Below are 60,948 nucleotides of genomic sequence, written 5' to 3'. Positions count from 1 at the left end.
AACAATCTGCTGGTTTGCAAATATGCAATAAAAAGTAAAAAAAAAACAAAACCAAAAAAAAAAAAAAAACCCACAAAAAAACAACATTTACTGAAACTAGAATATTTAATGACACTAAATGATAGCACTGTCAAAACTGTACAATGGTTTGAAAAAGTCTTCATAAACCTTAAATTTGATCATACTTTGGAAGAAATAAGATAAAAACCTTTTGGTGTCCCAAAGTGGAGCAATTCCAGTGCAACAGCCACAAAATGACAAACAGTCAAAGCCTGTCGAGTAAAATATCTAAAATAGAATTAACAACAGCATACTACTGTACATCAAGAGCAAAATTACAACATAAAACACTGCACAGTTATTAAAAAATAGCTGATCCAAGGAAATGTGCAACTGAACAGGATAAATAAAATGTTTTACAAAATGTGCATATTTGTGTTTTAAAAACAGACTATTGACAATAAGTGACAGTAAAACTGTGCAAACAGAGATGTGCAAATGCCAGCAATAAATATTATTTAAAATGAGTAAAGTGTGCAAATACCAGCAGGGATGAAAACACTTAAGAGTTTCTTGGAGTCTGACAGTTCATAGGAGGAAGGATCTATGATAACACTCTTTTGTGCACTTTGGATGCAGGTGGAGAAGCAAACCAAAGACCAACACAAAGTAGGGGAAGTCTACAGAGTATAAAAGGATGATACATGTTTTTTAATGTTTCACTGATAATCTGAAAAGTGTGATGTGTATTTGTATTCAGCTGCCCCCTGAGTTATTAGAATTACCTTCCACAGTAAGAGTTGAAAGAATGTTTGGTTTTTGATGGAGATTCAAATGCAGGCAGGATTGAGGAAGTCTCAGGGTGAAAGTTATGGTTTAAAAATACAGAATATAGTTCTGGTTTCCCTCCATTTTGTCTTGTACATATAAAGTTGAAACCAGATATTTACATACACTGAATAAAAGGACACAGACAATGTTTTCCTCAATGTCTGAAGTTAAATTGTACCAAACTTTTCTTGTTTTAGATCAGCTAGAATTACCAAAATTATTTACATTTCGGAAAATGTCCGAAAAATTGGCGAGAACAATTTTTAGACATTTCGTTGTACCTTTCTCAAATTCCAAATTGTACATACAGTCAGCCAGTATCAAGGAAGACTGATTTTTTTAAAATGCATGGCTTGGGTCAAAACGTTTGGGTCTGACAGATTAAGTGATATATTTGAGTTAATTGGAGTCACAAGTCAATTTTGAGTTCAAAGAAAATTTCAGAAAAATGTTCTTGCCATGTTTTTCTAATTTACCAAGTAGAAAAATTTTAAGTAATTCTAACAAAGTTAAAACTAGAAACTTCAGACAGTGAGAAAAAAAATCAGCTTGTGTCTTTTTATTCCATGTGTGTAAATATATGTTTCCACTGCATAAGGAACACATTCCAAATGATCTGGATGTCTGGTCTCTGAGGCTCCAGACTGAAATTATCTTGGCACAAACCTAATGACAGAGTACATTTGGGTCTTCATGCACTGAATTACTCTTTGTATTTAATTGTTCCGTCAGAACATCATGCACCTTTGTGTCTTGCACCGCCGCTTTGCTAGCGGCATCAACTTTCATGCCACTCGAGTTGCAAAAAAAAAAGTCTCTGCGACTTGAAGAGCCGGAATGGAGCGGAGGAGTTGACACAACGGAGTAATTAACTCACCATCAAACTTACATCTTCCTGTGAAGACAATGTGGTTGACACGATGCGGAAAGTCAAATAAAAATGCAATTATTAAAAAAAAAAGAAAGGGGTCATCAATGGAATTTTTAGATTTCTAATGATTCAAAACATGTCGCCAAGTCAATACAGAAATGGTTCAAAGTACACAAAATCAGCCATCTCAGAAATCTCCATCTCATCCCTAAAGACATGACTGTCCGGTTAGCTAGCCTCGCTAATCTGCACTCAGGTATGAGTGTGTGCATGAGGCAGGGAGGACATTTTAATTAGTTGGGTTTTTTTTTTCACTTTACTCCACCAATCAACCTTTGAACACAGTTCAAAATAAGCAACACGAAGAATTTGAAATAGTTTCCAAAAATCTTTTATTATTCCGTTGCAACATCACTGCTGCACAAACAGAAAGACGCACAGACAAACCATTGTTCTTTAGAATTTGTACATCAACAATTTGATAATTCTCTTACACACATTAGGTATCAAAACAAAATTAAACAAACTCTCACAAACAACCAATCTAAAATCCCATTAGTTTAAAAAAAAAAAAAAAGGAAACAAAAAAATATTAATATTATAATAGTAAATAAAACAAATATTTACAGAGACTTTGGTTAAGACTGCAGTTATGTACACAGTGGGTTGGTCTCTTTAAAAGAGAGAGACAGGAGAACTTTCTTCCTTGGTGACAAAATAAGAAAAAACAAGTAAAAGTAGAACAATCATACTGTTGAAATAACAGGAAGGTTTTCACTTAAATCAACTAATCAGACAGCCAGCCTCCATGGAGTGAAATCTTTCATTGGGATCAGTCAGGGCAATTGCAAACTTTTCCAGAACTACTCAGGTTTTGAGCCACTAATTTAAATTGGGTCAAGATCAGAAGCCAAACAGCAAAAGTGTTTGTCTTTCAGGTATAGAAAGTAAATTAGAGAGAAAAGGAGGGAGATACAATGATCTCGTCCACCAATCATACACTACATACACAAACTGTTGGAAGGTGTTTTTATCTTAAATATTTTACTACACTTGAAATAAGACAGAACTTACAAGTAACTTTCAGCAAGATATAAATCTTGTTTCGAGTCAATAATTCCTTAACATTAATCAAAAGTACTGGTTCTCAAGTAAGATTATTTCACTTAAAACAAGGGGAAAATGTTATAAGTGTAATAATCTAGCAATGGAATGAGTACTTTCTCATCAATATCAACTAAGGACTTAAAACAAGCTCCTATGTCTTGCTGAAAAGTTACTTGTAAGTTAGTTTGACTTACTTCAGGTATTCTAAGATATTTGCATTAAAACACCAGAAATACTTGTTAAGATTTTGTGGTTTTGCAGTGTAACGGGCAAGGATTAAGTCCAACGTCTCTCTGGTCGAACTCTAACCAAACAACCAGACGGAGATTTAAAGAGGTGTGGCAAAAGCAAATGAAGTGGATTAGCAGCGCTTGACAAAATGTCATCCAGGACGTCTTACGGTGGAAAACTGTCTCTGCTGCCCGGATGTTGAGCTGTAATGACAGTCATGAGGCCATCGTACAGCACCAGTCTTCAGTCAGAGACATCTTCAGATTCATTGTAAGACTGACTGCTACTGGAGATCCTTCACAACCCAAAACAAGTCTTTGGAGATACTTGAAGACATAAGCTGCAACATCAGATTTTCATTTGGGATAAATTAAGTACTTTTCAAATGAATTTGAAATGAATAGTATACATTTTTTTTTCTTTTGAGTACTTTTCTCTTAGGGGAATCGGGTTTTCCCATATTTCTCCAGACAGCATAGGAAGTCTAAAGTCAAATCTGCCACGTAGGAAGTGTGGCCCTGACGCTGCACAGGCCTCATCAGTCAGTCACTTACACAACGCAGTGAATGCTAACCTGCCTGAGAGTCATTTTCCTGCCACGTGATGCATTAAAACAATCAGGAGGACAAACCTGATTGCATAAACGCTCTGCTTTTCAGAGCTAAAGCGTTAAACAAATATGAGGAGAATTGAAGCAAAACACACAAAAATAAATAGACTGCAGAGCAAAAAGAAAAAAAAAAACATTGCAAAAGACAATCTGGTGATATTCCGGTCGCCATGGCAACAGGGATGAAGGATACAAACAGTGGGTTTGACAGGCATTACCTGAGCTGGAACAGGCCTAACGAGCTTATGATTAACCCCTCCATGGAGGGCTGCGTCATCTCATCTGCTGGTTCTTTCTTTCTTTTTTTTTGCCTCTTTTCCCCATTCAGGCCCTCAGCTGGAGGTTTTTATTTTTATCACAAGGAAGTCACAAAACACAGAATATTACTCAGGATCGCGTTCAGTGAAAAAGAAAAGTCATCAAGTATAATGCTCAATACATTCGCTGTATTCTCAAAAACACAGACACACGCACGCACACAGACATATGCACATGTATGTACACAGGCAGGACATGTCTCGTTGAAAGTTCATAGCTCAGAGAGCTGGAAGATGAAAACAGTCATTTTGTAGGGGAAAGAAAAATAAGATTCCCAAGACAATCAGGAGTTTTGGAGTCCATTCTTGAAACCTGGAAGCGATCTTCAGGAAAGATCAATCTACAAAATGATTAACCTGTATGTTAAAATCCGGTCCTTTAGTGCACCCCTAGGTTTTCTTTGGACTGTTTGAGTCAAGAGGTACCAGAGTCCAGACAAGTGGCTGCGATATGTGGATACTGCTCTCTTTATTTGACTGTTTTGGTTTGGATCCACAGGCAGCTAGGTTCTAGTTCTGGTGGCGTTTCATGTGCAGAGCCAGGTGGTCCGAGCGGGAGAAGCAGCGGCTGCAGGCCACACACTTGAAGGGTTTGGCGCCGGTGTGCTTCCGGTAGTGCCGGGTGAGCTCGTCCGATCGGGCAAAGCGCCAGTCGCAGTTCTCCCACGTGCAGCGGTACGGTTTCTCACCTGGAAGAGAAAAAAAGGACAACACATTGTCATTAGCACACTGCAGGATGCTTCGACATCATGATTACACCTCGTACAGACCAGTGATAGACCTGCAAATAAACCAAAGTTCATATCCATATCGGACCATTCCCACGGGCCTGCGTGTTGCATAAAGCCAACACAGAGAGCGAGATAAAAGAAAAATATGAGTGGTTTTGAGTCTTATTTAATGGTTTTACTGCATCAATTTCCCTTTGCTGTGGCACACTGCACTAAATGAGTCACACCAACATCACCTGCCTTCATTTGGTTAACAGAATTGTTCTCCACAGCATGGCTGTGGATAGCAAGTAAAAAATATTTTTGCCCTCCATAGTTTTTCTCCCGCACAAAATTTCAGTATGTAAGCAATAACCTGCAGTATGCCTTTAGATTATATCAATATATTCAAAATCTGAGATGTTTGATAATCAAATATCAGGAGATCACATTAAGATGCTGCTGAAGTATTTCTAAAAAAAATAACACAAACATGTGCCAAATAAATGTTGCCTTTCAGTTTGAGTTTAGTTTTCTTGAAAATGAATGTGTGTTTTTGAGCAAGTACACTTTACTTTTGTTTTTAAAGGGTAATGTTGTAGTCACTCCTTTATTTACACTTGCATATTTTATCATTACAGAAAGCACTTGTTCATGTTAGTATTTGAATAAGTGAAATAATATTTAGAAAACCAAGATTTATTTACATTAAATCCACAGTTTTAATGCAATTACCAGAGTAAAACACAGTGTTAATGCTGGTAAAACTGTGAGTATACTTTATTGTTTGTCCAAAAAAACCCATTTAAACTTAGATATCCAAGTAGTTCGTATTTGAAAGATTTTTTTATTTGAGTTTGGGGTTCTTGGGAAACCTATCCACAATTTTAAAATGTTTTATTCATAAAAAAGCAAACCGTTATGGTTTGTGTTTGAGATCAGCTTCCTGAAGTAGAGTCTAAATTCCACCTATCCATCTATGTGAGGTGAGATTGAACAATTAGTACAATACATTTTCATCTTGATGGTTTTAGCTTGACTCTTTATCAAAATACTTCTTGTCAATTTGGCCAAAAAAACTCAATGAAGTTTCCAGACATGATGACAACAACATCCAAACTGGGTTTAAAGAAAATAAAGCAGGCTAACATTAACCTCAGCCTGTTTAAAATTGACAAAATCTGCAATTTCACAAGAGACGGTCAAATATCCAGCAAATAATAAATAATATCCCGCAAACAGTTTCTAATTGTTTAAGAAAAAATAAAAATTACGTGTAGTGTGCAGCACAGAGATCCTTTGAAACAATATTTATCCGACTGTTGCAACATCTTTTTGTACCTTTAATGTTGATCCTATGAAACAAGACACGTTCCACTGGTTTTACAATAAAAGGGCCAATATGTGTAAGGAGGTTTGATGACAAAGAACCTGTGAAAAATGGGTTCAAAGCAGAGCGGAAAAACAAGCCGAGTAAATCTAACTCGACAGTTATCCCACCCCACCCAAAGGCTGACATTTCTCCGCTGTGCCGCGACGTGCCAAAGCCAAACACCTGAGCTAATCATCAACAAAGAGAAGAAGAAGAAAAAAAAGCTGGTATGTACATGACAGAGAGGAAAAAATGCAACAGTTCATAGCTGAGGTGCAAAATAATGTCTGGGAATAAATCAGAGGGAACAGAGTTAAAATGACCAAACCCAAAAAGTCTACTGAAGGCAAAACATTTTAAATGTTTCTACAAAAACGGACTTTTCCTATTCTATCAAAAAATGTGAAGAGTTGACTCTGTTTTGTCTGGTGGGTCGTTTATGTTCTCGTTATTAGCATGGACTCTGTTAGCTCTGATTAGATAGCCTCCATCAATAACGTAGTGGCAGCCATTATGAGTCCAAAGAGCAAACAGTGGGCGGCGACGAAAACAAAAGAAGGTTTTAAAGAATTTTGGTGTAATCATGTTTTACCAATAATGTTGGTCTTTTCCCAAAATCCCCTAAAATATATCACCGAAACTCTCGAACGGCTCTAGGGTCTCCTTATATGGAGAACATCGTAACTCTCTGTGTATGTAAGAGGAGTTTTAAGTACAAATATGAAAAGCTCAGGCCCCTCAATGCCACAGGTGTGTTTGGTTTTGCTCTTTCGCTGCGCTGTTGAGGTCAAAAGAAGCACAGTCGGCTCTCTAAGACTATTATCCCTGAGAGCCGGTGAAATACGACACATAGGAGCGCAGAACAAACATACTTGACTGCTATGTGTTCCTCGACAAGCTGCCAAAAGGGCAGGTGAAAAGTCATCCATCTACACCTGCCTGCATTCGTCTTCAACCCCAAGAAAAATCCTGCAGATTAGCAACACAATTTATACGACATTTCAAAGCTGAAAACTGCATCAAGCTAAAAAAATTAAATAAATAAATAAAAATTGGCGATAAAGACAAAGGGAATCAGCTCTTAAAAGGCCTTTGCAGACGTTGGTAAATGGAAGCCAGCAGCTGTTTGATCAGGTGGCCGATTAGAAAAACGGTCAAACTACAGTATTGCTTACGCGTGTGTTAATGGGTTCACGAACTCTGACCACATCATAAGCCATGATGGATGAACGCACAGTCTCACCCACGCCATCACAACAAAACACACCGCGAGCGGCGAGAGTGCATCAATCAATCCGAACAAAGAGAGGCTTTTATTCAGCCTGACGGGGACTTTATATGGAAGATACACATTTCCTCTCTGAGAAACTTCAAGTCTCACATCTTAAAGGGAACGAATACCTCAGCTTCTTCCTCTTTACATGTCAGGTGAATTCCCATTCGTGCGATTCTGTTTCTCTCTCTTTTCTTTTTAAACCAAACTAGTTGAAAGCACTTGGATTAGAAACAATGCTCTTTTCATTTTTAAAAAAAATTTAAATACATTTCTTGTACTTTTATCATTTATTACTAAATAGTAAACAAAACATGTAAGATTTGATCAAAACAACAATAATTGTGTGAATTTTCTTTGTTTAAATTTATTCTGAGTTGTAGATTCAGAATATAAAAAAGATGATTGTGTTATTATAAGACAGGCATGTAGTTTGTAGTTTTTAAGGTTGATTTTTGTTAAGTCACTTTGGGCTAGAAGCTAAGAAGCAACAACAACAGGACATCGGTCGCTTCTTCTTCTAAAGTGTTTGAGGTTTTATTCACCAGGCGGAGGCACCAAACCTGCTTTAACGTAAAAGTTTATGATTGTTTGCGGCTTTTTAATAAGAGCCAAATTAATAAGTGAGAAATATTTTTTGCTGTGCACTGTGAACTAAAAATCACAGTTTATGTTTTAGGTATTTTTTTCTGCAATTTACCAATTTTAGTACAGAAGTCTGTGGGCTTTCATCCCTCCCTGAAGTTGTGAACCAGTTTTCACCATTCCCAAACCTTTCTAAATAAAGTCTTCTTTCTCAGACTTCGTGTACAACTTATACAGCAAACCAAAGAGAAATGTGTCCTCTTTGAGGCAGTGAGACTGTTTAAAGCAGTACCACTTACTATATCAGAGCTACAACCTCAGTCAGGGAATTACCACATGAAGGTCCCACTGACAACGATATGAAAAAAAAATGAGCAGAATTTTAAGAAAGAGGAGACATTCATCAGTTTTTAAACTATTTCCCACATTTTTAACTGTAGCAAAATAAAAAAAAAAAACTGCTTGTGATCCTCAAAGTCTTGCACAAAATCTCTGATTGGACGAAAATTGTCGGCAGGGAAAGCGAAAATTTTAAATGAGCGGCTGAACAGTTTTCAAACTGGCCAGCTTAGTCCTTATGGATTACCATGACAACAAGACTAGGAGTTAAAAACGTGAAACATTTCCGGACAAATGTCACGCACTTTACAGAAATGACTTTAGTAAGAACATAGAGCTCTTGAAAAATTCTACAAATTCTACAACTTTGAGTTTTTGTAAACATTTCAAGCCTAAAGTTACATTTAGATTTAGAAATAATTATTTTCAATGTTTCTATTATGAAATTTTTACCATTCCTTGCACTTCGTCAGCTTTTCAATGCGTCAGTAGCTGAATTTAAGATTACAGGCTTTCAGTTTCTTGCCGTACAAGACTTGTACACACTGTCTGGTGTAATACGAATGAAGTATAATCATTTATTTTTACAACGTCTCTGCCTGTTTTTTTTTTTTTTTTTAACGGAGTCAAAGAGCAAACACTTTCAGGCTCTTCAGGACGCCCATAAACTCAAGTTTTATCAGCTTGGTTAGTGTTTGTGAAGAGGGCTGGAGGGTTACCTAATCGGGCTGATTGCATTCTTTAGGTATCGACACACAACTTAAAGTCAAAGTGAAGAGTTGAGGCGGCCATGGCCAAGGTTGGCCCTTAAACCCCCCCCTCCCTTCTCGGAGCTCCTGGGAGGGGCCGATTTCTCCGATAAAGGTGTAGATGGTGATTCACTTCCACAGAAACAGACTTTTACTGTTGAGTCCGATGCTTGACGGTGGACATGATTAACATTCTGTTAACTCATGAGTGAAATGGCTGCTGGTGTAATTATTAACTATGATTCTGTCAAAACAAAAGCTCTAAAAACAAAGTGTTTTTAAACCTGGACCAGTTTATTACTTAAGGAGTGGAGAAAGACACAAATATTTCATAGCAGTTGCATGCTGGGTAAAAAGACTTCTGAGAGAGACGTCCAGCAGGAATCCCGATCTGATCTCTGAATCTCCTCAACTGACTTCTTTTCTTGTTATTTCTAGCAGAAAAAAAAAATCTAAAATGTTCTTTCAGGCATAATGATAAGATCACCATTTCATGCATTCACCACCATGAATTCTGCTTCTTCCCTGTGATTGGTTAGCAGTTGCTAGCTTTGTAACAGGATATAACGTGACATGATATTCAATTCTAAAGGTAAAGAAATGTAAAAAAAACCAGACAGATTTCTGGATTTTTAATGCAGGCCACCTTACTATCATCAATACAGCAACTGAATACGGGGCAACTTTCAGTGCTGAACGCTGTTTTTAATCTCAATCAATCCAAGATAATACACTGAAGTTTCTAAGCAAAGTACAAAAATGATTTTCAGCTTCTAACAAAAGCCTAGATCAAGAAGTTTCACTCTGTAGTCTTACATCAGATGACGTCCTTTATCTACTCGACGACTAAAACGAGACAAATATCAAGCAAAGATAATCTGCTCCTGTCCTCCTCAGGCTGGTAACCTGCAGGTGATGCAGCCTGGTTTGTTTGTAGAATCTCAAGCAAGCATGAAAACAATGGATTGCACTTGAGAAAGAAAATTAAAATGTTGTTTTCATATAAACACACATGCACAAGCACACAACTTCACAAAATCAACTCTGGAAGGAAGAATCAACTTTTTCTTCCAGGAATCTGAAACAGACTTAAAAGAGCTGCAATAAAAAGAATCAGATCATCTTCTAATCTGATTAGAAAACGGGTCAGATGTGAAAGTTGCTGATCGCCGCAATTAAGTAGCAAGAAAAATCGCAAAGCATCGTCGTAAACGTCACACAAGTTTTACACTCCAGGTAACTCATTTAGACTAGAACTGATGTCAACAGGAAGTGGATCGATATTTGACCACGAACCATAAACAGGTATGGAAAACTAGAAAAATCTTATTAAAACATCCGGAGATAAAACAAAGTGTTGAAACAACAACAATGGCTGGGGAAGAACGATGAATCAGAGCTGAAATACATGAGATGTAAACGTAATGAGAATACCGGGGGTCTACTGTACATAAATATTAATTCATCATATCATTGTACTGGATTGTGGCCCTTATTATCATCAGTGGTAGCAACATTATTCATAAACACATGATTTATGCTTTTATTTTAGTAATGGATTGTTTTAGTTTAGAAGCCTTTTTATGCATGAATAATTCACAGGTCAGAGGTGAAACAGTCTGGTGCTGGATCATATAATCCAAAACACCTGGATAAGTGTGGATTAAGGTCACTTTATAGATTTTGATAAAAGTCAGAAAAATGGGAATAGTGCTGCTAGAGAGAGGGCATTTTCAGTAAAGTTTCATATTTTTTGACCAAAATTGGAGCTATAATTTCTGTTATTATCTCTGCCACAGTTCTGCAGCTTCAGAGCCACAAGTGGCTCTTTGGACCTTCAGCAATGGTTTGTAATAACTCTGACATTAAACTATAAAGAATCAACTACTGTTTAAAATATAAATCCATTAACAATTGGTGGTTAAGCATTTTTTTCCCATGTAATACGTTATTCCTCCATGAGAGAACAACACTAAAAATACCAGTGATAACGTTTGCCATCAAGTTGGAAATATTAACTTTTAAAATAAATTTCAACATCCCAATTTCAATCGTAAGTCATCTTTTTTTATTTCAAAAGCTCCAAACATTTGCGGCTCTAAACATCTCATTTCGGTTGTAAAGGCTACAGACGCCTGATCTACACAGTGGTCAATCTTTTTATATATTTGTTATTTGTTTACTATTCTCATTACATATCACTATATTACATATAGTCTGTTTGCACTGTGCTGCCGTGTCCTGCTGCTTTAACAGCCAAACTTCCCCGCTCACATCCATAAAGTCTCATCTTATCCGTTTATGGTCTGTTTCTGTTTGCTCGCCGCATTCGCTGCGGGTTCAAACCTCTGCGCTGAAGGAGCCGCGCAGCTTTTTAATCGCATGAGTAAATCTCTAAAACACAGGTTGAGCCGAGGCCGCTGGGAATCGGCAGGTTTCGCCTTACCAAGAAGAAACGTCGAAACCAGCCTGCCCCCATTCTGCAGGCAAAGCCCCTTTTACCTTCCTACATCTGCTTACGCTGAAAAGGAGCCGAAAAGCAGGAGAAACTGGTTTGGTCTTCATTTAATCGCACGTCTTCCCTCTTTTTTTATTCTCTTTTCTTCATTTTGATCTCCTCCCTCCCTTCTTTGTTCTCCCCCTCTCGGGAAATTTAGCGGACAAGTATGAGCATGAACACATGTGCTGAAGACAAAAAACAAAATGAAAACAAAAAAACAAACACTAAAATCGCCTGAACGTCATTTTCATTTTAATTACGCTCCTGTTCTTCACCTCTATTATTGTTTGAGGGCGTATCGAAACTGGCGAAGGGACAAACGTGCAACATTTGAATAAATAAGCTTAAAGTGGCTCCATCAGAAGGACAATAGCTCCAGTATGACTGAGTGGGTGTTTGCCGTTTTGCAATTAGACATGAAAAAGTTGGGACAGAAGAACAAGCAAAAAGCTGACATTGCATGCTTAAAGTTGACGAATAATGCAAAAACAAGATTGTTGAGTCTCAAAACGTTATCATGGAGCGTATCTTCAAGTTGTTTTGCAGCTTTGAGAGACATCTTGTGACTGATAAAACCAGAAAATCCAGTGATCTGCAGCCGCTGAGCCCATAAATCACTCCTGAACCAGGCTTCATGGTTTCATTTCCAAGCAGCCAGAGGTTCTTGGATTTTTTTAAAAGTGGTCTTAGTGTCAGAGCTGCCATCTCCAAATTGTAAACCACAGCAGGTTTTCCTATCATCTCCTAAAACTTCCCTTCCGCTGTTGACCCTCAGCACGTGACGCACCTTTAGAAAACAGCCCAGTCGCCATGATGGACATCAAGAAAACCTAAAAAGCTAAACAAGTGTTAGCTCCTGTAGAGCTTGTCAAAAATCAAACAGTTGCTAGCTTGACTTTTACTTAGTTGAATTCATTGTAAAAATGGCCAGAGGGTGCACAAAGACAAGGATGCAAACCAAACTTATTTTATTCTAAACCTTTTGATGAGGAAAGAAGATGGCGATGGACAGCAGCCATCAGTGTAGTCATGGATTTGCACTGATAAGATTAGTAAGATACAATCAAATATCGCTTTATGGAGAAGTTGCTCAAATCATTCTTATAACATTTTTAAAGTGACTTTCAGTGTTCCTATAAATTTCTCATCACCAAAATACATTCTTTCTTTTTTGGTTTTCGGTCAGTTTTTGGTATTTAAGAGTAAATACAAAATATCATTATTATAATCATCATCAAAGATATTTTAACCATGAAAAACTGAAACAGACTGATGAAAAAAGGAGAAAATAGTTTGAATAGGAAAGACAGAAAGCAGGAAGGAGAATAGAGAGCAGACAGAGTGATGAAGAAGAAACTGAACGGAGAGACAGGAGGTAGGAAGGATAGAAGGAAAGAAGGCAAGTAAGAAGGGACAAATGGAGGGAAGAAGGAAGGAAGGCAGGAAAGAAGATGAGAAGAAAGGATAAAATGAAACAAAAGAAGAAGGAAAGGAAGCAAAGATGGAAAGAAAATTTTCCAGATTGTGTGAGAACTCTGGATTAATAAATAAACAAATGAACGGTTCCTCTATAAACGGACGGTGACCAGACAGAAAATGAGGAAGTGATGGCAAACAAATACACCCATTTCCTGCCATGTCAGAGTCCAACTCTGCCAGTTGGGAAGAGTTTTCTCACCTGTGTGTGTCCTTTGGTGCGCCTTCAGATGGGAACTCTTTGTGTAAACTTTGGTACAACCTGTGAAAAGACGATGGAGAAGCTGATGAGCAAGGCAGGAAGCAGAGACGTCCTCAACAAACGTCACACAACAACAAGTATTCCTGAAGAACTACAGCATCCGCTAAGCTTAAACAGTAGAAGATCCACATCCAGAAAAACTAAAATCTTGCAGCGAAACTTCATTTTTATCAGTTTCTTATGAGGCGAAAAACCAAAAGATAAAACCTGTTCAGGAGGTTAAACAAGCTGCCGTATATTTTAAACTTATTGTTCCATATAATCCCTAATAAACAGTGTTGCAAAAAAGTGTGCAGACAAACAAGACTAAAGTCTTAAAATCTGCCTAGAAACTTTTCTTATCGAGTTAAAATCAGCCCTAATCTGCTGGCGTGCATGCTTCCTTTTTCTGTTGCGTTATTAATAGGATGCTGGCGATGGGAAAATCCTTCCTGAACGATCTTGCGTGTTTGTGCGCTTTTGCTTTTGGATTTCAGTTTGTTTACACAACAGCGACTCTGGTTGCAAATCGGACAAACTTGTTGGAGTGGTTGTGCTGAAACTTGCAGTTGCTAACAATTTGTTTATCAAGCTGTTAAATCTGGTTGCATGCAGGATGCTGACTGGAGAACTGCCCTGCAAGCAGCTTTGTGACCAGAATGCAAACACAAATGAAATGAATGAGAAAATGACTAAGATTTTTAAGTTAAAATCTAATAGTAAAAAGTTAGATGCAACACAAAGCTTTCAGCTTTCCATGGTAAACAGAATCACATCTACACTCATTGACTAATACTCTAATTTACACCTCGATTCATTCAAATCTGCTTTTAATTGTTGCATTAAAACTTGGCTAAATACAGCAGGTGGTTTCAATCGAACACTGACCTGGGTAATGGTTTTATTGCTAGAAATTGACAAAATCTGTTTATTTTGTTGTTTTTTTTCCACTGAGTCCAGAATAATAATAATAAAAAAAAATCATGGATGATATTCTACTTCACAATCATGCAGCTGTGTCTATGTTTAGCCCCCACACACACACACACCTTGATAGTCACAGAAGTGGATTCGCCTCTTCTCCAGTTCTGGATTGTTCCGTCGGTTGTATTTGGGCCCCGTCAGAACGCCCTGGCCGTGCGTCATTAGAAGTGCGTGGGCAGAGAGTCCCGTCACCTTCAGGCCCCCCAGGCGCTGCTGGTACGGAGGCGGCGGCTGCGTCCCCAGGGTGAGCAGCTCCGGCTGGCCGTCCGGACTGCCTGGCTGTGAGTTCGGTGGTGAGGGCGGCAGGCTGTGGGGCGCCGTGGGCTGGGTTGATGCCTGGTAGTAGCCGTGATGCTGCTGCTGCTGCAGCTGGTGCTCGGCGTGCATCATGTAGCCGCCGTTGTTTGTTGGCAAAGCGGCGGCGCCGAGGTTCAGCATGGTTCTGCCGCCGGTGGAGCCCTGTGCCGCCGCGCCACTGTGTGGCAGGCTGAGGTCTGAGCCGGCGATGGGCATGTGGTAGACCTGCGGCTGCGGCGGCGGCGGCCCGATCTGCAGCTCTGTGTCTAAATGCGGCTGCTGCTGCTGCTGAACTGCAGTGGACACCGTCACCCCACCGGTGGAGCTCATATCCGGCTTGATGAAAACGTTGTTGACCACCGGCGGCACGCTGAAGACCGAGGTGAAGTCTGGCAGCGCCTGGGTGGTGGCAGGGAGAGAGCAGGGAACCTCCAGGCCCGGTTCTGTCTTGATCTGCTGCGGCGTCAGCGTTTTGGGGTTACTGGGCCTGTAGAGGCCTGTGCGGAGGTGGGTGGTGCTGGGGAGGATGAGGTTGATGTTGAGGCTGTATGGGGTGGGAATTTTGTCCTCTGAGAAGTACTCATCGACCACGGACGCGCTCTCTCGTCTGTACTTCTTTTCGATGTCTGTGGAGGTGGTCAGCAGGGGGCTGTTGATCTGGGGAAGGTACTTATCCAGTTCTAGCTGAATCTGAAATGAAAATAGCAGAAGTTAAACTTTAGGGAGCAACTTTCAGCTTTTTAAATCATTGCTTTGTAACAGGAGGTGTTCTGTTCTGTAAGAGATGCAACACTCTGAGCATCTGCAAGTATTTTCCTGTGCATGTTCACTGTGCTTCCTTAGACAACAGAAAAATAAATAAATAAATCACAGGAGGGCAGGAGGTGACATGTTTTAAGTTTCAGTTTCTTTAAAGATAAGAAAACAAAGATGCAATCAGTCGACAACAAGTGCCAAATAGATTATCATACACTTTATGAAACGACTTATAAACACTAAGGAAAATTACTGTTACCTTAACCCAAGAACCTTTTCGCATTTTGTCACCTTAGCAACACAAACTTCAGTATTTTATTGGGATATTAGGTGAAGCCGTATGCTGTGATTAGGTTGCATTGTGAGAAATAAAGATAAAATTGAATAAGGTCAGTCAGATTGGACAGAGAAATCTGTGAGCAGCAATTTTCAGGTTTTGTCACAAACTCTTAATTGGATTTATGTCTGGACTTTGACTACACCATTCTAACACATGACATATTGTTGTCATATTGTTTTTTAACCCAACTCTGCTTTATACTTCTCCACTACTTCCTCCCTGAACTGTCTGGCTGTGCTCCTTGGTCTTCAGGTTGTTGCTAACTAAGGTTCTTCTAATGGTAAATGGTTGCTATGGATTTCATTAGTACTTTTATTCATACATTTAATCTTCACAATCATTAAAAATATTGTGTTAGCTTAACAGTGTTGGGCACCGTTACCTAGAAAGTTAGCTGCGCTAACCATAAAGCACAAATCATAAATGTAAGTTTTGCTAAAGCGCTATATCACCATGGTAGCTAGTGGTAAAATGCTAAAGAGATATACAAACACTGTATTTAGAAAAAGCTTTAATTCCAATATCTACCCTTGAATGATTACAACCTTTATGTCATATTATTTTTATGTTTATTATCATGTCCTCCACTGTCTGTGTTTTATTTTGTTCCTGTGTTTCTTGTTTGAAATCAAGTCATTGGGGAAACAGAAATGCTGGGTGAACTTCAAAATAAGTGCATGGATATAAACGTATAGCTACTTGAATTCCTTACAGTCAACAACTAAAACTTTAACACAGATGTCAAACATTATTCCACAGGAAGTTTACAAAACAGGCGAGTAAAATTAGAGCTTTAGAATTTATCTAAAAAATCCATCCAGCTAAGTGCAGTAAATGTTTTCAAAGTAAGCAAAATTCCTACAGCGCTAAATGAAAAACTAGCTCTGCTATTAGTGCAATGCATTAGCGGAAGAATGCCCACCACATTAAGTACACTGACGTTTGTGCTTTTTATACGACTTTTGCAAAACGTTGCTTTTGTCTATTTCTGGTAACTCTTCTTTCAGCCTTAAAGCTGGAGGATCTGTGGCGAAAACAGAGGCATTTTTCTGCGCAGCAGGACTGGACATGCTCAGCGCTGAGTAAAATAAACGACAGGTATTTTCCTGTGTTTGACTGGGAGCCATTATCTGATCTTCATCCCTAATTAACTGGTGTGTGTCATTCAGAGTCCATGAAGCAGGCAGTGCACGAGCTCTTGAGTAAAGAGTCTTTGCAGCACAGACCACACACACACACGTGCACGCACCCATGCGCACAAAGTTTAAAAATATGCACAGATTCTAAGAGGTCCTGACTGTTCACACGCGTTACACCTGCACACACAGACGGGTGAGATCCCTCAGTGAGATCCCTCCCTGGGCGTGGCCTGGGGGTTGATGCATAAAGGAGACAATCAGTGAAAGAAAAAAAAAAAAAGCTCTCAGACAAACCAAAACAAAGGCTGAACGCATGAGAAAGACGGTGCAAAACCTAAACACTGAGGGGTAAAAATAAACCTGCCAGACAAATCCGATCCTTACAGAAGACGAGGGGAGGAGGACGACTGGGCTCAGCATGCAAAAACACGCCAGTGAGACACACAACGGACAGCACCAGAGAGCTAAAATAAGCAAGAGAAATGTGTGATATGTGTGATGCACAAAGGAGGACGACTAATCCGGCAGTGACTTCAGTTTATGCTGATCAGAAATATGAAGATTAGAGCTTTAAACCGCAAACTAACTGTTGCTCTTGGATACGTAATTACTTCACATACTCGAGTTCTGCAAAGCAGAACGTTGATCAGTGAGAAAATGAACTTAATGAACTCGTCTTTCATTTGCACAAGAGCCGTCTGGAGCAAATGACGGTAATGAGACGCTGATGGAGGTCAAGGAAAATATCTGCACTACACGAGTAAGCCCTCGACTGTCTGTTGGACATTTCTGAGCTTGAAAAGTCAAAGGTTTGTTTTTTGGCAGAAAAAAATAGAGGGGAAAATTTCTAACAATAATAGCCCTAATACACTGTCGTACTTATCTTTCTAAAGAGACATTAAAGGAAATTAAGCACTTCAGTTGATCATCACTCTAAAGTTTCAGGATATAAAAAAACAATATAATCTTTACCAAGTCCTATTTACATTTATTCCAACTGAAAGAGTATAACGGACTGGGGTGGAGAGAGATCAGCAAGAAGCAGAGGAGCAACAGATGCCACCCATCAATCTGAGAAGGGTTGTAAAGCCATGTGTAAACCACATAGATCTGCCATTCTACAAAAAGAAAAGCTATTTGCAGTGAAAAACATTTAAGAAAGTTGGCAATTTTCCCCAGGATCAACGGCCCGGCAGAGAACAACATCAGACTCTTCAGTCCTCAGGTCGCACACTAAATATTAAAGTTTGTGACAGGAGACAATAACAGACAAAGTCTGGCTTGTTTGAAAAGTATGACCAGTGGTTCTCTCTAGAACAAAATGGTTGCATGATTTTTGGCAATGGTTTGCAAAGTTGCATCTGAATGCAGCAAAAGGGTCAAACAGGACAGATGAAATGAAGAACAACAGTCAAGCACAGTGGTGGAGAAGTCATGATGTGGGCTTGTTCTGCAGCCAGAGGACCTGGACGTCTTGGTTCCAAACTATTTACCAAGTCAAATGTGAAAGCTGCTGAATCTACGCCCAAACAAGTTTACCAACAGAACAATCAGTCTCAACGCTACAACAGCCATAAAAATGGCTGAAAAAGAAAGCACTCAATGTATTGCAAATGACCTAGTCAAAGTCCAGAGCTTAACCTAACTTAAATGCAGAAATTAAACTCTGGAAACAAACTAATGCATCTTTCCAGAACAATGTCAGATTTACCCTAAAAGCTGCTAAATCATGGAAAGTTCTTGGTTTTCCCAAATAAAGAAATCCACCCATCCTGAACTCTTCTCTACACGTTGCCGTTTGCATGTTTTCTTGTTTTTACATGCATCTATGCATGAATCCTGCAGCCTTTTCCCTGCAGGGTCAGGTCAGATGTCCATCATTAGTCACAGCTGAACTCCCTCCGCTGTGTGATCAGTGCAATCTGAGAAAGCCGCCGAGAAGAAAAGACTTCTGTATTTTCTGAGTGGGAAAAAAGTGGAAAACAAAAACAGTCGCTTTGTTTCTTTCCAAAAAGAGAGAGAGCTTGTGTCCTTCTCAGAACTGGACAGAACCAGGTTCTGTTACAGTGGATGCTGGCAGCGGTAACCCTAAGGTGACCTTGGTCTTGGTTAGTTTTTGATCACTATAACTTTTCCCAAAGCTAACAAACTTCTCCAGATTTCTCTGCTGTAAGCTGAGGTCATGCTGTTTGGTTTAAGTCTTCGATTCATTAAGCTAAAGGAACGCCTGAAGCAGGACTAGTCGATGGACTTCAGTTCAGAATGTGTCTCTATTGTTTCATGCGTTAAACATGGAGAATATTTTTAGGCGGTGAGTCAGTTAATAATTAGAGAAATGTATAACAGCCGCGCTATGAATCTTTCAGCCTGATAACAACAGTCTCTTATCAGCTGCTTTATGGGACGGAGTGGGAGTTTCCCACTTCCACCCACCTTTACCTCCATCCTTAAAGAGGTTTTGCAGAATTCAGCTCCAAGTGCAGCAGAAAGATCATTCCATAAGTTTTAGATTTGCTCTGTTGCAGACAGAACATCTGTCTCCATTAAGGCTTTCTGCTGAAAGCCAACAGCAGAAAATACTTTTCTTTAAATTTCTTTATTTAGTTGTGGATTTCTTACTGTCGGTGGATGCACCTGATATCGTTTGAAAATTCCAAAATCAACTTTCTGTCCATTTACCAAAAGCGCCCCCCGGGTAAAGCAAACTGCAGAATGACTGGCTGCACACCACTTCTGCTTTATGGCTTTCAGGAATGCAAAAGGTTATTCGCCTTTGGATTGTCATAAAAACAGAAAAAGAAAAAAAATATTTATATTTGCACCGGGGCCAGCAGGTCTGTTCAGAGGAGAAACTGTGTTGAGGTCATTGGAGCTAAAAATCAAACCTTTGAGGCTGTGATGTGGTTTTATGGTTTCTGATAGGAAAGAAAATTAGGAGAAATCTGTATAGCTTTCAAGGAAAGTAAAAATAATTTTACTACATAAAAAAAACAAGCCTGACAGTTAACAGAAACTGAAGAGAATTTATGTTCTTTTTCCAATCACTATAAAGCTCTGTGTGACCAACCTGTTCCCGTGACGATCCTTCCATCTCCTGTTCCCTCTTTAAACAGGATGCAGCCACATGCTAACAGGATAGCACCGTGTTAGCACATCGCTCTACCACCACTTTGACACACCAGAGCAACAATAAACCATCATGATTCATGAAAAGTTTGATGATCACTCAAATCCCTCCATCTGACCCTGCAAACGCCATCTGGTACATTTTATTATCATGGTACTGTCTTGACCTAAAGCCGGAAGATTTATATGCTGACTGTAGCATTATAGTGCTGCTTCTTGTAGCATTGTATTATTATTATTATTATTATTATTATTATTTTATTGCATTATTTGCACTCATTTTTGGACCATAATTATTTTCTTCCTTTTATTATTATATATTTACCTTCATCTTTCATTATTGCTGCCTCAAATTATTTTATTTTTGTTGCACCATTTATATTTTTGTTTCATCCCAATTTGTTCTCTTGTCATAATTAATGTAACATTTAATCCTTTTTCCTTTTATAATTTGTTTCTTTGTGTTTTCTATTTATTAAATAATTTCTATTTAATGTTTTTAATTGTGTTATTTGGGGAATTACATTCAAGTACCTAGAAAGCACTCCTCTGTTTTGCCATCATTGCATATATTTACTCACTTTTGAATATTTAAACTATACTTTATTGTGTCTCTTCTGTTTTTGTTCTAAATGAAAACAAAAATAATTAAGTTCCCCTTCCTTTAGGCTGGCAGTGGTCGTTACTGTTTGAGGAAACTGAAGGGATTCGTATACAATAACAAGTTCAGACTTTCAAGACTTATTTCACCTTTTGTTTGCAGCCCTTAGAGCAACAGTTTTTCTTGACGAGCCAATAGAAAACAGAAATATGACTGTTTGAAGACGGAGGGAGACGTGGCTGGGCAGGACGGACACAGATTACTGAACACACCATGAATCACACGAGTCAAACATGTGGAAGGAACATACTGTGCCAAGGGATTAGAGATAACTCACGTTTATGTTTCTTGGAATTAAAAGTAAGATTTCACATTTTTAAAACAGGTCTGCTGTTTGGTTGAGATGATCATGACGATACCAGGATCTACAGAAAAGACCTTATATCCAAGTGAAAATGGAAAGGGAAAAAATTAAATCTACCTAGATGACTGAAAAAAAAATACAAATGTTTCCTCAGACACGCTTCCACCTCACCCACTGCTGCGAGGATACCAACGAGCTGCGACACGCACACGGCAGAGGCTCTCACTTGTATTCAAATCACCTGCATGTGTTGTCCTGAAAGTCAAATCATTAGTCAAACCACAACCATGTCAAACCTCGGCTGCACGGAGAACGTCTGTTGGCAGTAAGTCGCGTGGAAAACCGGGCTGTTCAGTCTGATAACACACAGACGGACGGGCCTTGGAGGACAGAACCAAAAGAAACTTCCGGTAAAAATCCAGGGTAATAAAAAAATAAATAAATAAAATGCTTGGAGTACATTTGGATGTTATCTGAAGTATTGATCTTCAGGAATCAGTGGGCGTGACTGGCAGCACGCTCTTGATCTGTGCTCCATGAAGTTACTCTGTAACTTATCCTGTCGTCTGCAGTCAGTCTTACAGGAAACTCACAGGTGACATAATGACACAAGAATCTAGGAAGAAGTTTCATTCCCTTCACTTATTTCCCATAATCCTCATAAGAATAATGGACTGATCTGACTGTAAAGAGCTTCTAATACGGGAGGTTAAAGCACCATGCTCTGAAGAAAGTGGATAATGATTATCCATTTAGAAGACTGTAAACATCAAATCTACTAGGTAGGCGTAATTTGGACGTGACTTTTAACTCGGACTTTTTTCTGCAACGTGTAAATCTCATCATGAACGCAATCTTTGCAGCCTTTCAAAATAAAACACACACAAAAGCAGAAAATTGCCTTCTTCCGAAAAAAGGCAGCCATTATATATTATGTGCAGAAACATATAAAAGAATTTTCAATTTATCTTTACTGGCTTTTTCATATCAATGTCTTATACTAATATAATGAAAGTATTTGTGCATGGTGGATTTGTTTTACTTTAAATAGAAAAAGTGTTAGGACAAGTTTTCCATTGTGGAGTGCAGATAATTTGGAAACTTAGGTTCTAATTCAATGATAGTAACACAGTAGTTCCTTATCTATGTTAGGATGATATTGTTTTTCGGCAACATTAAAAGCCATTATATTTGTTTGAATTTCTGAGTTCAAAGTCAGAAGCAGTATTTACTTAGCAACCCTTCAAGTTTTCCGACGTACAACTAGCTAAACTGGCTACGACATCATTCTCAGATCCAGTTTCTGACTTCTGAGTAAAGACAACAATGTAATTATCCATATGATGAGGTTATCTTTAAATATGCAAAGAACAAAACTGACGTTTTGAAACCCATGGTTTATGACTCTTTTTAATTTGCTACTTTCAAACTACCTGTTGAAGCTGGCTGTGCTACGCTAGCAATTGCTTGATCCAAAGCAGAGGCAACTAATGATTTGATTTCAACTTATAAGACAAACAATCCAAAGATTTATTGATAAATAAAACCAAAAACATTTTACTTTTTGTTTTTTCTTATCAACAAGCTTAGCTGCAAAGCTAATGCTGGTGTGTAAATGAACAGAAGAAACAGAAAAGGAAGAGATTTGATTTTAGCGGTGTATATCTTTTATATTCTGTCCTTCTCTGTGTTAGCAATACAAGAATATCATTAATTTTTGAAGCAACAACTCATGGAAATTTTAAGTGCTACCTTTTTTTCAGTTTTGTGTTTTTCTTTATTTTTACATCCCGTCCAGCAGTGTAGCAATCAAAATTGCTGTCTGAGTGCCTTAGACAAGCCCAACAGATTTACTTTCACTAGTAAGAAAATCTTTCGCTATAATGCCCCACTTGACATAAAACTGTTTTAGAGATTGCTTTGGGGTCATTTCAAATACAATGGACACAGAGATGGAAAAGAAAGAGAAAAAGAGAAAAGAGAATGGAGAACGGTGGGAGGGAAAGGAGTTAAGAATAGAGGAGAGGTAGAAGGATAAAAAGAAAACAACCTAGAAATCTGCTTCTACACCTGCAGAGAGATAAAAAAAAGAACCATCCACACCAACCAAGAACAGTTTTGTGTTGCTAATGCTAATTTGTACAAAGAACATAAATAGCTGAAAAAAAAGGAGACTAGGTTTCAGAATTACTATATAACACTGATGGGTTTGAGACCTGACATTTTTTTTGCTGTTTATAAAAACTAATATTGCAATTGTTGTTTATGTAACTTTCTGTTAAGTAGAAACAGAAATACTGCAATCTTTAAACCCACCCCCATTTTGATCATGTTAAACCAAAGTTTGAACAACTTAAGACTGAACAGAAAAAAAAACAACAATCCGCATGGTTAAGTAGACAGTAGAAACAGTCTACTTAACTGTTTCTACTGCCAAATAGAAACAGAAAGTTTCTTAACACATTTGCTAATGTGCTAATATATCACATAAAAGACAAAGGACTGAGAGGTTTCTAACACGTCCCTCTATTAAGTGGCAACAAATCAAGGGTCCTAAAAAAAGGTTTGATGTATGTTTAAGAAAATCATTTTTATTAATTCATCCTCAGTTTTTCTCTTTTTTTTTAAGCAAAACTGTTTTGTTTGATCATGTTGTCTGGTTTACTTTACATTTCAAACATGCTTCCGAAATAAATTTGACTTGATTTCTTGAGTTTGACTTAAATGTATGCTCTGATGTTCTCAAGCGTCAGACAGTGGATTTCTTACCAATCCAAGCAGACCTTAACAGAACCGGTGTAGCAGAATATTTCTCTAAACTTTCAAAGAAAGTTCCCAGAGAAAATTACTTACAATGCCTCAAGGTAAAAATGATGTAAATAACCGAACATTGTGGGTTGTTATTCTTTTACTTTCTGCATTCTTCTAATGCCTCAAATGTTTTAAAAGAAGCCATCTGCTTCTTTGAGAAAGAGATTTATATTTACACTAGTACAAAGAGTTGTGTGTATTACAAGTTATTTTTTTATTTCAAGCCACACTCCAAAATTACAAGACAAGACAAAGCTACTGTTACACTTATAACCTTGAAAAACTTATATAAAAAAACTTATATTTTTTTAGTCATTGAAAGGAGAATGAGTCATAAATATTGGACTTTGTCTCTTTTTCCAGGTTTAGTCAATTAAGAGAGTGGTAAAGCAGTAAAAATATATGTTTATAGTGATACTGACAATACACCTGCCAACTTATGGGTTTACATCCAGCAAAATCCCTCAACTCCCATTATGTCTAAATCCAAAATTGCTCACAGCGATGTGACAAAACTGTTGGAACTTTTTACTTCCCTCTTTGCTTCTCCAAAGCTAAAGCAAATGACAGAATCTGACATATTTCAATCATAACTGGAATTCTGTTTGTCTTCATATTTCTTTACAGGTTACTCGAAACGTCAATGATTAGCAAGAATTATATATGTCGGGTGCAAAACTGTGTCAAGCTCTGACATGTTGCGGTGAACCAGAACTAAACCTAAACTCTTTCATTTTGTATTTTCCATTGCTCTCAGCTGGTTCTGCTGGTGTTTGCATGTGAATCTGAGGGTATTCTGATGTTGAGGTTGATGACAAGCTGCTGGCTAATGTTGGACACTAATTAGCCATAACTAAATATTTGCTTCAGTAATTGAGGGAGGTCACACAAAGGAAGGAGTTGGGTTTCCTTTGGACCATGCTAATGATTTCCCTTGCTTTTCAGCATGGCATAATGCTACACTGAGCAAAAAAAATTCAATCAACTGTGGATTATGGCCACTTTTTAAATTTTTTTTTAGAAATTTTCATTTTTTTATTCCTTTCTGCACACTAAAATAAAAATATATAAAGAATTTAAACAAAACATAATAAATATTTGTGCAAAAGAACCCCGACTATGACTTTAATATTTCACTGGAGTTGTGAAGACGATACCCTGGCAGCTAATCAAAGTGCTGTTTGTGACAGGAATTGGACTCATGAGGGTCTCATCACGGCTGTGACTTTCTCATGAGGTCGGCCTGCCTCGTGCTCTCTCTGGCCTCAGGGAGGATGGCGGAGATGCGGGCGCTGCACAGACAGGTTGAGCAACATACGGCTGTCACGACACAGCCGACTTAAGCGCTGTTTAAAAAACACCGACACAATTACACAAAGACCTGTCTGAGAGCGGAAAAAAGAAAGTCGAAAAACAAGACAAAGGAGGGATTTGACGTTTTTTTCCCCTCTCCCCCCTCTATTAACTTTACTGTTATACCGTTTGAGTCAAATGAGCAAAACAAAAGGAAAGAAGACCTTTTTTTTTTTAAAACTCTTACAGAAAGCGACCAATTTGAGAAACAAACCGGATAAACCTCTGGTGAACAAAGAGCACATAAGGTAAACCTCCTCAAAGCAGCCGCCTGCAAAAATTTGCCTGAGGGGTTACAATTTCACCTAGCCAGACTTCTGAGTACTTGACGTAATGTTTTTGCATAAAGCCCATCGTAGGTTCTAGCAATGAAACAAGAAAAGAGAAACACGTATCCAAGCTATTTCACCCCAAGCACACGCTCCACAGTGACCCCAAAAGGAACAAAAGACACTATATGCTGCAACCTGCTGTGTAGCGCCAACAACCTGCTGAACCCTTCAAGTCAAAATGATGTCTTATGATAATTGAGTCAATTATTAACAGGAAAAATACTGCATTGGCCCACTAAGGTTCAGGTATTCAGCAGTAGAACATTATGATTCATGGAATCCTATGAGCACACAAACAGGTCAGGGCTGTAAAGTGGTTCATGTTTATGGCTCCCATAGAGTCCCACAGTAATCTGCAAAAAGATAGAGAGCTGTCCTAAAGAAGACAACCACATACCTAAAGACACTCAAGTGTTTTAGATGAAATGTTTGTTGGGTTATCGGTGACAGAAAAAAAAAAAAGACAGGAAATGCTCTCTTGCTTTTTATAAACAGCCACAGCGTTCAGCTTCTCGTGTTCCCAGTTTACAAAAAAAACCATCCAGGTCATTCTGCCCATGATACTTAAGACCTGAACCTGTTGCATGCAAGTAAAAGAAATCACGTGAAATTGAGGATTTACACACCTACTAGATGTACTCTGGATGTTACATTTTGAAAACGTAATCGCCAACCACCAGTTGTGTACTGCTGCCCACATGGGAAGTGTTTTTTGGGGTTTTTTTTTTTAGCCTTAGGTGTTCGGATTCGCCACCAGCTTACCAAAAACCAATGGCAGGTGACCAAACTCTGAAGCACAACAAAAGGGGTTCGGTTTCAGTTTGCGCCGTGTTGCGATCACGCAGGGCCTTTGTACAGCCATGTAACTTTAATGCAGCTGCATGTTTGTGCTGTCACCGGCTGTCCGTGTTTACGACGCAGGCCAAAAGGGGCTTCTGACTCTCACCGTGATGGGCTGTGAGCAATAAGCCATGACTTACTTTCTGAAATGTTCAGGAACACATGTCACGCTGCATGAGAGCATGAGATTACTTTATAGGATGGGACAAAAATAGTAGCTCAACTGAAGCTGCTCTCAGGATGAGCTCAAACATCCTCCTGGATGAAGGGATTCTTCTGGTGAGGAGAACTTGAGGAAACCAGGCCTGAAGGTGTGCAAACAGCTTCTCTCTGATCAATCTTTGTATATAGTTTGCAAAATATTTAAGTTGAAACAACTTTAACATCATCACACTTCTAAAAACCCTGTTTATCATAAAAGGGCCTCTATGATTCATGAGAGTTGTTTTAAATGTGGTGTTTGGCATGGCTTTTTTTTTAAATCTGCATTTTTGCAAATAAAGTTTAAAAGAACTCTACGTATCTCCAAAACAGTGAAATTGTCAAATAATTCGTGTTGCCTATAGCTGAGGTTTATTAGTGCGTTTCTACCCTGTCAGGTGTCAGCTTTAAGACTTCAACCTGCCTTTACAGGTGAGCCGCGTTTTGTGCAGCCCGTTAAACAAAAGGTAATTTAACAGGAATCGAAGCTTGAACCAGCTTACAGCATCACAGACAGTTTATAAGACCCGAGAATATAAGGAGAAGGTGTTAAAAACCCAGAAAGGCCGAGACTGGAGTTCAGCGGGTCGGCGGAGATTCTCACCGGCGGTTTGACGTCCTCAAACACGGACGTGTCCTCAGCGCCGTCCGCTCCCGACATCCTCACGGGCTTCAGCTGCGTGAAAACCGCCCTTTCCTCTGTCAAATGCGGCGGATTCATGGCCAGTTCTACTCCCGCTGCCATAAAAACAGGAACCTATTCGTATTAACAAACTGGGGTTTTGTACGCGCCAGGGCCTTTATGATTACTGGCGTTAACTGCGTTGCTGTGAGGCTGAAGACAGACGGTGTAATCCACAGTCCTCCTGATAATTGTGAGGTCTCAGGTAGCCTTTACCTGAGCTCAAGTATAGACCTGGAGGGCATGACTGACACAAATTTCAGCCAATCAGAGTAGGGCTGGCTTAACGGAAGAAGGTGGGGTTCACCTGAGGCACTGTAGGAGGGAGAAAGAGAGATGGAGAGAAAGGAAGAGAGAGAGAGAGAGAGAGAGAGAGAGAGAGAGAGAGTCTCCTAAATGAATTTAACTTGTCTGGAAAAACGTTTCCAAATAAATATGTTGATAGAGGGGTTTTCCTCTAAATTGTGTAAAATGTATCATTACTTTGAGTAAATTCCATTGCAGCTAGCAGTGAAATTTTGCTGCTAGATCAAATTTGCAGGGCTAAGCTGGAAATTTCAACCAGCAGATGCACACTGCCAAAAATATTTTAAGAAATCTTTATTAACCACCCATCTCTTCCTCAGAAATTCAAATTTATTTAACACATGGGAGTTAAAAGTGCAGCCCAGGGGCCATTTGTGGCCCTTGTACTGATTTTCTGTGACTCCCCAACCTGCAGGGCATGACTGACTGTTCAAGAATAATACAACTTTGGCCTGCCCAGCACAGGCAGTTGATGTAGATGGAGAGTTTTTGTTTTAAAATCAGGGTCAATTTATTGCAGACATAATTTTCTTACAATATGAAATTTTAAGCACCTCACAAAGTATTCATGTTTTTATAACAAAGCTGTAATAATGAGTAGAACCCTGTTTGTCCAGCTGATAAGCCAACTTTGCTGCACCTAAATCTAACAATGGATATAGCAAGCGTTTAGAAAGAAAGTGATCCAAATCCTGTTTTTACAAATAGAAATACATTTATTCAGTTAAGTCCAAAAGAATTTGAAAACTAGATGTCTTACTGTTAGAAAAGCTAAACTGCAAAATCCTTTCATGTTTTGGATCAACCATGTGCAGCAATACAAATCAGACATCTTTATTTGCTCTATTTTTATTTTTTATTTTCTTGACCTGCAAGAACGTTTGACTTAACAATTTTGGCGCACATGACAAAAAAGTTTGGACACCCCGGATTTAGCATGGTTGTATAATTTCTGAAGGAAAACTTAATGAGGAAGCGAGCCACCACTCTGTGTGGCGGCTAGCAGGACGTTAGAGCTACCTTGAGATCCATTTTTAATTGTTACTTTTATTTCTGTCCTTTACAGGCATAAACAAAAACTTATTTCACTAAAAAAAAAAAGTTATAAATATAACTTATTCAAAATAAGTTATAATATAATATCTCACATATAACTTTGAGATATTATATGCAAAATATTAAGCATCTTGCAGGGGCTAACTGTGCGATAGTAGCAGACTGGATTTTATCTGAACTACTGAGGAAACATTTTTTTTACTCCATCAGGACAATAAACTGATCATAAAATATTTCATTAATTTTGATATATAGTTAAAAGTATTGCTAACCCTAGGTCATATGTAAGAAGAAGCAAGCGGATAACAGTTTCAACTATTTTTATGTCCTTTTGAAAAACTTCAACAGGCTAAAATTTCCTAAGACTTTTAGCAGTTTACAAAACACAACCTTTCACACATGTTGTAGAATCTAGTAGTTTTAAGTCTGTGTGAATGCATAAAAAAATTAATTAAAACAAGAGAAGATTTGGTTTCATATGTTCTATCTTTTCTATCCTAATGCTGTAGGCAATACCAAACATCTTTATTTGTTCAATTTTATTTCATTTTTTTTGTAATTTTTGCTCATTCATTTTCTTTGGCAAGATGTCGAAAGAGGTGCATTCTAAAGAAGACTTTCTGTTTAAGTTTTTCCATTTTAAATCGCATTGACGTCAGCCTAACATGTTGACACGGTGACAAAACTGGATATTTTACTATTTAATTACATCTTTAGAATCCCAGTTTGTTGGTGTTGACCCTCTGACTCATAGACGTTCACACCTTGAAATGTATGTACTTTTTTTTAAGTGTAGTTAAAAAGCTAAAAATCCAGTTTTGTGATTTGCCTTGAATATCAGAGGTTTGACGTCACTGCAGAACAAAAGGGGAACCATAAATGCAACAGCTTTATAGGCGTGTTTCTGCCTTTGTGACTCATTTAATCAATACTGTAGCCACAGAAAAGTAAATCAAATCAAAACCTCTATTACATGAAGGAGCTTCAAGAGCCACATTATTTCAGATAACAATGTGAAGTACTTGTCCAGCGTTCTCAGGTGAAAAAAGTGAACGTTTTCCCGGAGAAAAGCTGCATTCACATGACTGCGGAGGGAACTTTGAAGTGGTTGATGCTTTGATTCATGGGTCCCTGGGAATCTTATGGTGATAACCAAACAATATTCAAAATGTTTTCTTTTTCTTCTCACACTTGTTCAAATGTTGAGACGTAGAGGGGAGAGAGAGGAGAGAAAGGAAAAGCCGCGCGATTAGAAATACCTGGTTGGAGTCTCATAATTGTCGGCTAAAATATTCCAAGTGTTACAAACTTGCATTTTTTTATGCTGATCAGGTGTGAGCATCTGACACATTTGTGTCAGGTGTCAGATGTTCACACCTGACACAAATGATGTTGCAAAGAAAATATGCATGTATCATAAATTATATATCATCGTCAAAACATATATCAATAATATCGCCATTACAGGATTTTCTCATTTCTTTCAGCCCTAAGCCACTTATTTAAATTCCCAAACTAGATCACATGACTAAAAAATGCGCTAAAAAACAATGTGAAACATTTTTTGTGATTTCCTTGATGTCATTATGGCGTATGGCATATTTGCGCTCTCAAATACAGATTTTGTAGCTTTACAATTAGTGGCCACACATAACAATCCCTCCAGTGTTTTGTGATTCTGCGATTGTGGGAGTTTATGCAAAATCAACAGATTTCAGCATAGTTGTAAGTTTATTTTAAATTTTCCATACAGATGGTAAAAAAATATTGTGTTTAAGACTGCTAACTCTCACCTGCAGTGGCAGGTTTCTTACTGCTGCTACACTTCTACCTCAACATTCGTTGATGTCAAGTCATATTCTGTAATCTGCAGGGCAAGTATGGAAATTGATCTGTTTAATTTCCTTACATAATCTCCCTGCTTTTTACATTTTTACTGTCTTTTTTCTCACTGAGGAAATTTTCTCGCAAATATTTCAGAAGTAGCATAACAAAATATGTGATTTTATTGTAAGAAAAAAAATATCTTACAATAAAAATCACAGATTTTTGCAATTTTGCAATTTTGAAAACAATTGCAGAATTCTGGAAAAAAGCTTTAGTCAAGTGAGACTAAAGCTGGAACTACAATGGAAGGAATCAGATCAACACATTTTTATATTGCTTGTTGTAATTTTCTAGTCAAAGTCCACTCCTAAATCCAATTGAAAGTTTGTGGCAAAACTTGAGTATTGGAGATCACAGATGCTCTCTGTCCAATCTGACTGACCTTATTTTGTTTTTTTCTTTATTTTTCATTTCTATGCATCACTTTGTGTCGATCACCTAATATCCCAATAAAATAAATAGAAGTTGGTCTTGAAAAGATTCTTGGGTTTGCAAAATAATACAAACGAAAAAAGGCAGTTAGCAAGGGTAGCAAGAATCATCCTTAGCTTTTATGAATTGTGTAAAGTGTGCAATAATCTTGTTGGCATTTGGTGAGGTCCGATCACATCTTCATCTTCTTCTCTTAAAAAAAAAAATCACAAAAAATGACACAAAGAAACTGTACAAAATTGCTTTCAAGTAGTAGACTGATGCCCTTAAAAATCAAATGCAATCACTTGCTTTTAGAAGTCCCTTAATTGGTAAACAGAGTCCATCTCAATACAGTTTTCTCAAAAGCCTCAGTGGTTCATTAGAGAACATCATGTGCAGCATTAAGACAAGAGAACCCAGCAGACCGGTCAGGGAGGAAGTTGAGGAGAAGTTTAAAGCAGGGTGAGAATAAACTTGGAACATTTTGCAGAGCTCTGATCAATCCATTATCCTAAAATAGAAAGAGTATTTCACAACAACAAACCTACAAAGACATGGTTTTCCATCCTTAAAGGTTGGGTAGAGAGAGAGTTTATCAGAGGAGGAGCTAAGCGTCACACTCTGGGGCTGAATCACATCACAAATGAACATAAAACAAGTTGTTCTTCCTCAGAAGTGATGAGCCAGCTAATCTGCTGTTGTGACACATCATAGCAACGTTACTAGAATGTTCTCTTGCGTTACCTGTCGAAACATAACATAACTGCTTTTAGCATCTTATTGTGCAGGTTTATTGCCTCTTAAATTACAGGCGCCTGGGTGACGGCAACCCGTGAGAAATTTCACACCATTTCCAGATTCTTCACGTCCTCAAATGGGGTGAAGAATCCGCACCGTTGTTGGTCATTATCACAGCAAATAACAACATTTTGATTCTTAGGCTGTCAAGCTGTTGTCTTTGCTATTTCCCCCTTAGATTTAACTAAAATAACGTCTGTAAATATTACTTTTGTGACTAAGAGAAGCATGCCGGTGCTAATGTGTGTGTTATAACTTGTAGCCACACAGCTTAGCAGCCGAAGTCCAAAGAAAAACTGCCAAATTCCTCTTTTAGTATGAATCCTGTGACATAACCTTTCAATGCATTCATTTTATATTTTTGTATCACTCTTTGAATGTAAAAGACAATAGAAGGAGAATAAAATGGGAGGAACAAAAAGAACTGAACTTTTTGTTCAACTTGTTATTCAATATTACCACACCTCACCAGGCAGGTTTACATAAAATAGCAAAATAACAAGCTGTTTTGGCTATTAGTTCCTAATAATCAGTTGGTTCACCGACTTGTCAATTCTTTGGTTGTTTTGATCTGAATGATCAAATTTACTGCCAAACCAAGCTTACTGTTGCACAATATCGAGCAGGTAGCATCGCTTTAAAGTAAAACATGCACTTGAAACTTAAAATCATTAAAAAAAACAAACTATTCAGATCTGCTTTGTATTTTAAAGGAATTGATGCTAACAGTGGGTTGATAGGTTGGGTAATCATTCAGCTGTGCAGCTGCAAAATAATAGGCAGATCAAAAACTAAACAAAGGTTCAAATGAAATAAATCTGTCATGCTTTACTTTCAGTTACTTTAAATGAGAAAACCCATTCATGTTGAGGATTAAAAAAGAAAGATGTAATGCCAAACATATTCACTTGTTGCTTCACCGGCCTAATCGCTAACGACACCTCCTTCAATTATAAGAAACTGGACGCGCCGCATTCCTTCTCGTTTCTTTTCTGTCTTTAGCAGCAGGTTAAGGGCACCAAAGGACACGGCATCCACTTGTTGGTTAATTTCCATTTACCTTCAAAGGTGAGACTGTAATTTAACACTTAAGTTCAATTATGAACTTCAAGCAGAGAAGCTTCAAGTCACGGCAAGCTTCTCTGTAGATTCAGGGGAAATGTTGAGCTCCATGCTAGATGTCTTAGTTAAAAGTCTTTGTCTCTCAATCTCCAGCGGAGATCTTGTTGATCTTCTGTTCTGTCAAGAGCATCCAGGAGCATCCCTCTTTAACTCTGTCTGAACAAACGGATTCATGCACATTTTCAAACATTTTCTTTAGATGTTGCAACAAATATAGCCGTCGGTTGTGTTTTGGATGACTTACAATGAAAATCTTTCAGAAAAGAGGACTAACAATTGTTGCCAAACAATCAAAGGATAACAGCAAAGCTTAAGCAGATAGACTGATAGGAATTTGTGCAAAGTGTTGGAAAATTTCAGCAATGCTCTGTTCAGATGTTAACTGACAAGAACGGAAGTTGTTCCTCGTGACAAAAAAAAGAGAAAAATGAATGGGGGCATTTCTCTCCCTGTTAGATCACGCTGGAATCAGATGCTTTGACAAACATTTTAGAAAGTAACAGAAACTGCTGACCTGTCACTTTCTGCTGTCTCCCCGTAGAGATGAAGCTGAAACCTGAGGAAGCTAAAAAGAAATTCTGTGTGTAACTTAACTGTGTGCAAACTATAGCGTGGGCAGCTGTCCGTTGGCTACGACTCAAGCTTCTTACACAACGTAATCTTTTTTCTTTTTTTTTCAGGGTTGAGGGAAGAAAAGGTGCGGTGCTCTTAATTCATAACTTGAAAACTTCCAGTTGAACTCTGCAAGCTTTATCTAAATATGGGTTCTCTGTGATTGACGGCTCAGTGATTATCATCCACAATTTTCTTTACTTATTAATCAACAGCTCAGGCATCCACCCTTCACTGCTTTCATTTCTGGTTGATTTATTCCAGTCCTTCCTGTGGAGTAACGTAATACTAAAATGTAGTAGAACAGGATTTCTGACAGTGAACATGTTGAAAATAAAACAAATATGATATACCTTCAGACCATTTTGAGAGGTTTTCTGGGATTTTAGTTTACAATTCACAGATTGATTCTTTATCTATATACCTTGCACCAGTATTCACAAAATGTTTCTAAGTGTGTGTGTGCATGTTTAGGGGTGATATTGAAGATAGAAGGACACAAGACAGTTCATAATTGCGAAGTGAAATGAAAATAGCATGTCTTTAAAATTCTTAACTAATGAAAAAAAGCTTAAAAGTGTGGTGTGTGTGTGTGTTTTTCAGCCCAAATTATTCTGACAATGCTGAATGAAATTTGTAAGAAAATGCTCCAGATGAAGATTTTTGGCCTAAATGAAAAGCACAATATGGCAGAAAATGAAACTCCCCATCATGACATTTGGCGGTGGCAGTATCATTCTATGGGACAGTGAGAGACGGATGCTTGTTACAGTTGGATGTGAGTAAGGATGGAAATTAACATAGAACAAGCTTGAAGAAAAAACTGTGAGGTTCCAAAAGACTTGACCTGGGGAAGTGGTCTGCCTTCCAACGGGGAAGCAATCCAAAACAAACAGCCAGAGCTAAAAGGAATGGTTCAAATCAAATAATATTAGTGTATTAATGTCCTACTCAAAGTACAGATCTAAATTCAGTTAAGAATCTGAAAACTGGGGCTCACAGATGATCTCCAGCCAATCTGACTGTTCTTGAGTTACTTTGCAATGAAGAACGGACAAAAATTTCAGTAATGTTTTAAAGTAATAACTTAGGATGGCTGTAAAGAAATGGGAACCAAATAAGCATTAATTGAAAAGTTTTTTTCCAAAAGATTTTACTTCATGATACCAATTATTGTAGTGCAATTCGACCATTTCTACTGCGTCTAGATAAAAAAAAATTAAATCTAGAAACATGATTGTTGTTTGATCGGTCTTTCTGTTCGAGGAAAAGGCGACTCCTTTGTTGCGAAATTCAAGTTTTCTTCTCGTAGCCTCTTAAGTGCTTCTCTCATCACACTCAACGTTAAACATTTACTATTCATCATTCACTGCTGACAGGTCCCTGGTAGTTCCTGCTGCATTACTGGACACTTGAGCAAGAATGTAAATGGGACTTTTTGAATTGGAGCTCTTTTGAAATTTATGACATTTGGCTTTTATAGGCTGAATATTTCCTTCTAGAGGGTTTAAACTGAGCCATAAATCCATTGTGCTGTAGACACATAAAGCTTCATGACTGCCATCCCAAATATATTACGACAGAGCTGGGGAGTTGAGGGCAGAGTCATACATCATGTTGGAAAACCCTGGATTGTATACTCTATCTCTAAGCATGTCAGTAAAAGTGGGTTTAAGATGAAAATAAAAACAGTGGGTAGTATAGTCAAGCCATGCTTGAGGGTTGGAACAGAGAAATGCCTTAATTGGTAACTATTAACATAAAGAGCCAATTATTACAGTTCTTCATGCTGTGTAACCATACCTGCTAAAATGATGCATAAATACAATGTGGTTTCCTTTAAAAAAAAGTCTATGATTCCCATCTTGTGAGATTGGAGTTCAAACTGGATATTCAGGATTTGAAAGGTGTTGCATGAGTTTAGTTTCAATCCCTTTGAAATCTACATGGAGTTGGTAGATTTCAAAGTTAACAACAGTCAACACACTATTACTGAGGTGGTCATAATGTTATGCCTGATTAACTGCAGTGTATGAAACACATAAAATGCTGTGTGATAAAAATGTTGTATGTCAAAGTGGTTTTTCACTGCTGGAATACAAATATTCAAACCTTAAGCTGATATAATGCAACATGACATGAGCTCTGTTAGCATGCTAATGCTAATATTAGCATACAAAGGCTAACCTTGCAATAATGCTGCATGTTATTTGTTGTCAGAACTTACTTGACTTCTGAGTAGGAAAAATCAACTTGAAAGTCTCTCGAAGTCGGACTTACCACTTGGAAAGTCTGAGATTTTTACATTTTTTTCTGACTTTATGATCCAATATGGTAGCTCCAACAATGTTAAGCTACTCTGAAAACATGTTTATTTTACAAGACACACGGGATATAGTGTAACTAACATCAGTTTTACATGTAGTGCATACAATTCTAAACTGGAAAAAAAATGGTGTTCGAATATGGAAAGTAGCTATAGCTTAAACAATGCTCGTCAGAGGTACTATGAACAATGGCTGCTTAGGTGTTGCCATATTAGAATCTCAACTTTTCTTAGATGTTAACTGAAACTGTTTAGCTGACTGTGATGTCATCCACAGCTCCAAGGTCCTACTTCCAAGGCAAATAAAAAGCAGTAATTGGTTAAAATTAGCATACTAATATCATTCCAGTTGAATGTTAGCATGCTAACTCTAATATCTGTAGCTTGAAAATTTTTGTTTTTACTCAGACATCTCAGTATTTAAGTAGTTTGTGCTCTTGTTAGTTTGTTAATTCCAAAACCAATTATTCAAGATATATTCTACCATTTGATGGGCAATATTTATAGGTTTTGTGCTCTTAAAGATAAAATTTCAGCTTGGTTGTAGTGCACTACCAGGAAACTCTGTAAGAGGGAAAGTCCTTTCTACAGGGAAATTGTTGTTTGTGTCATATAGTTTTTTGGTTTTTTTTTGTTCTGAACTGTAATTACAACATTGGTTCCTTGAAAAACTGAAAAACCATTTCTTTCTTCAGCACAGATTAGAGGCGTATTTACTTTTATACTTTATCACCTATCCTGTCCTCGAGTGTAGATGATTTAGTGAGTGAGTAAATACGTGAACAAGAGTATGTGCCAAACATTTAGATTATGTTAAAATTAATGTTGACTTTGGTCAGGAAATTGTGTTCAAAAGTTTTAACATTACAAACCATGAACTTGTTTTTTTTTCTGAACCGGTTCTGATGAATTCTTTTATTGTTTAGCAAATGTTTTATTAAGCAGTACATTTCCTCAAGTGTAAAATGGAAAAAAAAAGAGCAACAACAATCCCGTTGTTATGACAACGATGACGAACATTGATGGGGATAGCAGTGAGGCAAGTAGTTACCTCACCCCTCACAGTGAATAAGGGTGTGATGAAACAAAGCATCTGATTGGATGTTTGAGGCTTCCTATTGACTGAAGGAGGAACCTGGGAACAAGTGACTGATTGTTCTGAAAAAGGATGCCTCCAGTGGAAGAGTGTTTGCTTTTCTTTAAGGTAAGAGCTCAGGAATTGATCTGAGTAAACTCAGAGCTGCTGTGCTTCATTATGTCAGTTATGAGCAGTGTGTACAAAGGTCAGACCTTTTCAAGTTCAAGTCAGTGGGAAGAGAAGTTCATACAAAAGGAGGCTATGCAAGATAAATTCTCATTGAGTGCAACCTTCTCATAGAAAGTAGAAACTCAGACTTGTTATTCATGTGATCTTACTTTGACACTTACACTTAAGCATTGTAAAAGACCGAGCGCACACCCACGTGGCAACAGAACCCATAGAGCAGAAGCTCCAATCCACTTGCATAACGATATTCCACCATTTTACTTCTAAAACTGTTCAGAAAGAAAAAGCAGATTCCAAATATGATGAGTCTTTGCACACAAAACCCAAATGATCCAACTAGTCAATGGTAAGGTCCTTCAAATAACTCTGGAATAACTCTGATGCATTCATCCACCCAAATGTCCAAAAAGGTGGTGATTATGAGTGTTTATCAGTCAGTTTTATTCCCCAACTCTGATTTAGTTTAGAAATCATCTCTGAAAGAAATTGGACCATCTTTGACCATAAACATGCAGTCAGATACAGCGGAGTGATTAAAATCAAAATATAGTTATGAGTTAGAATGATCTAGTCAAAGTGCAGACTTTGTCCAAATTAGGCTACGTTCAGACAGCAGGTCTTCATGCTCAATTCTGATTTTTTTTGCATATTTGTTCATTCTACTAATTAAATGCAACTGCAGTCACACTAGAACAAGGAAAGCACTGCACTGTTTATGGAAGTAACAGGTCTAAGACCAAACATTTTTGATATTTATTTGGAAGAACACTGATAAATGCTGAAATTCATGTATTATTTTTATTCCCCATCGTCATAATTTGCTGCATTTCCCAAATTTCCCAGATGAATTTCTAACTGTAAATGCAAAGCCACGCTTCTATAACCCTTTTAACCTCTCTTAGTCAGTCACCACAGTGGATCAGAGCAGCACTGGTCTTCAGAACTTATTGCTCATTTAAATAACCAGAAAAAATACATTTCATTTAAAACATTGATGTAATAGTTTTTACTATGTAGATCAAACAACAAAATAAAATGTCTTTTCAACCTCACTTCCTGTGATGTGAAACCATTGTTTTTAGAGCCCTTATCTCTCTTTTGCGTGACAGTTTTAAGACAAGTCATGCTGTTTATAGCTTTGACCCTGTCTAGCTAAATTCCACACTGAATACTATAAAGCGCAATTGCACATTAGTCATTACTAAAAAACCTTTGGAAGGATGTACGTGACCAACAAAGAGACACACTTCAAAGAGACTGAAATCTCTCTCATTCAGTTCCCTTTGTTTTCTGTATTGGCTTCTACACAGAAAAGGTCAGGTTTGGCTGCTAAAAGAGAATTTTCTATATTCTTGTTCATTGTTTTTATGATTTCTAAGCACACAAATTGTAAACCTGCTACTAGAGAAACACTAGTTGCACTCTTTGATAAAGACAGACAGGAACTCAAGTGGTTTATGGCCAGAAATTGGTGTAACTAGACACATTCTCAGTTGTAAGTTACACAACAGGCTAAAGGTTTAAAGATTGCTTGCCCTTGTTCACAATAACAGACTTTCTTTTTACTCTAAAAGTTAACTATACCACCACAAAATGAAAGATTTGATTTTCCTTTAAGGTAAACACATTTAAATAAACTCTGGTTTCTGTTCTTTGCACCCGTAACAACAGGAAATGTTTTTACTGCTCTTTCGGATGCTTGACCATATTTGGCTTTCAGGAAGTCCTGGAATTCCTTCAGGTGGAGTGTGAGTAAGTAGTGATCACCATGCAGGACGTTCAATGATGGATCCAGGATGCTGGAAAGCTGCCAGTCACTGCAATTCTGAACTAGCGTACATGTTCTACTCTGCTGATTATGTGACTGATTTGCCTGGTAAACCCATATATCATCCATACCAAAGCCCTTTATCACATCCACTGACACTTTTGAATTTATTGCAAAATGTTATGCTGTGGTATTTGACCCTTTAAGTGGGTGATTGGTGATTTTAACCTATGAGGATAGAACGTTCTCACTATATCAGGTTACCCCTCATCCTGTTTCAAAGGTGGACTGTGGGGTGAAAGGGCCTGATAGAGACAACAGCTAGTTGGAATGACAGAAAGTGGAGGTCTGGGCTATTATTAGCTCTTCATTGTTGGCGTGTAAAAAGTGTAAAATGTCCTGAAATGAGTTTTAAGCCTTAAAGTAATCTAAAATGTCACCTTTGTCTCTTGATTTGCTTCCCTGAGTTGTTGCTTCTTGTAAAACCCATTTATCTTCTTGAGCAATCCAATTATGATAAGATTCACCAATCAAGATCCCTTTTATTACCATTGAACAGTGATTCAGTGAAATTGCACTACACAGGCTCATAGCAATAAACTCAGAAGGAAGTTCAGCATTTAACAGGATTTACTTTTGCTACTTATATTGAAATGTTTGGATGTACTTTAAGATGTTTTATTGATTTGGATTGAATTTTATGAGTACATGAAACCATAGTTACAATTTCTCTTGGGTGATGATGATGATGATGATTCTATCTTGTTTTACTTTTTTTAAAATATAAAATATGAACAATGCACATTATTTAACATAAGCTCATCATATAAAGACCAGATTTAGCCAGAGAGGCCAATTTTTATCTACAGTTCGTGGCAGGGTGATATAAATTACAGTACTAAGACATAACTAATCACTAAAATAAAGAGCCCCTCTAAAAATTCTTACAACTGTCTATTTTAATAGTTCAAATATACCTTAATATGCATTATTATGCAGAGTCAAAATCACATTAAGTCTGTCTAAAATTATTCACTGGATCAGAATTTTTTTCAACTGAATGGAAAGGTAGTCTTGTTTTGTCCCTAAAACATTGTCAACCTCCGGAGCTTATGTTACGCTTTTTAAGTCATACCAGTCACGCAAAGCGCTGCACACTAGAACTACGTTCATTCAGTCAGACCCATATTTATACTCAGATTGGTGAGCAGCGTGTGATTAAACTCCTGGTGACAGAAGTGAGCAGGAATCAAACCCACAACGTTTCGATTGCAAAAGAACAATTCTTCCCACTGAGTCACAGTCGGCCAAGCGTTAGAGAACGGTAGACACAATGAAGTGAAAAATGATAAGCCAAACTAACCAAATTATGAGATGCCTGTCAAACTGGTGTGCATAAAACAACTGGTCAATCATGTAGACCCCTCATTTCATCAGGAACATTTTTTACTCAAAGTTCCTGTTAGAAAAATTATTCTCCAGGTTCATTTACTTATGAGTTTATTTTACGAGTTATGTTTTCATATTATTCTTTTTATATTATTATTCTCATATTATTATTCTGTTTTATGTTTACTTAACTTCTCTCTTTTGTAGTACATTATTAACTTTGTTTAGGATGTTTGCCTGGAAGCTAAAAACGTTAAAACATTCATGTGTTATTAGCTCCATGTGAAACTGATTAGTTGTGGTCAGCCACATGCCCTTGTAAGGGCATGTCCACAGAAGGTTCCAGAACATAAAGATCATAGGTCAATTTTCTGTGTGACTGTGTGAAGAAGCCCAACCTCCTTTTTCTATACAATAAAGAGGAATGCAAAGAAAGATCTGGCAGAGTTGATTCCAGACAGTGTTTGACAGCGATTTTTCGCGTCTGTTTTCAACTCTCCTCTTCTGCAGAAAAATAACAGTTGTCTCTGGTTGATTCTTTGCAGGTTAGGACATAAAATAAACCTATCAGTTCCTCTTCATAGGTAAATTTTAGACATCACTGTGTAGTGCAGTGTAACATCACTTCATCATGGCACCACTAACAGGAGCACAAAAGACCACAAAGCTACCTATTCAGGCTTGTGGTATAGAAATAAAGAATTCATTATCTATGAAACTCTACCCCAAAATCTAAAATTTGCAATATTGATTGTTCTTTAATGCCACATTTGGATAGACGGAGTTAATTTAAGGCAGAGGAACAAATGTCAGTAAGCTAAGTATCCTCAGGGGTGTTACAGGATTAATTTAGGTTCATTAATAATGGGTGAGTTAATGTGTCACGCCTGGTTGACTGTTGGAAAGGACACTACCCCCACAAAACCACCTGACCAACTTAGGTCAGAACAGGAGGTCATATAGCACCTTTGATATATGTAATATATATTTTGTTTTCATGAACAAATTCTGGACATTTGAACTCAGTTATTGCAGAATTTGTATAAAGCAGTTGGTTTCTTGGCATATGTATAGAATCCACATAGTCCACAAATCTTCTGAAGGGTTGTAGTTGGGGGTTTGAGAAAGTATTCCCAGAAACATAACATCTCGATCCCATTTAGGGATCACTAAATGAGGTTGGGATCCCTAAATGCTCAATCTTCCAATATTATCCATCCATCCATTTTCTGTACACCCTTGTCCCTAGTGGGGTCAGGAGGGGTGCTGGTGTCTATGTCCAGCAAACGTTTCGGGCGAGAGGTGGGGCTCACCTGGACAGGACGCCAGTCTGTCGCAGTCTTTCAATATTACTATATTGTAAAAAAAAAAAAAACTGATTTTGAATTTTTTTATTTTGCATTATTTTGTTTTGTTGTAATTGTTATTTATACAAATTATTTTCATGTTGGTCCTTAAAATACCCAAATTTTTATAAAACCTTTGGTTCTTTGGTTCTTCTGAAGATGTCCTTTATAAATATTGAATGATTGATGTTTTAATCAGTTACAGAAGTATCCTTTTTGACAAATACCTTTTTACGCTTAAGTAATTTTTTGGATGTGTACTTTTTACATTTATTTGGGTCAAAATATATTGAAGAGGTGCTACTCGAGTCAAATTTTCTGGTAATCTAGCCATCTCTGGCCACCACCATGCTTTACAGATGGCACCGAACTCAGAGGTTTGATGTAAGTCCATACCTCATGAAAGCTGCCCTTTTATCACAACTGGTGCTGCGTGTTATTAAAATGTTCCTTGTACTCTGAGAAAATAACACCCTGCACCACCTTCCAAAGCTCCATCACGTGCAACATGTTTCAAATGGAACCTGATCATTTTGTTCCAACCACTTTGTGCAATTCACCAGCAGAACTGATCTAAGGTTACTCATCAATTACTAACTCTTGAAGTCTAAAAACTTCAACTTGACTTATTTAAACATACTGTACTTAACTGTGGGAAAATATCTCAGCATTTGTCTTATGTGAGCACAAAGAGCTCTAAAGAAGTTTGAATTTCACTGAAGCCTGATTGAAACTAAATTTGGCAACAAATGACGACACATAAGAACACAAAAGCTTCTAGTTTTGCTGGGTTAAAAGTCATGCAGCACTACTTTTGGAAAGCTGTAGATTGATGTATTCATGGGATTCAGCCTGTTTGTAATAAAATTAATCCACATAAAATTAAAATTAAATCTCCGCTACTTAAAACCTTGGAATCTTCTTTCAGTTTTAAGCATTAATATTCAAATCCATTATTTTTCAAAAATGAAATTAATACACTGACAGCATCACATGGATCAGTGAGGCAACTAAAAATAGGTCAACATTTAAAGGAAATCCAGCCTCAAGTCCCCAAAAAGGCACAATCAAAGTGCTGCCAACTGTTTTTATGATGTTTAGTCCATCATTGTGTGTCATTTCAGGCCAGGTACCGTGAGAAAATAACATCCTTGTTCTATCATTCAAGCCGTAATCATTTTACACTGTTATAATGGCGCCTGTGTTTCTGCATAGATCTCTTTTCTGTTACAAACTACCTGCTGACAATGACGGTAATTTGGTTTCGCAGGTCTTCTCAGTCACATAGCTGAGAGCTCTTTTCATCGAGAGATACATTCTGAGAATTTCTAATTGCAAGCGTAGGTATGTCAAACTCTTAAACTTAATGAGTAGGTTCAGTTCACCTACATTATGTGCCAAGATTTCTTGGTACTGTCCTTAAGTAACGTAGTTTGTGATGTCAGTAGCTCTAGTACACTACGCCTCTTTATCGCCACATTACACTGTAAAACTGTGTAGTTTGTTGGATGTTTGTTTTTTTTAAAATTTGGTTTAAATTGCAATCATTTTTTCCATTTTTACTTCACCCTCCACAAATGAGCAACAACTTGTGACCTGCATGACCAAATGGAGGGCTCTGCAGACTGCCGATAACAAATGAGGGAAAATTACAACCATCTTATTTACACAGAAAATGTTAACAAAAAAATTTCATTGAACCTCGGAAATTTTCACAAGTTTTCTAAAAACAAATGGTTGAAGAGTGTTGAGACAAGAAACTGTTTTACTAGTTTCTAAACGTGATGGAAAGTGCTTACATAAAATGTACATTTTTGACAGTAACATGTCGTTTAGCGAGAGAGTTTATATTTCTGAGTCATTTATGTGACTAAAAACGAAAAAATAATTGCTCAATATCAGTCTGGGAAAAGTGCATTTAACGAGTATTTACCAGTACTTCTACTGGTAAGTAGAAGTGTTTTCTACTTACCAGTAGAAACCAGAGCCTTCATTCTGAGGAATGAAGGCTCTGGTTTCTTTACCCCAGGTCAGACTGTGCAATGCTCAGACAACAAGCTCAGGCTCTACATTCTTCAATTAGCTTGTTTGTTGTTCATCATTTATAACATTACAATTAGTAAGTACTTAATAAGACTGGCCTAGTTTTAAAGCTGCACTACCTAACGTCTATAAACAACACAATTTTTACATATTTGTTAAACCTGTGACTGTATTGTGACAGAATAACATGAACAGTTTAAGTATTATTGAATTAAAAGGAAGGTCTGAAGCTTGGTCCAAACTGGGTCATGAACAGAACTGCAGCATTCAATCTTCAACAGAATAAAGAGAAGGTAATGATACAAATGTTGCAATGGTCCAGTCAAAGTCCAGAGCTCATTTTAAATGAAATGTTCAGGTGACTACGGTCTACAAACCTCAATAAACAAATGAGTGGACCAGCGATATGGGAGACTGATTAAGAGAAAATAACTCCTGAGAGCTACTGCTGCTGAAAAGGTTGAACAAGTTTATTCATAGTAATACTTGGACTATTTTTGGGTTAATTTTGATTAATCAACTACATGTTTATGCTCTAAAGTATAGAAATTTTAGCGCAATTAGTCTCAAAAGCTTTGATTTCACATGTTTCTGTTAGCTTCTGTTAGCTTAAATCTGATGCACAAGTGATTACCACAACCTACAGTCACTGGGGGTTAATTTTTTCTCCCAAAAACAAATACATGATACACTGAAAAAAAACTATTGTTGTGTTCAAGTTGTGCTAAATAACCTAAATGACAGAATAAGAACAATAAATACATTTTTGTTGAGCTCATAAGTCTCTTCAATAATTTAGCAGCAAAAAGGGTTTTTGAATTGAAAATTTTGTTTATTTTGTCAACATACAGCTTTCAATAAAACACGATTAACTAATTATAGACCTTGTTATTAATTCAATTTGCAGTGTTCTCGTTCTATTTATTAAAAAAAGAAGTAGCACAATTTTTCATCAGGTGTCGTGTTGAGTCCTGCAGAAAAACGGAGACGTGGGCGTCTTCTTTAATGCTTCATTTCTGTTTGTTTCAAACAGACAAAAAAAAAAAAAGCTAACAATTAGTCCTATCCTGATAACAATACAGTGACATGTTTGAGCTTGGCTCGAAGAGTCTTTTATTCAATACCACATAGTCGACACGCAACATGCTGCGTGCGTTGCGTCACAAGCAGCATTCCAGGCCTCCGAGCCACTCACTGAATCAAACTGTTCTTGTACTGTTGCCAAAATACATTATGTTAGGAGCTAAATGACATCAGGCTAGAACGTAGATTCCAGTGAGGGTACGTCCTCATTTAAATCAAAATCTGCTCCAGATCTGAATAATCTCCTCAGAACAGAAAACGGTTCATTCATACGTTACTCCAAATCAGGTTTTCCTTTTATGGAGCTAACTTCCTTCCTGTCGGAAGACAGAAAGAAAGGAGGACAGAAAAAAAAAAAAAGTTAGAGCCTCCAAGGCTTTGAGGCGGGTTCAGGCATGACATTAAGGAGATAACAGAGAAGATAATACGGCCTGTTCTTATTCAAACTCAGCAAGTAGAACGAAAGTGATTTGATGATGGAAACCACCTCTGTTGATTGCGAAACAACTTCAGGAAAAGTTTTTCTAACAACATATATGCTGTGGAGCATATATTAATTTATTTCATGTGCTTTGAAGCATTTCTTGGTGTATTTCATGGTTTATCTTTTAGCACATGTCATGACTAGAGGTTCCCCAGATAAATGCACCATTTACTGAAATAAACGGTAAAAATGACAGAGTAGGAAGGCAGAGTGGTGTCTGTCTAAATTATTTAGGCTGAATTAGTGCTGACAATTATTTAAATTATTTAATGTATATAAACCTTATTTATATAAAATTTTCTGATTGGCAGAAAATCTAATTAGCAAAAAGTGAAGTTTCAAATAGTTGATTTGGCGGTTCATGTAACATTCCTTGGAGTGGAAAACAACCTTATTTTCATCTTTGATGCAGAAAAATCAGCAAATGAGTTAATCAAATGCTTCTCCATGTAACTGAGGGATTGTGATTTCTGTTCATATTCTGGTCGGAAGTATGACATCAAAATCAACTTTCACAAGTAGATAAATACCAAGTCATCACAATCCACTGACAGGAAGCGAGTTTGTGGAGCCAAGCAGTGCATGCATGAAGATGATGAATGACCGGGTCATTTCACCAGCAAACATATTCCACCCCTTTCCCAAAATGACAACGCTATGACAGAGTGGTTCAAGGAAGGTGAGCGATCTTTTTCGAGACCTTACTGTCTGAGACATGCATTAAGAATTTGCTCAACAGTTTGACTCTTCCACTATTTCTATGAGATTTTGGCAAATATTTTTTAAGGCAACTCTGGAAGGAAATAAAGTGCAACACTGCGGACACTTATCGAAACATAACCAAGGCCATGGCTGTCCTATAAAGTGTCAGTGTGTGTGACTGCGAACTTGTTTGTGGTGGACATTTCTGTCAAATATCTGCTCAATGCTTATATCCTCTGACTTCTGAATTTGTCCTTTAGCTTGTAGCTATAATCTGAACCCCACCTTTTTTAACGACTCAAGGTTAGCTTTAAAGAATATGGAAATATTTCATTTAAAATCCTACATCCGATGGGATGAAAGCAAAGAATGTTATTGCATTGTTTGCTTCTTATTGATAAGAATAATTTTGTTTCTGCTGTATTTCAACTGGAGAATTTGTGTTTGAATCTCCCTTTTCTGCAACAAGCAGCAACTGAACCCTCCAAATAAATAATAGAAAATAAATCCTATTCTTTCTTATGCAATGTTATGGTTTCCTAATAAGTTTACACACACTAACAGAGATTCCTAATTTTTTTGCCATTTTTTGGAATATGATGATAATCACATCTAGTTCACAGATAATTGAGTTTTTTAGGGTGTTTTTCAGCAGAGTCAGTTGAATTAGGGACAACAATTGTAACATTTGTTACAATTTCAACTGGTGCGGTTTTCTTTCACACTGCACTGTTGATCCAAATGATTCAAACCCTTTGAAAACATATTCCCCTCCTCACCTGTGGTGGCGCTGCACCAAGAACCATTGAAGGAAATGACATGAAAACTTCAGAAAAAGACATTGAGCACACTTCCTTCTTCACAAAATGCAAACAAAATTAGACTGGTGTCAGATTTTTGCGGTTTCAGGGTTTCTCTTTTTTGACCATGGGCTATTTCTCTCGCTAGCACTAGATTGTTTGTTTTGGTCGTTTTGGTCGTATTTACCCATAATGCTCTATAGTCCTCTTCCTGCTTTTGGAGTGGTCTTCGGTTCACTTGCCGTTCACATATGCATTCGAATCACACCAGAGTTCACTGCAACAGAACCGAAACCTCAGTGTGATGGCGGATCAGAGTTCGCTTTTCTGGTCCCCATCAGAGTTTGATTGCACATTCACACCTGCTAAACTGTTATTGTCAGAGTCAATTATGTTGGTCAAAGTTATTTGTTGGTTTTTCTTTGCATCCTCCACAAGTTTCCTAACAGTTGTCACTAATCTCGTTCTATGTCTACCTGCTGAACCTATTTTCTATTTCCTGATCAGAGTTTGAAGACAGATGACCTTTTCATGCCCCTTTTCCTGATGCATAAAGGTTAGCTACATTCTTCTCTGGCAGTTGTTTTTGCTCAGGATTTAGCAGCACCAGAGCAGCAGCAGACGAAACTCCCTGTCTTTTGATGTACTCTTCACACAAACAGGTGAGGACGATCACCTTTACCGGCCTTTAAACTCATTGATGTTATTAGTCCATATTGTGTAAACTTTAGACCAGAATCATTTGGATTGCTTCTGATTTGAAAAAACGCTAACACCGTGAGTGACAGAAATTTTAGTTTATGTTTTGTTTTATGTTTTTTATATTAGCACAAATGCATTCTCTTTAAAAGTGTGATGGAACAAAACCTCTGTAGTTTTTATGGGGTTTCTAGGCGTTGAGTGGAAAAGTTCGAGCTGTTCTCCCTTCCCAAAGCTGAAACAGTTGAAACTGCTGTCTGTCAGCCACTAATTGTGCGGGAGTGATGGAGTGATCGGTGTTTTTGTATTTCATCCTCCGCTGCTGTGCAACCAGAGGGTAGCTGCTGCAGGATGCCGGAGGAGTTTTCCACTCACACTAGTTCAGGCTCAGTCAGCACTTTTCTGCGTCCGTTAATTGGGCTGCTGCTCATGACCTCATCATTGACGTGTGCCGGCTTCCGTAACTGAACTGACTCACGCACAGCTTTGTGCTCACCCACGCCTCTACACAATGCTCTTCTTAAAAATCAGTTGTAATCACGCATGGGGAAGAACAACGAAACGAAATCGCAACAGATTAACTTAAGTCGTAACTGAGAGGTTTGAAGCGCTCTGGCAGCAGGAGAATGGCTCTACAAACACAATGATCCTTTCTATTGAGAGGTTTTGATAACCATTAAGGTGCAACACACACAGCAATACACACAGTTAACTTTAAAACTTCCACTGTATTCTCAGTTAGGAAAGAACTTGAGAAAAATCCAAGGAGTTAAGTGCAAAGCTGGGTCAGAATGAACTTGCTGCAACTGCGTCTTGAAATGATCAATCATCAGCAGAAAATGATAAATGCCTTGCAATTATAAAAATCATACTTTTTAAAATTTAATTCAGCTGACTAAATATGACATTGTGTAATTGAATGTATTTATATGCAACTTAATTGACATTAATTGAATTAACTTAATTTCATGCCACTTCCTAATGCTTAATTAATTAAATTTTTATCTGATATAATGTGTCATAAAGTGACATGTGTAAATTAATGTAGTTCAGTTTATTGTAAAATATTGAAGAGTAATTAAATTTAATTCACTTTAATCTACTCTACTGTAATGCAATGTAATTGATTTCATTTAATTAGATTTAATTAAATTCTCTTCCATTATGAGCCTCAGTTCCGGCGTCCCACAGGGCTGTGTGCTCAGCCTCTTTTTCTACTCATAATATTTGATATTTGTGTAAGAAGACATTTAATCTGAGTTCTTCAGCTGCAGTCACATTTCACTTGTCGGCATTCTTTTGTAGAGAAAGGGCAGGGCAGACATCTTTCACTCCAGTGTTTGCAGAGCAGTGCTGTGTAAATCCAAACACACATTTTCAAATGAAATCGCCAGAGAAGTGACAGACTGCATACCTCTTCTGAGAGTAATTGCTAAGATGGAATCCAGATCTAAATCAACATCAAATTAATTACTTTAAGATTAGCCACACCCTGTCTCTACAGAGACACCTTTCTGCAAACACAGCCGTCTGACCGCATAAACTCCCTCTGCTTCGGTTGGTTGGGCAAAATTCTTACTATTGCTAGAACTTTAAAGATTTTCTCCAACACTGATATAATTTCCCAGCAAAACCTTTTCGAATTTGATAGAACCAATAGATTCTCACATTAATTATGTCCCAGCTGTCATGGCCGAACTGCAGCCAGATCGACATAATGACACGCCTCTGCCGACGGCTTTAGGACTGCCATTGTTCACAGATTACTCCAAAAGGGTAAAAATGCAGTTAATGAGGAAGATAATGAAAAGACCAATGAATAAGCGTGAGAAATGTTTTGGTGTTTTTCTTTTTCCTGTATTTTTAACAATGTGGTGAAAGAGATGGGTGTGTGAATGTTTGATTTGTCTTTGCTAAGTTTAGTTTGTTTTCTCTCAGATCATAGCAACAAAACCTTTGATTTGTTGTGACCTTTGACCAGGTTTATTATCATATCTCATGTAACTGACAGGATTGATGCTTTAACCATGTGACTCTCCAAACAGCTCCAGTTACAGTCGGAGATTTCCACGTGCAAAGCTGAGGCGTAGCTCAGCTTTTTAATGTGTCTGCATTGATGCACAAGTCATAGTTTAAATAAAGCAGGACTAAAGGAAACAAAAGGCAGTCTGGGCTCTTTTAACTCACAAAGACTCATCAAGTGGAAGGAGCAGTGACCCCTATCTATCTATCTATCTATGACATAATGTGCAACACATTATTAAAAACTCATCTTCAAGGAAGAAATTTGAGAAAAAGAAAATTATGAATGAAGCGGTAGGTGAAATAAAAACAAACAAGCAAAAAAAAAAAAGCAGTAGAGCCCAGTGCTGTTTATTAGTGGACGTAAGAACATTAATGTGAAGGGAACTCAAGGAATTGGGACTGAACTGTCATGAATTACGGTGCGGTGTTGGTGGTGAGGCAGACGCAGCGGACCCAGGTATGATGAATGATGAATTTTAATAATAAATAAGTCTAACAACGAGCAGCAGGCACATGGACAAACTGACGACAACAAGGCTAGACATTGACGTTGACGAAACATTGACGAGGACCCGACGAGGAACAAGGAACACAGGTGGAGTTAAATACACGGGAGGGTAATCACAGAACGAGACACACCTGGGAACAATCAAGGGGAGGACAGGACAACGAAGAGACTCAAGGACACAAAAAACTCTAACTAAACACGGAAAAACACAGATCCTGACAGTACCCCCCCCTCAAGGGCGGCTACCAGACGCCCAAAAAAAAAACCACAACAAGGGTGGGCGGAGGGGCGCCGGATGGGGGGCCAGAGTCCAGAAAAAACAAAAACACAACAAGGGTGGGCGGAGGGGCGCTGGACGGGGGGCCAGAGTCCAGAAAAACAAAAAACTACCCACCATCGTGGGCGGAAACACAAGAAGGGCCAAGAGTCCATAAACAAACAAAAAACTACCCACAGGGTGGGCGGAGGCAAAGGAGGCAGGAACCACGGAGGTGGTCCGGTGGTCGTCCGCGGCGGCGGGAACCACGGAGGCGGTCCGGCGGCCGTCCGCGGCGCTGGAGGCGGGAACCACGGAGGCGGTCCGGCGGCCGTCCGCGGCGCTGGAGGCGGGAACCACGGAGACGGGAACCCCGGAGGCGGGAACCACGGAGGTAGTCCGGCGGCCGTCCGCGGCGCTGGAGGCGGGAACCACGGAGGCGGTCCGGCGGCCGTCCGCGGCGCTGGAGGCGGGAACCACGGAGGCGGTCCGGCGGCCGTCCGCGGCGCTGGAGGTGGCGATGAGTCCCGGGGACCGCCCACAGACGGCGACGACGAGCCCCCCGAGGCAGGGTCTCTGGTGGAGCACAGGGGGTCTCGGTCGGAACGCTGGGGGTCTCGGTCTCGGGTGGAACGCAGGGAGTCTCGGTCTCGGGTGGAACGCAGGGAGTCTCGGTCTCGGGTGGAACGCAGGGAGTCTCGGTCTCGGGTGGAACGCTGGAGGTCAGGGTCTCTGGAGGAACGCTGGAGGTCAGGGTCTCTGGAGGAACGCTGGAGGTCAGGGTCTCTGGAGGAACGCTGGAGGTCAGGGTCTCTGGAGGAACGCAGAAGGTCAGGGTCTCAGGAGGAACGCAGAAGGTCAGGGTCTCAGGAGGAACGCAGAAGGTCAGGGTCTCAGGAGGAACGCAGAAGGTCAGGGTCTCAGGAGGAACGCTGGAGGTCAGGGTCTCAGGAGGAACGCTGGAGGTCAGGGTCTCAGGAGGAACGCTGGAGGTCAGGGTCTCAGGAGGAACGCAGAGAGTCTGAGTCGGAACGCAGAGAGTCTCGGAAGGAACACTGAGAGTCTCGGAAGGAACACTGGGAGTCTCGGAAGGAACGCCGGCTGGAACGCCGGCTGACTCGGCCTCGGGTGCGCCGGCTGGAACGCCGGCTGACTCGGCCTCGGGTGCGTCGGCTGGAACGCCGGCTGACTCGGCCTCGGGTGCGCCGGCTGGAACGCCGGCTGACTCGGCCTCGGGTGCGCCGGCTGGAACGCCGGCTGACTCGGCCTCGGGTGCGCCGGAGCGAAGCCTTGGAACCGGCCGCGGAGGCGAGCCGCAGCGAAGCCTTGGAACCGGCCGCGGAGGCGAGCCGCAGCGAAGCCTTGGAACCGGCCGCGGAGGCGAGCCGCAGCGAAGCCTTGGAACCGGCCGCGGAGGCGAGCCGCAGCGAAGCCTTGGAACCGGCCGCGGGGGCGAGCCGCAGCGAAGCCTTGGAACCGGCCGCGGGGGCGATCCGCAGCGAAGCCTTGGAACCGGCCGCGGGGGCGAGCCGCAGCGAAGCCTTGGAACCGGCCGCGGGGGCGAGCCGCAGCGAAGCCTTGGAACCGGCCGCGGGGGCGAGCCGCAGCGAAGCCTTGGAACCGGCTGCGGGGGTGACAGCTCCGGAAGGCGACGAGGGGCCGGGTCCACCGGCGGCTCACGTCGCTGTCTCCGGGCTGACCGTGGAGGTGGCGGCTCCGGAAAGCGACGAGGGGCCGGGTCTGCCGGCGGCTCACGTCGCTGTCTCCGGGCTGACCGTGGAGGTGGCGGCTCCGGAAAGCGACGAGGGGCCGGGTCTGCCGGCGGCTCACGTCGCTGTCTCCGGGCAGACAGCGGAGGAGGTGTTTCCGGAAAGCGACGAGGGGCCGGCTCCACCGGCGGCTCACGTCGCTGTCTCCGGGCAGACAGCGGAGGAGGTGTTTCCGGAAAGCGACGAGGGGCCGGCTCCACCGGCGGCTCACGTCGCTGTCTCCGGGCAGGCAGCGGAGGTGGTGTTTCCGGAAAGCGACGAGGGGCCGGCTCCACCGGCGGCTCACGTCGCTGACTACCCGGACGGAGGAACCGACGCGGGCCGAATCCGGGGGGCGCCAACACCAGTCTTGTCCCTCGGAAAAGCTCCCGCTGCAGCTCGGCGAGAGCGTCAGCCAGCGCCCTGTCCTCCCTGCCGGATCTCCGCCTCCGCACTCCAGCTGGGTCCATAATAGCAGCCTCACCTTTCGGTCTGGTCGGGTCCTACTGTCATGAATTACGGTGCGGTGTTGGTGGTGAGGCAGACGCAGCGGACCCAGGTATGATGAATGATGAATTTTAATAATAAATAAGTCTAACAACGAGCAGCAGGCACATGGACAAACTGACGACAACAAGGCTAGACATTGACGTTGACGAAACATTGACGAGGACCCGACGAGGAACAAGGAACACAGGTGGAGTTAAATACACGGGAGGGTAATCACAGAACGAGACACACCTGGGAACAATCAAGGGGAGGACAGGACAACGAAGAGACTCAAGGACACAAAAAACTCTAACTAAACACGGAAAAACACAGATCCTGACATGAACAACAAGAAAACCATTAGTCAGGGGGGCTAAGAAGTTTTCAATCTACAAGAGAGCATAAAACATGTGATGATGTAGAAGGTCATGTATTCTGATGAGTTTAGATTTACCCTCTTTCAGAGTGATGGACACTTCAGGGCAGCAGAGGCCAATTGGATGATGCACCCATCATCCCTAGTGCCTGCTGTGGCAGCGCTATGATCTGGGGTTGCTGCAATTAGTCAGGTCAAAGTTCAGCAACATTATACGGCATATGACTTGAAACATACGCATACATATACATGAGAGTTAGGCAAAGTAATTCACACAGACATCTTCACAATATTAGTGAAAGAGGTTTTATATTTGGAGGCTAGAATGTATCATTTTTAGCTAAGTATATTCATTAGCACACCATGCTAATAACCTATTCTTTAGCCTCGACAGCTTTCTTATTTTTACATTGTTGTCTTTGACTAAGTAAGAGGAGCGTTTATTTTAAGTTGCTGGTTGTTTATCCTCTGTCAAAAACTTGTTGAGCTGCATCCCTGCGTGAAATGTCCTCACCTCTAATACCACAAGCATAAAGAGTTGGGTTTGCGTAACACATACTGGATTCATTGGACAACTTTAAAAAGCAGAATGAGACCTGTCTGAACAGACGTAGATCATAATTTGGTAGCAGTAGACTTTATAAAAGGACTTGAGTGTCTCAGTCAGAGTAATTCCTCCTGAAGTTTCTGGAACTGCCAACTGATGGGAGCAGACTGATGAAAAGGTTACCTGGATTAAATGGATTTGTGGTTTTAAACTTTCCTCATCGGTTTGTTTTTGCAGACCGTAACTGTTCCTGCCAGATCTTGTCTATGATGCACTTCCTGATGTTAGAAATCAGTGTGAAGCACATGGTTACACATAAACTCACAACTCTCTGCCCATCGGTTGAGTAAGATGAGCAATTTATTTTATTTATTCAAGTCATGTCATTCATTCATGATGACAGTCGTCTTTCTAAAAATGTACACGTGCAATAATACATGATCCCATATTGCAGGACATAATCGGAAACTAGCTGGTTAGAATCAACAAAACACACCTAATACTGTAAAAAAAATCTTTAAAAAATGATATTTCGACATTTCCTCATTGATTCTACGTCAGTTTACACATGTTTTATTTTTATTTTTATTTCAGACAGGCCTAAAACATATAATCAGTGAACACAGGTAAAGAGAGCAGATTACAAAATCTACTTATGAGTGGAATATCACTGCAATGTTCGGTATTTAACCGTGGAGGAAACAGTAGCCCGGTCATCTTTTAAGGATGAGTCACAGCTCCCTCTGCTGGATAAAATGTAGTATTTACAAACAGAAGACGGAGCTAAACAGCTGGAGTCCAAGCTTTATTGAGAAATGCTGTAAGTGTGAGATCATTTTTGTAAATGTAAATTTAGTTAAAAATTGTTTTCAAATGAAGTCATTAAGATAAATCCTGCAGAAATTAAAAATCTGCTTAAAATACGAGCTTCTTTTGTTGTGGAGAACTGAAGAAAAAGAGAAAACACGCCTCAGAATCGCAAACAATGAACAAATTATTTAAAGCAAAGAACAAAAGTACTTGGAATTTCAAAACTATGAAAGAAACAGAGTAAGGAAAGTATCAAAACCAAAAACACACAAGCAATCCCATTTGACTTTTTCCCTAACTCTTTGAGATTCTTTCAGATAGACCATAACATAGTATATTTGTTTTACAAACAAAATCTGAAAAGTCAATGGATGAATGTCTGAATCTATCCACCAATGGATGTAAAGAAGCATAGCAAACTGGATGGATGGATGGATGTTACATTTATTTTATGTTTCTATTCTTTATTTTGTTATTCAGCATGTGACTTGGAAAATACCTAAATGCCTGTAGTACATGTACAGTGTAGGCACATTGTGTTTTGAGGTCTACAGCTGCAGGCCAAAGTCACATTTAAAACATATATTTTAAGAAAACAAATAAGCAACCATAAAAATGGATCTTTTTTAGTGTATTATTACTGCTCTGTGATGACAGCGCTTACACAGATTGTGACGGTTATGGGGAAACACAGAGTGTTTTCTTTCCAAAGAGACCTCAACCATTCTTTTACTCCAAAGTTTAACAGCTTTAATTCTAATTTGGATATGCTTTTGAAAGTCTTTTAGGCAAAAATTGCAGGAATTGTAATCAAAGGTCCTGACATATTTAAAAAATATAAATAAATAACAGCCTCTCATGGGTGGACACATTAGAAAAACTGGAATCAAACAAAATATCATTTTATGGCTTGCAGTCGATGATGGACTGAGGGATGAAGTCGTCCATCAGGTCTTTACTGCTTAAAGATGAGACTTTCAGACACTGTTCATTCAACAGTTTAAAGTAGAATTTGTGCAAAGAAAATTCAGTCTGCAGTACAATTCATACATACTTTTTATGCTGTAGGCATAAAATCAAATGAATAAAATGAATTAAAGTAATTATAATAGATATGATTTGGGATGAAAGTCAAAAATACCTTCTTTTTACCCCTGATGAAGTTTAGTTTTACCCAACAGTTGACAACCCACACACCAAGGGAGAGATCTGCACTGGTTCCACCTCATTGTTACGTCACGGTGGGTTGATCCTTTTATACTCTTCTGTGATTTTAAAGATGATTCATTGCAATGCCAGCCCACGCGCAAATGTTTACGCACACCTCCAAACAAAGAACCTGCTGTGTTCGTACGTCAAGGTGAGAAGGTGTCTGGTTTCCTCTAGCAACAGGGTCCTCCAGTAAACAGAGGCTATCTGACTGAAGAAGATCAATGCAGGAGAGTGTGTGTTTCTGTTTGTCTACATGTGTGTGTGTCCCAAAGGTGTAGGGGATTAACTGAAATCTCTCTTGAGATGTCATTACGCAGGTCTGATTATTGCCGAAACCTTTGACACACGCCCACACACCGGGATTCACTTGGTTCTGGTCGGACGTGGACTGCGGGGTCAAAGGAAGCTTGAGAGCAGACGTGTGTGTGTGTGTGTGTTTGTGTGTCTGAATTCACACAAGTTCAATTGATTTCCATTCTATGAGTTTGATAGTGACTGGTCCTGCAAAATAGACCATTACTTCTAAAAGGTTGTAGGACGCAAACTACAAAAAACGCACTGGGTCCATTAAGACAAAATAGCTTCAGGATGCACTGAAATTTTGAAGCTATGAAAGACAAACAACAGCGTAAACATTTATGGATGTAGAAACTGTTTCTACAGGGAAGCAGATGTAGAAGTGTTTCAGTTTGCTTTTCTTCCCATTGAAAGTTCTCCTGACCAGTTTCTCCCAAGTGTGTTCCTGCGCTCTTTGTGTTTTTTCCTCTTTCTCTAGTAGAAAGGAAGTGTCTGAAATCTTGCTGTGTCTCTTTCTCAGATGTAATCGTTAATTATTGCTGACTCCAACTTTGTGCATTCTTATTGACCTTCTGTGTCGTAATAAGTATTTCTGGTTCAGTGCTCTTATTATTATTAATTGGATCTGTTTTTCTTCATGCGTTGTTGACAGAGTTGCTGACATTCATTTTGTGTATATTTGTAGAAATAAAACGCTTCAGTGTAGAAATGTTGTCAGAATAAAAGCTGAATTTTCAATGTTTTCCTTTGTGAAATGACACAACTTGGAATAAAATATATATTTACTTTGAGGGTTTTTACAACTTTTTACAGAGAGTGCTGAAAAAAAAAGTTTAATTTTTTTTTTCAAATTAATAAACAATTGGTTTAAACCAGTGATGAATGCCTTTATATAATGGTATGAAAAAGTGATCTGAGAAGCTACACACACATACGATGAAACAAAAGGATGGAGGACCTTATATTTGGTTTCATATTTAACAGTTGATTGATCTATCAACTTTGACAAATCCCATGTAGACATGGAAGTCTGGATTTATTTCTTGTGTTTGTTAAATGTCAGAAGCAAAGATAAGCTGCAGCTGGTGATGAAAGAAACAAACCTTGTAAATCCAGTGAAATGCTTTGAAGTGAGCTTTACATCTTCAGCGGCTCTCTGATGGAGCAGATGAAAGGCAGGGGTTTGGGTTTAAGACATGAACACGAAGCTGCACACCTGAAAGGTGATTCTGACAACAGGCGTTACGATTGTACTCTGGTTTTTCACCCTGTGGCAGTACACCTTGACTAAAATGTTAAAACAAACCAAAAACCTGAATCTGGTTCTCACATGGCCTTTCAGACGTGTTTCACGCTCTCGCAATCCGGATGTGCTCAGCCTCAACGTTACCTTAGGCAACCATCAGCTTCAATGTAGATCAGCTGCCAGCAGAGAGCAGAGGTGGGCTGCTCCCTGTGGGATGCCGCTCTGAAGGTGAAAGCATCCAAAACCGCCAGCAGGCGGCGACAGATGTCAGATTTTCTGCTCATCCCCTTGTCAACAGTTTCCTCTTCTTGGCAGAGAGCCACATTTATATTAAGCACAAGTTATTCTGGGCTAATTTGCACCTGATGTTCACTTAATGAAGACAGAAACAGACGGAGGAGGGGCAGGGGGATCCAGGGAGGACGAGGCAAATCTCTTGACATGATGTAGCAGGCAAACCTCCCGGTAATTAAGACTGGAGCATTTAAGCAGCACACACAAAAAAAACACAAAACGCTAATGAGCTCAACAACCTGTTCTAATCAAAACACCCGTCAGCAAATTAACAGCAGGGTCTGTCACTCAGAGGCCTAGAGGTTTAATTAATACTCCCTCACCAATAGTGATTACTTACTTTTGATTACGTCTCTTAAAAGCTTAAAATGAGCAATAGCTTGTTAAAACATAATCGTCTTCTCTGTCACATTAAAGAAATCATCTTTTATTTTGCTAATTGGATGTAGTGCTAAATTCATTCTAATTGTTTCACAGTTTCATTTGTTTGACCAACAATGGCTGATCTTCAGCTTACAATCTATAATTTCAGAAAATTTCCAGACTTACACAATGAACAGCAAATGAAAAACAAGCAACAAACAAACTGTGGCAGCATAAACATACAAATCCTTCAACCTGCAGGGTTTCAGGGTCACGCATTTGTAATTGGAAAGAAACCCTGTTGCTCTTTCTATTATTATTCAATTTGAGGGATTCAGTCAGACAGGAAATGAGAAATATTATTGAGTTTTCAAACTTTTGTTTCTGAATAAAAAATTTAAAATTTACATACAAGTTCAAAGTTACAATTTTCAGAGTTACTGTAGTAGATAATATCCCGGGGTCTTAAGGAGCATACAGCTGATGTCAAATTTAAAAAGTGAAATTAAAGTCACTCTAAGGTATTTTGGATATGTACAGAGAATGGACTGATATCATTATATAGATTAAGAATTTGATGTCACTGAAATTCATATATGTGTGAAGGCTGCTAAGGAAATACATTTGGGAGTATAATGCATATCTGATCCTAAATTATCAAATGTATAATTTTTGAGACTTTGTGCTTTTCTGAGTCACTTGCTGGATCAAATCCTTTCTTGCCCTCTGGTGGAGGATCTTTGTACTATTGGTGGAAAGTCAGAGTTTTGAAATGCCTGCGCACAACTTCTAAAAAGTTTCATTTTAATAGAGTACAATGTCTTTATTTGCAATCGTTACAGGGGATAAAATGTAAAAGAGTACTTCCATAGCAACTTAATTAATAACAAAGATTCTTTAGAGAAACTGTGACAAAAATGAAACAAACAAACAATTAAAACAAGTAGGCATGTCACAATAACACATTTTGCTGGGCAATAAATAGTCCCAGTAATTATCATGGTAAATGATAATATTGATGTTTTGAGGCCATTTTCAAGTTAAAGGCAAAATAAGGCAAATTCACCCTATTGAAGATCAATGAAGTTTAATTTTGTAAAGAACACTGAAACTGGAAGACATTTTAAGTATCCAAAATAAAACAACCAAAAACAAAAAGGAAAAAAATAAATAAAATGGAAATAAAAACACAAACAACAGAAACCAAAAATAGAGAGAACAAAATTTCCCCCCAAAATGTCTAAAATCATCAGAATGGAAAAGACTGAGTTCATTTTAATTTATTATGCGATTAATTGATTTATTGCTTATTGTGGCAGGCTTAGTAACAGATATTTTTCATTGATCCATACATAAGTTGTTCTATAAATACCAAACACTGAAATAGTTTTGGCAAAATATAATAATACCACAATCTACCACCTACTATCTGCTCTGATTGCCCCTGAATACAACACTCCCAAATTTCGTCTGTTTGTGTTTCAGCCCTGCAGTGTGAATATACAATGTTAACCTAACTTACTCTGTGGTTTATTAAGAGAAAGATTTATGAAAAGGCTTCATTAAAATTGCACTCAGCCTTTCAGTGTCTGTAATGAAAGTTAGTGTGGGTGTCAGAACCTCTCCCATTAACTAAACCAAGCCAGTGTTGCACTTCTGGAGCTGCATATGGTTCAGATTGTGAGCTCTCAGCGCAAAGATTAGTCTTTTTTTATGTTTTTAACAGGATCAGCTGTGAACATCTTATTGTTCAACATTTTTAGATGTTTCATCAATGATACTTTTACTATTTCATCACCAGATTGCAGCTAAAGAATAGGTTATTGCACCAGCATCAACAGCATTGCTGTTGCAGTCTTTCACTGTTGGAGCCTCAATAGAAAATGCAAATAATGTTTTTTTTTTTGTTGTTGTTGTTGTTGTTGTAATGCTGCTGAGGTTTATATCAGTTTAGAAGTAGTTACTGCGTCCTGGACTAGCCAAAGTAGAGCAGAGGCACAGAATTCATTTATGACTTTAAAATCTTATAAAAACACTGAGTTATGTGCAAAAGTGTTCAACTACCTTTCTTTTTTTTTTTTGCAGTCTGAATACAAGATTTCACTCTCTTGTAATCTTATAAAGTTGTCTCCATTAATTGTTCTACAGGCTTTTTTTCTTTCTTTTTTTTTTTTTTTTTTTTTTTTACAAATCTGAGTTGTTTAATTTCCATACAAATATCCAAAACATTTAGCTAACTTGTGCTACTAGTCAACATTTATGTAATATTTGCAGTTTTGCTGCCTGCAAAGCTACTTTCTCTCTCCATCTTATCTTCTCGTTGACGGTATGCCTGGGACAGTGGGTCTCTACTGAATACAACTCTTAATATTTTTCTCCATAGAAAGTATGCCTGGCCCTGTGCTTCTGTAAATGTTTTCTGCCTTGAAGTTTTAATTTAGTTTGATGGATTCTCCAGATCTAAGTTCATACTTCCAAGGCAAATGAAACACTGGTATGACTGAATGGATGCAAAGATAAGCTGAAAGAAAACATTCTAGCTATAAACTCTAACTGTGCTGTCTTTGCTATTTTTCTTACAGTGAAAGTAATGGAAACAAATTGAGTCTTTATGCAGAACTGCGCTAAAGTCCCCAAAGATCCGCCCACAATGGAACACAAAAACAGCAACAGATAAGTACTTTAACTGTTTCCAGATTTTCTGTTTATTGCAACTTCTGTGTTAAGGTGGAGTGAAATCTGCTTTTTAATGCCCAGCTGATGATTAGCTGTCTGAGGTCTGAGTGGAAGGAGTCACTCCACCTCCATCATCACCAATCTTCTCTGACTCGCTTTCCTGTTCTAATTGCTTGAATAGTAATACTGTTTCCATTAGTATAATATCCATTAGTCTGCTTTTTTTCTGCCCTCAGACTAACACTCCTTGTCTTTACAACACCACTGAGACTCGTCCACACATGCTTCAAGGCAAGGCATAACACAGACTTCTACAGATGCATCTAATGCAAAATATCATCACCCTGATTTTCTTTTTCAGCAGTGCCTTGAAGAATTATTTATACCACTTAACATATCTACATTTTTGTTATAATAAAACTACAATCTTCAGTAGATTTCATCATGACAGATGAACACAAATTAGCACAAAAGTGTGAACTGGAAGGAAAATATGACTTGGTTTTTAAGATTTAGCATTTATTGACAAATAAAACACAAAAAATGTCATGCATACATATTCAGCCCCATTTACTCTAATACCTCTAAATGAAATCTAGTGCAGTTGACATGCAAATCACCAGGTGCAGGAAAAGTAACATCGTACATCATCCTAAGCACACCGTCATGGCGGTGGCAGCATCATACAGTGAGGATGCGTTTGGTCAGGGTTTATTGGATCATGTGTGCAGTTAAATACACGACAGTCTTGGTAGGAAAAACTGCTGCAAAACATTTGCGACTGGAGGAGAAGTTCACCTTCCAGCAGAGCAACAACTCTGAACATGCATCCAGAGATACATAGCCTAGTCAAAGTCCAAACTTAAGTTCAATTGAGAAATGTAGAAAATAGTAACTGATCAAAACTGCAATTATTTAATAGTTAAAAATTACATCATCAGACAGACCAAAACATAAAGTT

At 38.8% G+C, this 60,948-nt stretch overlaps 1 protein-coding gene across 1 annotated transcript; it reads right to left on the bottom strand.

The window, feature by feature from the left end:
* Nucleotides 1-2,077: 2,077 nt before the first annotated feature.
* Nucleotides 2,078-27,250, bottom strand: klf5l (Kruppel like factor 5 like). The gene is made up of 4 exons (XM_032576369.1): nucleotides 26,961-27,250; nucleotides 14,262-15,183; nucleotides 13,174-13,233; nucleotides 2,078-4,656 (listed from the first exon to the last, which is right to left on the bottom strand). Exons 1-4 carry the CDS (start codon nucleotides 27,099-27,101, stop codon nucleotides 4,478-4,480), a joined length of 1,302 nt encoding a protein of 433 aa, XP_032432260.1. The 5' UTR covers nucleotides 27,102-27,250; the 3' UTR covers nucleotides 2,078-4,477.
* Between the last annotated feature and the right edge of the window lie 33,698 nt (nucleotides 27,251-60,948).

Source organism: Xiphophorus hellerii, chromosome 11, assembly GCF_003331165.1.
Source record: "Xiphophorus hellerii strain 12219 chromosome 11, Xiphophorus_hellerii-4.1, whole genome shotgun sequence".
Taxonomy (NCBI): domain Eukaryota; kingdom Metazoa; phylum Chordata; class Actinopteri; order Cyprinodontiformes; family Poeciliidae; genus Xiphophorus; species Xiphophorus hellerii.
This window is presented reverse-complemented; position numbering and strand designations above follow the sequence as displayed.

Bases quoted from the DNA above. Each gene is read 5' to 3' on its own strand.
- klf5l (XM_032576369.1), bottom strand. From the start codon at position 27,101: ATGGCAGCGGGAGTAGAACTGGCCATGAATCCGCCGCATTTGACAGAG. The intron at 15,184-26,960 runs GTGAGAATCTCC...TTTTCATTTCAG, and splicing joins TTGAGGACGTCAAACCGCCG to ATTCAGCTAGAACTGGATAA. The intron at 13,234-14,261 runs GTGTGTGTGTGT...GTCTTTTCACAG, and splicing joins CCACTTCTGTGACTATCAAG to GTTGTACCAAAGTTTACACA.